At 45.1% G+C, this 72,089-nt stretch overlaps 1 protein-coding gene and 2 pseudogenes across 1 annotated transcript; all 3 read right to left on the reverse strand.

Annotated features, from left to right (window-relative positions):
- Nucleotides 1-25,543: 25,543 nt before the first annotated feature.
- On the reverse strand, nucleotides 25,544-26,608 carry LOC125518727 (annotated as a pseudogene).
- Nucleotides 26,609-28,968: 2,360 nt separating this feature from the next.
- Nucleotides 28,969-33,275, reverse strand: LOC125521086 (annotated as a pseudogene).
- Nucleotides 33,276-39,841: 6,566 nt separating this feature from the next.
- On the reverse strand, nucleotides 39,842-43,113 carry LOC125522333 (signal recognition particle receptor subunit beta-like). Its single transcript, XM_048687394.1, has 6 exons — nucleotides 42,804-43,113; nucleotides 41,807-41,889; nucleotides 41,223-41,309; nucleotides 40,934-41,082; nucleotides 40,625-40,756; nucleotides 39,842-40,280 (listed from the first exon to the last, which is right to left on the reverse strand). The coding sequence occupies exons 1-6, from the start codon at nucleotides 42,931-42,933 to the stop codon at nucleotides 40,091-40,093; spliced, it is 771 nt and encodes a 256-aa protein (XP_048543351.1). The 5' UTR covers nucleotides 42,934-43,113; the 3' UTR covers nucleotides 39,842-40,090.
- Nucleotides 43,114-72,089: the final 28,976 nt, after the last annotated feature.

Below are 72,089 nucleotides of genomic sequence, written 5' to 3' on the forward strand. Positions count from 1 at the left end.
ATCATCACCGGCACCGTCAAAGGCCTCGTGGGATCAGGCTGCGTTGATTGATGACCCACAAGTGTAGGGGATCTATCGTAGCCTTTTCTATAAGTAAGAGTGTCGAACCCAACGAGGAGCAGAAGGAAATGATAAGCAGTTTTCAGCAAGGTATTCTCTACAAGCACTGAAATTATCGGTAACAGATAATTTTGTGATAAAGTAATTTGTAACGGGTAACAAGTAATAAAAGTAAATAAGGTGCAGCAATATGGCCCAATCCTTTTTGTAGCAAAGGACAAGCTTGGACAAACTCTTATATAAAGGAAAGCGCTCCCAAGGACACATTGGAATTATCGTCAAGCTAGTTTTCATCACGCTCATATGATTCGCGTTCGGTACTTTGATAATTTGATATGTGGGTGGACCGGTGCTTGGGTACTATCCTTCCTTGGACAAGCATCCCACTTATTACTAACCCCTATTGCAAGCATCCGCAACTACAACAGAAGTATTAAGGTAAACCTAACCATAGCATGAAACATATGGATCCAAATCAGCCCCTTATGAAGCAACGCATAAACTAGAGTTTAAGCTTATGTCACTCGAGCAACCCATCATCTACTTATTACTTCCCAATGCCTTCCTCTAGGCCTAAACAATGGTGAAGTGTCATGTAGTCGATGTTCACATGACACCACTAGAGGAAAGACAACATACATCTCATCAAAATATCGAACGAATACCAAATTCACATGACTACTTATAGCAAGACTTTTCCCATGTCCTCAGGAACAAACGTAACTACTCACAAATCATATTCATGTTCATAATCAAAGGGGTATTAATATGCATAATGGATCTGAACATATGATCTTCCACCAAGTAAACCAACTAGCATCAACTATAAGGAGTAATCAACACTACTAGCAACCCACAGGTACCAATCTGAGGTTTGGATACAAAGATTAGATACAAGAGATGAACTAGGGTTTGAGATGAGATGGTGCTGGTGAAGATGTTGATGGAGATTGACCCCCTCCTGATGAGAGGATCGTTGGTGATGACGATGGTGATGATTTCCCCCTCCCGGAGGGAAGTTTCCCCAGCCGAACAGCTCCGTCGGAGCCCTAGATTGGTTCTGCCAAGGTTCCGCCTCGTGGCGATGGAGTTTTGTCCTGAAAGCTTGCTTATGATTTTTTTTCTGGATGAAAGACTCCATATAGCCAAAGATGGGCATTAGAGGGCCACCAGGGGGCCCACAAGGTAGGGGGCGTGCCCAGGGGGTAGGGCGCGCCCCCACCCTCATGGACGGTGGGGGTCCCCCTCTGGTACTTCTTTCACCTGATATTTTTATATATATTCTGAAAATAATTCCCGTGGAGTTTCAGGACTTTTGGAGATGTGCATAATAGGTCTCTAATATTTTCTCCTTTTCCAACCCAGAATTCCAGCTGCCGGCATTCCCCCTCTTCATGGAAACCTTGTAAAATAAGAGATAAAGGCATAAGTATTGTGACATAATGTGTAATAATAGCCCATAATGCAATAAATATCGATATAAAAGCATGATGCAAAATGGACATATCAACTCCCCTAAGCTTAGACCTCGCTTGTCCTCAAGCGAAAGCCAAAATCGAAAAATATGTCCACATGTTTAGAGATAGAGGTATCGATAAAACAAAATATGGACATGAGGGCATCATGATCATTCTTAGAACAGCAACATATATATATATATTGTCATATGATCTCTTATGCTATAGTAACAATTCATTCACATACTCAAGTATGAATCAGAAACTTCATTGAAAACTAACAAACTATAATCTCAATCATTGAAGCAATTGCAATTTATCATAACATGGAAAAGAGTCAATATAAGAGCTTCTCAGCAAGTCCACATACTCAACCATCATTTAGTCTTTCACAATTGCTAACACTCACATGATATTTATGGGTATGAAGTTTTAGTCGGACACAGAGAAAGATAGGGGCTTATAGTTTTGTCTCCCAACCTTTTACCTCAAGGGTAGTGTCAACAATAATAGTTCATGAAAACTCACATCCAATTAGCTATATATATCAGGATCTTTCCAACACATTGTGCTTGCCAAAGGATAAAATGTAAAAAGGAAAGGTGAAGATCACCGTGACTCTTATATGAAGTATTAGACAAGAATAAAAGATAGGCCCTTCGTAGAGGGAAGCAGAGGTTGTCACATGCTTTATTGGTTGGATGCACAAAATCTTAATGCGAAAGAACGTCACTTTATATTGCCACTTGTGATATGGACCTTTATTATGCAGTCTGTCGCTTTTATTTCTTCCACATCACAAGATCGTATAAAGCTTATTTTCTCCATACTAATAATCACACATATTTAGAGAGCAATTTTTATTGCTTGGAACGATGACAACTTACTTGAAGGATCTTACTCAATCCCTAGGTAGATATGGTGGACTCTCATGGCAAAACTGGGTTTAAGGGTATTTGGAAGCACAAGTAGTATATCTACTTGGTGCATGGAATTTGGCTAGCATCAGAGGGAAAGGCAAGCTCAACATGTTGGATGATCCATGACAATGTAATTTATCTTAGATGCAGGAAAACATAACCCATTATGTTGTCTTCCTTGTCCAACATCAACTCTTTAGCATGTCATATTTTAATGAGTGCTCACAATCATAAAAGATGTCCAAGATAGTATATTTATATGTGAAAACCTCTCTTTCTTTATTACTTCCTATTAATTGCAATGATGACCAAAACTATGTTTGTCAACTCTCAACAACTATTATTCATCATACTCTTTATATGTGAAGTCATTACTCTCCATAAGATCCATATGATCTCTTTATTTCTTTTTATTCTTATTCTTTTATTTTATTTCCTCAAGATCATAGCAAGATAATCAAGACCTTGACTCAGCACTAATCTTTATTATTATATATAGCTCACAGACTCAATTACACAGAGGGATCATAAAGAAAAACTAAAAATTGGATCATGCTAAAACTTTATTCTACTAGATCAAGATATTACCAAAAGGATCGAACTAAGAAAAACGGTAAAGATAAAAGTGTGATGGTGATACGATACCGGGGCACTCCCCCAAGCTTGGCAGTTGCCAAGGGGAGTGCCCATACCCAATGCTCAGTTCTTCTTTGTTGGTGAAGAAGGTGTTGGTGATGATGGGTAGTCGCACATCGAGCGTAGGAGGTCCTCCAGTTTGTGGATAATGCCCTTGAGTGTGATAATATGCTCCTTCAGCAAAATATTTTCACTTGTGAGATACTTGTTTTGAATGCGAGCTAACTCAACCATCTTGAAAGCTTCAATCTCCGTTGGGGTAAAGAGATTGTGATGAGGTTGAAGGATTTCTTCGTCTACTACTGTCGGAACTTGAGCTCCCATGGCCTTCTTGATCCCATCATCCTTGTTGATCTCTCCAGGCTCTTCTCTCTTCAGCTCTATCTTCATTAGCCAAGCATCGTTGCCCTCATTATTGGAGGAGGGAGACGGCATGATGCCTGGCCTTGACAACCCTGGCAGAAAACAACTCGAAACAAAAACGGAAAATATTTGCGTGATACGGTGGTCAAAACCTTTGGGAGATTATATAGTGAATTTTTACCGACCAAAAGAAGTATCGTGCAAGAAAATGGAGTCCGGAGAGCACACGAGGTGCCCACGAGGCAGGGGCGCGCCCAGGGGGTAGGGCGCGCCCTCCACCCTCGTGGAAGCCTCGTGTCCTTCCCGGACTACTTCTTATTTTCCTATTTTCTTAAATATTCCAAAACAGAGAAAAATTGCCATTAGAACTGTTTTGGAGTCGGTTTACTTACCGTACCTCATACCTATTCCTTTTCGGAGTCTGAAACATTCTGGAAAGTGTCCCTTATGTATTCCTCTGGGGTTACGGTTTCAATAACATTAGTTTCAACATTTATAGGATTACCTGAGATATAATGTTTGATTCTTTGACCGTTCACCACCCTGGGATTTGTGCCTTCGAAGTTGTTAATTTTTATGGCACTGGAACGGTAGACCTCCTCGATGACGTAAGGACCTTCCCATTTAGAGAGAAGTTTGCCTGCAAAAAATCTTAAACGAGAGTTGTATAGCAATACATAATCACCTACATTAAACTCACACTTTTGTATCCTTTTGTCATGCCATCTTTTAACTTTTTCTTTAAACAGTTTGGCATTCTCATAGGCATGGGTTCTCCATTCATCAAGTGAGCTAATGTCAAAAAGCCTCTTCTCACCGGCAAGTTCGAAATCATAATTGAGATCTTTAATGGCCCAATATGCCTTATGTTCTAGTTCAAGAGGTAAGTGACATGCCTTTCCATAAACCATTTTATACAGAGACATACCCATAGGATTTTTGTATGCAGTTCTATAAGCCCATAATGCATCATCAAGTTTCTTGGACCAATTCTTTCTAGATCTATTAACAGTCTTTTGCAAAATTAATTTAAGCTCTCTATTGCTCAATTCTACTTGACCACTAGACTGTGGATGATATGGAGATGCAATTCTATGATTAACATCAAACTTAGCAAGCATTTTACGAAAAGCACCATGAATAAAATGTGAACCACCATTAGTCATTAGATATCTAGGGACTCCAAACCTTGAAAAAATAACTTCTTTAAGCATCTTAATAGAGATGTTATGATCAGCACTACTAGTTGGAATAGCTTCTACCCACTTAGTAACGTAATCAACAGCAAATATGTGTGTACCCATTAGAAGAAGGAAACGGCCCCATATAATCAAAGCCCCAAATGTCAAATGGTTCAATAACAAGTGAATAATTCATAGGCATTTCTTGATGTCTACTAATATTACCAATTCTTTGACTTCATCACAGGACAAGACAGACTTACGGGAATCCTTGAAGATAGTAGGCCAATAAAAACTGGATAGCAATACCTTATGTGCAGTTCTATCTCCAGCGTGGTGTCCTCCATATGCCTCGGAGTGACACTTGCGTAGGATCTGTTCCTATTCATGCTCAGGTACACAACGTCTAATAACACCATCTACTCCTTCTTTATAAAGGTGTGGGTCATCCCAGAAGTAATGCCTTAAATTATAGAAGAACTTTTTCTTTTGTTGGTATGAGAAGCTAGGTGGTATAAATTTAGCAACTATGTAATTAGCATAATCAGCATACCAAGGGGTACTACGAGAAGTACTTATGACATTTAATTGTTCATCAGGAAAGCTATCATCAATAGGTAGTGGGTCATCAAGAACATTCTCTAACCTAGACAAGTTGTCTGCAACGGGGTTCTCAGCTCCCTTTCTATCAATAATATGCAAATCAAATTCTTGTAGCAAGAGAACCCATCTAATAAGTCTAGGTTTAGTATCTTTCTTTTCCATAAGATATTTAATAGTAGCATGATTAGTGTGAACAGTTACTTTAGAATCAACTATATAAGGTCTGAACTTATCACAAGCAAATACAACTGCTAAAAATTCTTTTTCAGCAGTAGCATAATTTCTCTGGGCACTGTCTAGAGTTTTACTAGCATATTGAATAACATTTAATTTCTTATCAACTCTTTGTCCTAGAACAGCCCCTATAGCATAATCACTAGCATCACACATAATTTCAAATAGTAAATTCCAATCAGGAGGTTGAACAATAGGTGCAGAAATCAAGGCTTTCTTAAGTATTTCAAATGCTTCTACACAATCATCATCAAAAACAAAAGGAACATCTTTTTGTAAGAGATTAGTTATAGGCCGAGAAATTTTAGAAAAGTCCTTAATGAACCTCCTATAAAAACCGGCATGACCAAGGAAACTTCTTATACCTTTAATGTCCTTAGGACACGGCATCTTTTCAAAAGCATCAACCTTAGCTTTATCAACTTCAATACCTCTTTCAGAAATTTTATGCCCCAAGACAATACCTTCATTAACCATAAAGTGGCACTTCTCCCAATTCAAGACAAGATTAGTTTCTTCACATCTCTACAAAACTCGATCAAGGTTGCTTAAGAAATCATCAAAGAAGTTCCGTAAACGGAGAAATCATCCATGAAAACCTCAACAATATTTTCACAAAAGTCAGAGAATATAGCAGTCATACATCTTTGAAACGTAGCAGGTGCATTACATAAACCAAAAGGCATACATCTATAAGCAAAGGTACCGAAAGGGCAAGTAAAAGTTGTCTTTTCTTGATCCTCTTTTGACACAGGTATTTGAGAGAAACCAGAATAACCATCTAGAAAGCATAAATGTGTATGCTTGGATAATCTTTCTAGAATTTGATCAATAAAAGGTAAAGGTTAATGATCCTTTTTAGTAGCTTTGTTTAGTTTACGGAATCAATTACCATTCTATAACCTGTAACAATTATTTGTGGGATAAATTCATCTTTATCATTAGGAACAACAGTAATTGTTGGGGAACGTAGCATAAATTCAAAATTTTCCTACGTGTCACCAAGATCTATCTATGGAGTCATCTAGCAACGAGAGAGGAGTGGATCTACATACCCTTGTAGATCGCGCGCGGAAGCGTTCAAGAGAACGGGGTTGATGGAGTCATACTCGTCGTGATCCAAATCACCGATGATCCTAGCGCCGAACGGATGGCACCTCCGCGTTCAACACACGCACGGAGCGGAGACGTCTACCATGCCTTGATCCAGCAAGGAGGAGGGAGAGGTTGATGGAGATCCAACAGCACGACGGCGTGGTGGAAGTAGCGGGATTCCAACAGGGCTTCGCTAAGCGCTGCGGGAGGAGGGAGATGTGTCACGGGAGGGAGAGGGAGGCGCCAGGCCTTAGGTATGGTTGCTCCTCCTTTTCCCCACTATATATAGGGCCAAGGGAGAGGGGGGAGGCGCAGCCCTTGCCCCTTCCTCCAAGGAAGGGTGCAGCCAAGGGGGGGAGGAGTCCATCCTCCCCAAGGCACCTCGGAGGTGCCTTCCCCCTTTAGGACTCTCCCCTTATTTTTCTCTCTTGGCGCATGGGCCTCTTGGGGCTGGTGCCCTTGGCCCATATAGGCCAAGGCACACCCCCTACAGCCCATGTGCCCCCCCGGGGTAGGTGGCCCCACCCGGTGGACCCCCAGGACCCTTCCGATGGTCCTGGTACAATACCGGTGACCCCAAAACTTGTCCCGATGGCCGAAATAGCACTTCCTATATATAATTCTTTACCTCCGGACCATTCCGGAACTCCTCGTGACGTCCGGGATCTCATCCGGGACTCCGAACAACTTTCGGGTTACCGCATACTAATATCTCTATAACCCTAGCGTCACCGAACCTTAAGTGTGTAGACCCTACGGGTTCGGGAAGCATGCAGACATGACCGAGACGTTCTCCGGTCAATAACCAACAGCGGGATCTAGATACCCATGTTGTCTCCCACATGTTCCACGATGATCTCATCGGATGAACCACAATGTCAAGGACTTAATCAATCCCGTATACAATTCCCTTTGTCTAGCGGTATTGTACTTGCCCGAGATTCGATCGTCGGTATCCCTATACCTTATTCAATCTCGTTACCGGCAAGTCTCTTTACTCGTTCCGTAACACATCATCCCGTGATCAACTCCTTGATCACATTGTGCACATTATGATGATGTCCTACCGAGTGGGCCCAGAGATACCTCTCCGTTTACATGGAGTGACAAATCCCAGTCTCGATTCGTGCCAACCCAACAGACACTTTCAGAGATACCTGTAGTGCACCTTTATAGTCACCCAGTTACGTTGTGACGTTTGGTACACCCAAAGCATTCCTACGGTATCCGGAAGTTGCACAATCTCATGGTCTAAGGAAACGATACTTGACATTAGAAAAGCTTTAGCATACGAACTACACGATCTTTGTGCTAGGCTTAGGATTGGGTCTTGTCCATCACATCATTCTCCTAATGATGTGATCCCGTTATCAATGACATCCAATGTCCATGGTCAGGAAACCGTAACCATCTATTGATCAACGAGCTAGTCAACTAGAGGCTTACTAGGGACATGGTGTTGTCTATGTATCCACACATGTATCTGAGTTTCCTATCAATACAATTATAGCATGGATAATAAACGATTATCATGAACAAGGAAATATAATAATAACTAATTTATTATTGCCTCTAGGGCATATTTCCAACAGTCTCCCACTTGCACTAGGGTCAATAATCTAGTTTACATCGCCATGTGATTAACACTCACAGGTCACATCGCCATGTGACAAACATCCAAAGAGTTTACTAGTGTCACTAAACTAGTTCACATCATCATGTGATTAAGACTCAATGAGTTCTGGGTTTGATCATGTTGCTTGTGAGAGAGGTTTTAGTCAACGGGTCTGAACCTTTCATATCCGTGTGTGCTTTACAAATCTCTATGTCATCTCCTAGATGTAGCTACCACGTTCTATTTGGAGCTATTCCAAATAACTGTTCTACTTGGAGCTATTCTAAATTGTTGCTCCATTATACGTATCCGACATCTCTACCCAGAGCTATCCGGATAGGTGTTAAGCTTGCATCGACGTAACTCTTTACGTCGAACTCTTTATCACCTCCATAATCGAGAAAATTCCTTAGTCCACTAGTTACTAAGGATAACTTTGACCGCTGTCCTGTGATCCATTCTTGGATCACACTTGTACCCCTTGACTGACTCATGGCAAGGCACACTTCAGGTGCGGTACACAGCATAGCATACTGTAGAGCCTATGTCTTAAGCATAGGGGATGACCTTCGTCCTTTCTCTCTATTCTGTCGTGGTCGAGCTTTAAGTCTTAACTTCATACCTTACAACTCAGGCAAGAACTCCTTCTTTGACTGATCCATCTTGAACACCTTCAAGATCATGTCAAGGTATGTGCTCATTTGAAAGTACCATTAAGCGTTTTGATCTATCCTTATAGATCTTGATGCCCAATGCTCAAGTAGCTTAATCCAGGTTTTCCATTGAAAACACTTTCCAAATAACCCTATATGCTTTCCAGAAATTCTACGTCATTTCCGATCAACAATATGTTAAAACATATACTCATCAGAAATTCTATAGTGCTCCCACTCACTTCTTTGGAAATACAAGTTTCTCATAAACTTTGTATACACCCAAAATCTTTGATCATCATCAAAGCATACATTCCAACTCCGAGATGCTTACTCCGGTCCTTAGAAGGATTGTTGGAGCTTTGCATACTTATTAGCATCTTTCAGGATTGACAAAACCCTTCCGGTTGTATCACATACAACCTTTCCTCAAGAAAATCGTCGAGGAAACAATGTTTTGACATCCTATCTGCAAGATTTCATAAATAATGCAGTGACTGCTAATATAATTCCAACAGACTCTTAGCATCGCTACGAGTGAGAAAATCTCACCGTAGTCAACTCCTTGAACTTGTCAGAAAACATCTTAACGACAAGTCGAGCTTTCTTAATGGTGACATTTACCATCATTGTCCGTCTTCCTTTTAAAATCCATCTACACTCAACAGCCTTACGACCATCAAGTAGTTCTTCCAAAGTCTACACTTTGTTTTCATACATGGATCCTCTCTCGGATTATATGGCCTCAAGCCATTTATCGGAATCCAGGCCCACCATCGCTTCTCCACAGCTCGTAGGTTCATTGTTGTCTAGCAACATGACTTTCAAGACAGGATTACGTACCACTCTGAAGTAGTACGCATCCTTGTCATCCCACGAGGTTTGGTAGTGACTTGATCCAAAGTTTCATGATCACTATCATAAGCTTCCACTTCAATTGGTGTAGGTGCCATAGGAACAACTTCCTGTGCCCTGCCACACACTAGTTGAAGAGACGGTTTAATAACCTTATCAAGTCTCCACCATCCTCCCACTCAATTCTTTCAAGAGAAACTTTTCCTCGAGAAAGTACCTGATTCCAGAAACAATCCCTTATTGCTTTCGGATCTGAGACAGGAGGTATACCCAACTGTTTTGGGTGTCCTATGAAGATGCATTTATCCGCTTTGGGTTCGAGCTTATCAACCTGAAACTTTTTCACATAAGCGTCGCAGCCCCAAACTTTTAAGAAATGACAGCTTAGGTTTCTCTAAACCATAGTTCATACGGTGTCATCTCATCGGAATTACGTGGTGCCCTATTTAAAGTAAATGTGGTTGTCTCTAATGCCTAACCCATAAACTATCGTGGTAATTCGATAAGAGACATCATGGTATGCATCATATCCAAATAGGGTGCAGTTATGATGTTCGGACACACCATCACACTATGGTGTTCCAGGATGTATTAGTTGTGAAACAATTTCCACAATGTCTTAATTCTGTGCCAAACTCGTAATTCAGATATTCATCTCTATGATCATATCATAGATCTTTTATCCTCTTGTCACGACGATCTTTCAACTTCACCCTGAAATTACTTGAACCTTTCAATAATTCAGACTCGTGATTCATCTACTCAAATCATCTGTGAAGTAAGAACATAACGATATCCACTACATGCCTCAGCACTCATTGGACTGCACACATCAAAATGTATTACTTCCAACAAGTTGCTTTCTAGTTCCATTTTACTGAAAACGAGGCTTTCAGTCATCTTGCCCATGTGGTATGATTTGCATGTCTCAAGTGATTCAAAATCAAGTGAGTCCAAACGGTCCATTTGCATGGAGTTTCTTCATGCATATACACCAATAGACATGGTTCGCATGTCTCAAACCTTTCAAAAACGAGTGAGCCCAAAGATCCATCAACATGGAGCTTCTTCATGCGTTTTATACCGATATGACTTACGTGGCAGTGCCACAAGTAGGTGGTACTATCATTACTATCTTTTGGCATGAACATGTGTATCACTACGATCGAGATTCAATAAACCATTCATTTTAGGTGCAAGACCATTGAAGGTATTATTCAAATAAACAGAGCAACCGTTATTCTCCTTAAATGAATAACCGTATTGCGATAGACATAATCCAATCATGTCTATGCTCAACGCAAACACCAAACTCGATGGTAGAGGGAGCGTGCGATGCTTGATCATATCAACATTGGAAACACTTCCAACACATATCGTCAGCTCACCTTTAGCTAGTCTCCGTTTATTCCGTAGCTTTTATTTCGAGTTACTAACACTTAGCAACCGAACCAGTATCTAATACCCTGGTGCTACTAGGAGTACTAGTAAAGTACACATCAACACAATGTATATCCAATATACTACTATCGACTTTGCCAGCCTTCTCATCTACCAAGTATCTAGGGTAATTCTGCTCCAGTGGCTGTTCCCCTTATTACAGAAGCACTCAGTCTCGGGTTTGGGTTCAACCTTGGGTTTCTGGGTTTCTTCACTAGAGCGCAGCTGATTGCCGTTTCAATGAAATCCTTTGCCCTTGCCCTCCTTGAAACTAGTGGTTTCACAACCATCAACAATTGATGTCTCCTCTTGATTTCTACTTTTGTGGTGTCAAACATCGCGAATATCTCAAGGATCATCATATATGTCCCTGATATATTAATAGTTCATCACGAAGCTCTAGCAGCTTGGTGGTAATGACTCGGAGAAACATCACTATCTCATCTGGAAGATCAACTCCACTCGATTCAAATGATTGTTGTACTCAGACAATCTGAGCACAAGCTCAACAATTGAGCTTTTCTCCTTAGTTTGTAGGCTAAGAAATCGTCGGAGGTCTTATACCTCTTGACGTGGGCACGAGCCTGAAATCCCAATTTCAGCCTTCAGCCCTCAAAACATCTCATATGTTTTGCGACGTTTCAAAACCGTCTTCGGTGCCTCAATTCTAAACCGTTTAACTGAACTATCACGTAGTTATCAAAATGTGTATGTCAGATGTTCGTAACATCCACAGACGACGTTCGAGGTTCAGCACACTGAGCGGTGCATTAAGGACATAAGCCTTCTATGAAGCAATGAGGACAATCCTCAGTTTACGGACCTAGTCCGCATAATTGCTACTATCAACTTTCAACTAAATTTTCTCTAGGAACATATCTAAACAGTAGAACAGAAACGTGAGCCACGACATAATTTGCGAAGACCTTTTGACTATGTTCAGGATAATTAAGTTCATCTTATGAACTCCCACTCAGATAGACATCCCTCTAGTCATCTAAGTGATTACATGATCCGAGTCAACTAGGCCGTGTCCGATCATCACGTGAGACGGACTAGTCATCACCGGTGAACATCTTCATGTTGATCGTATCTACCATACGACTCATGCTCGACCTTTCGGTCTTCTGTGTTCCGAGGCCATGTCTATGCACATGCTAGGCTCGTCAAGTTAACCCTAAGTGTTTTGCATGTGTAAAACTGTCTTACACCCGTTGTATGTGAACGTAAGGATCTATCACACCCGATCATCACGTGGTGCTTCGAAACGACGAACTGTAGCAATGGTGCACAGTTAGGGGAGAACACTTCTTGAAATTTTAATGAGGGATCATCTTATTTACTACCGTCGTTCTAAGCAAATAAGATGTATAAACATGATAAACATCACATGCAATCAAATAATAGTGACACGATATGGCCAATATCATATAGCTCCTTTGATCTCCATCTTGGGGCTCCATGATCATCTATTACAAGAACATGATCAATCTCATACATCACATATATCATTCATCACATCCTTTTGGCCATATCACATCACATAGCATACCCTGCAAAAACAAGTTAGACGTCCTCTAATTGTTGTTTGCATGTTTTACGTGGCTGCTATGGGTTTCTAGCAAGAACGTTTCTTACCTACGCAAAACCACAACGTGATATGCCAATTTCTATTTACCCTTCATAAGGACCCTTTTCATCGAATCTGATCCGACTAAAGTGGGAGAGACAGACACCCGCTAGCCACCTTATGCAACTAGTGCATGTCAGTCGGTGGAACCAGTCTCACGTAAGAGTACGTGTAAGGTCGGTCCGGGCCGCTTCATCCCACGATGCCGCCAAATCAAGATAAGACTAGTAACGGCAAGCATATTGAACAAAATCAACGCCCACAACTACTTTGTGTTCTACTCGTGCATAGAAACTACGCATAGACCTAGCTCATGATGCCACTGTTGGGGAACGTAGCATAAATTCAAAATTTTCCTACGTGTCACCAAGATCTATCTATGGAGTCATCTAGCAACGAGGGAGGAGTGGATCGACATACCCTTGTAGATCGCGCACGGAAGCGTTCAAGAGAACGGGGTTGATGGAGTCGTACTCGTCGTGATCCAAATCACCGATGATCCTAGCGCCGAACGGACGGCACCTCCGCGTTCAACACACGTACGGAGCGGAGACGTCTCCCACGCCTTGATCCAGCAAGGAGGAGGGAGAGGTTGATGGAGATCCAACAGCACGACGGCGTGGTGGAAGTAGCGGGATTCCAACAGGGCTTCGCTAAGCGCTGCGGGAGGAGGGAGATGTGTCACGGGAGGGAGAGGGAGGCGCCAGGCCTTAGGTATGGTTGCTCCTCCTTTTCCCCACTATATATAGGGCCAAGGGAGAGGGGGGAGGCGCAGCCCTTGCCCCTTCCTCTAAGGAAGGGTGCGGCCAAGGGGGGGAGGAATCCATCCTCCCCAAGGCACCTCGGAGGTGCCTTCCCCCTTTAGGACTCTCCCCTTATTTTTCTCTCTTGGCGCATGGGCCTCTTGGGGCTGGTGCCCTTGGCCCATATAGGCCAAGGCACACCCCCTACAGCCCATGTGGCCCCCCGGGGCCGGTGGTCCCGGTACAATACCGGTGACCCCGAAACTTGTCCCGATGGCCGAAATAGCACTTCCTATATATAATTCTTTACCTACGGACCATTCCGGAACTCCTCGTGACGTCCGGGATCTCATCCGGGACTCCGAATAACTTTCGGGTTACCGCATACTAATATCTCTATAACCCTAGCGTCACCGAACCTTAAGTGTGTAGACCCTACGGGTTCGGGAAGCATGCAGACATGACCGAGACATTCTCCGGTCAATAACCAACAGCGGGATCTAGATACCCATGTTGTCTCCCACATGTTCCACGATGATCTCATCGGATGAACCACAATGTCAAGGACTTAATCAATCCCGTATACAATTCCCTTTGTCTAGCGGTATTGTACTTGCCCGAGATTCGATCGTCGGTATCCCTATACCTTATTCAATCTCGTTACCGGCAAGTCTCTTTACTCGTTCCGTAACACATCATCCCGTGATCAACTCCTTGATCACATTGTGCACATTATGATGATGTCCTACCGAGTGGGCCCAGAGATACCTCTCCGTTTACATGGAGTGACAAATCCCAGTCTCGATTCGTGCCAACCCAACAGACACTTTCAGAGATACCTGTAGTGCACCTTTATAGTCACCCAGTTACGTTGTGACGTTTGGTACACCCAAAGCATTCCTACGGTATCTGGGAGTTGCACAATCTCATGGTCTAAGGAAATGATACTTGACATTAGAAAAGCTTTAGCATACGAACTACACGATCTTTGTGCTAGGCTTAGGATTGGGTCTTGTCCATCACATCATTCTCCTAATGATGTGATCCCGTTATCAATGACATCCAATGTCCATGGTCAGGAAACCGTAACCATCTATTGATCAACGAGCTAGTCAACTAGAGGCTTACTAGGGACATGGTGTTGTCTATGTATCCGCACATGTATCTGAGTTTCCTATCAATACAATTATAGCATGGATAATAAACGATTATCATGAACAAGGAAATATAATAATAACTAATTTATTATTGCCTCTAGGGCATATTTCCAATAGTAATACCTCCCTTCTTAGGGACACAATGGACAGGACTTACCCACTGACTATCACCAACGGGATAAATTATACCTGCCACTAGAAGCTTTAGTATTTCTTTTCTTACCACTTCTTTCATCTTAGGATTTAACCGTCATTGGTCATCAACAACCGGTTTAGCATCCTTCTCCAATTTTATTTTGTGCTGGCATAGAGTGGGACTAATGCCCTTAAGATCATCAAGAGTATATCCAATAGCAGCACGGTGCTTCATCAGAGTTTTCAATAATTTCTTTTCTTCATGCTCTGAAAGGTTAGCACTAATAATAATAGGGTATATCTCTTTCTCATCAAGATAAGCATATTTAGAGTATCAGGTAAAGGTTTAAGCTCAAACATGGGATCACCCTTAGGTGGAGGAGGATCCCCTATGATTTCAACAAGCAAGTTGTGTTTCAAAATAGGTCCCTGTTTAAAGAATACTTCATCTATTTCCCTTCTTTCATTCATAAACATATCATTTTCATGATCTAGCAAATATTGTTCTAAAGGATCACTAGGAGGCATGGCAATAGAAGCAAGACCAATAATTTCATCTTTACTAGGAAATTCTTTATCATGGGGTTGTCTACAAAATTTAGCAAAATTAAATTCATGAGACATATCCCCTATACCAACAGAAACAATATCTTTATTGCAGTCTATCTTAGCATTAACAGTATTCAAGAAGGGTCTACCAAATATAATGAGACAAAAGTTATCTTGTGGGGACCCAAGAACAAGAAAATCAGTAGGGTATTTAACTTCCCCACACAAGATTTCAACATCTCTAACAATCCCAACTGGTGAAATAGTATCTCTATTGGCAAGCTTAATTGTAACATCAATCTCTTCTATCTCAACAGGTGCAATATCATGCATAATTTCTTTGTATAAGGAATGGGGTATTGCACTTGCACTAGCACCCATATCACATAAGCCATGATAGCAATGATCTCCTATTTTAATAGAAATAACAGGCATGCCTACAATAGGTCTATGTTTATTTTTAGTACCAGGTCTAGCAATTCTAGCAGCTTCATCATAGAAGTAAATAACATGCCCATCAATATTATCGGCTAAGAGAACTTTAACCATAGCAACACTAGGTTCAACTTTAGTTTGCTCAGGGGGTTTGGGTGTCTTAATATTACTTTTGTTGACCACAGTTGAAGCTTTAGCATGATCCTTTATTCTAACAGGGAAATGTGGTTTCTCAATATAAGTAGTAGGAACAACAGGATCATTATAAGTGATAGTATTTTCTTCAACTTTAATAGGTGCAACTATTTTTACTTCAATGGCAGGATTATATTTAAACCACTTCTCCTTAGGGAGATCAACGTGAGTAGTAAAGGATTCACATAAAGAAGCTACTATCTCAGAGTCAAGTCCATATTTAGTGCTAAATTCACGGAAAACATCGGTATCCATAAAAGATTTAACACAATCGAACTTAGGTGTTATACCTGACTCCTTACCTTCGTCGAGGTCCCAATCATTAGAGTTGCATTTAATTCTTTCCAATAAATACCATTTGAATTCAATAGTCTTCATCATAAAAGATCCAGTACAATAAGTATCGAGCATGGAGCGATTACCGAGAGAAAGCCGAGCATAAAAATTATGAATAATCATTTCTTTTGAGAGCTCATGATTGGGGCATGAATATAACATTGACTTAAGCCTCCCCCAAGCTTGAGCGATGCTTTCTCCTTCGCGAGGCCAAAAATTATATATATAATTACGATCACGATGAACAAGATGCATAGGATAAAACTTCTGATGAAATTCCAATTTCAATCGGTTGTAGTTCCATGATCCCATATCATCACATAGCCTAAACCATGTCAATGCCTCTCCCTTCAAAGATAAAGGGAAGACTTTCTTCTTGATCACATCCTCAGGCATACCTGCAAGCTTAAATAATCCACAAACTTCATCCACATAGATTAGGTGCAAATCGGGATGTAATGTTCCATCACCTATGAAAGGATTAGCTAGCAGTTTCTCTATCATACCCGAAGGAATTTCAAAGTAAACATTTTCAGTAGGTTCAGTAGGTTGAGGAGCAACTCTTTGATCAACTGTTCGGGGTGAAGATACCCCAAACAAGCCCCTCAAAGAATTACTTTCCATAGTAACAAGTGACAGTAAATTTCAGCACACTATATAATTTTTTACTTACCAAATTCCCCCTACCAAAGGCGCTTCACTCCCCGGCAACGGCGCCAGAAAAGAGTCTTGATGACCCACAAGTGTAGGGGATCTATCGTAGCCTTTTCGATAAGTAAGAGTGTCGAACCCAACGAGGAGCAGAAGGAAATGATAAGCGGTTTTCAGCAAGGTATTCTCTACAAGCACTGAAATTATCAATAACAGATAGTTTTGTGATAAAGTAATTTGTAACGGGTAACAGGTAATAAAAGTAAATAAGGTGTGGCAACATGGCCCAATCCTTTTTGTAGCAAAGGACAAGCCTGGACAAACTCTTATATAAAGGAAAGCGCTCCCGAGGACACATGGGAATTATCGTCAAGCTAGTTTTCATCACGCTCATATGATTCGCGTTCGGTACTTTGATAATTTGATATGTGGGTGGACCGGTTATTGGGTACTGTCCTTCCTTGGACAAGCATCCCACTTATGATTAACCCCTATTGCAAGCATCCGCAACTACAATAGAAGTATTAAGGTAAACCTAACCATAGCATGAAACAAATGGATCTAAACAAGCCCCTCAAAGGATTATTTTCCACAGTAACAAGTGACAGTAAATTTCAGCACACTATATAATTTTTTACTTACCAAATTCCACCTACCAAAGGCGCTTCACTCCCCGACAACGGCGCCAGAAAAGAGTCTAGATGACCCACAAGTGTAGGGGATCTATCGTAGCCTTTTTGATAAGTAAGAGTGTCGAGCCCAACGAGGAGCAGAAGGAAATGATAAGCGGTTTCAGCAAGGTATTCTCTTCAAGCACTGAAATTATCGGTAACAGATAGTTTTGTGATAAAGTAATTTGTAACGGGTAAGAGGTAATAAAAGTAAATAAGGTGCAGCAATATGGTCCAATCCTTTTTGTGGCAAAGGACAAGCCTGGACAAACTCTTATATAAAGGAAAGCGCTCCCGAGGACACATGGGAATTATTGTCAAGCTAGTTTTCATCACGCTCATATGATTCGCGTTCGGTAATTTATAATTTGATATGTGGGTGGACTGGTTCTTGGGTACTTTCCTTCCTTGGACAAGCATCCCACTTATGATTAACCCCTATTGCAAGCCTCCGCAACTACAACAGAAGTATTAAGGTAAACCTAACCATAGCATGAAACATATGGATCCAAATCAGCCCCTTACGAAGCAACGCATAAACTAGGGTTTAAGCTTCTGTCACTCTAGCAACCCATCATCTACTTATTACTTCCCAATGCCTTCCTCTAGACCCAAATAATGGTGAAGTGTCATGTAGTCGATGTTCACATGACACCACTAGAGGAAAGACAACATACATCTCATCAAAATATCAAATGAATACCAAATTCACATGACTACTTATAGCAAGACTTCTCCCATGTCCTCAGGAACAAACGTAACTACTCACAAATCATATTCATGTTCATAATCAGAGGGGTATTAATATGCATAATGGATCTGAACATATGATCTTCCACCAAGTAAACCAACTAGCATCAACTACAAGGAGTAATCAACACTACTAGCAACCCACAGGTACCAATCTGAGGTTTGGATACAAAGATTGGATATAAGAGATGAACTAGGGTTTGAGAGGAGATGGTGCTGGTGAAGATGTTGATGGAGATTGACCCCCTCCCGATGAGAGGATCATTAGTGATGATGATGGTGATGATTTCCCCCTCCCGGAGGGAAGTTTCCCCGGCAGAACAGCTCCGTCAGAGCCCTAGATTGGTTCCGCCAAGGTTCCGCCTCGTGGCGGCGGAGTTTCGTCCCGAAAGCTTGCTTATGATTTTTTTTCTGGACGAAAGACTCCATATAGTCAAAGATGGGCACCAGAGGGCCACCAGGGGGCCCACGAGGCAGGGGGTGTGCCCAGGGGGGTAGGGCGCGCCCCCCACCCTCATGGACGGTGGGTGGCCCCCCTCTAGTACTTCTTTCGCCCAATATTTTTTTTATTCTGAAAATAATTCCCATGGAGTTTCAGGACTTTTGGAGATGTGCAGAATAGGTCTCTAATATTTGCTCCTTTTCCAGCCCAGAATTCCAGCTGTCGGCATTCCCCCTCTTCATGTAAACCTTGTAAAATAACAGAGAAAAGGCATAAGTATTGTGACATAATGTGTAATAACAGCCCATAATGCAATGAATATCGATATAAAAGCATGATGCAAAATGGACGTATCACTGATGCACTAGTTCCAAACCATGGGGATGCAAGCACCCACCAGGGAGTGGGTGATGGACACTGGCGCCTCCTCCCACTCCGTGTCCGATCTCGGTATGCTCACCTCCGTGTCACCCCCTCCTCCTCTCATTGTGATGTCGTTGTCGGTAACGGTTCCACTCTTCCAATCACCGGTACCGGGCATGCGCGTCTCCCTATTTCCACCACCTCTCGTCCTCTTTACCTTCGTAATGTCTTAGTAGTTCCTAACATAGTTAAAGACCTTTTGTCTGTTCGTCAGTTCACCATTGATAATCGTGTATCCGTCGAATTTGACCCTCTTGGTTTTTCTGTGAAGGATCTTCTAACCAGGACCAAGATTCTCAGATGCAATAGTTTCGGAGCTCTCTACTCCATACGCCCTTCCTCTACCAGCCGACCATACGCCTTCCTCGTCGTCGATGCAGCACTCTGGCACCGTCGGCTCGGGCATCCTGGGTGGCCCGTCATGGAGTCCTTGGCTTGTTCTTCAATCATTCCTAGGGAAAATAATAAAAGTAGCTTGTGTCATGCTTGTCAGTTAGGTCGTCATGTTCGTCTTCCTTTTCTTCCACCAATCGTGTAACCAGTACTTCGTTTCAAATAATTCACTGTGATTTGTGGACATCTCCTGTTGAGAGTATTGCTGGCTTTAAGTATTATCTCATTTATCTCGATGATTTTACTCAATATGCATGGGTCTATCCTCTACAGTCTAAGTCAGAAGCTTTCTCGCACTTGTCGTCCCTTCATGCTTTAGCACTCACCCAGTTTTGTGCATGCTTGTAGGCTATTCAGTGTGATAATGGTCGTGAGTTCCATAATTCCCTCCTCCATTTGTTTGCCCAGCACCATGGAATTGCACTCCGCTTTTCATGTCCATCCACTTCGCAACAGAATGGCAAAGCTGAACGCATTATTCGTACTCTTAATGACATTACTCGTACACTCCTCATCCAGGCCAGCATGCCGCCTTGTTTCTGGGTCGAAGCTCTTCACACAGCCGTTATGTTGCATAATCGGCTGCTTTCCAAGGCAATCTCGGATCGCATTCCCTTTCGTGCCTTACTTGGTGTGAATCCTGCGTATGCTGGTCTTCGGGTTTTCGGATGTCTATGCTACCCCAACACCACCGCCGTTGCGCCGCACAAACTTGCGCCTCTCTCCGTGCCCTGTGTGTTTCTAGGGTATCCATCTCGGCATCATGGCTATCGCTGCCTTGACCGTTCCACGCAAAAGATCATCATCTCATGTCATGTTGTGTTCAATGAGTCTAGCTTTCCTTTCGCCTCCACTCCATCTTCGTCAACTCCTTCTCCTTCTCTGCACACTTATGATTTCTTGCAGGGTACTGAGCAGCCAATGTCGTTGATGTCGTTCACCATGCCAGGCACGGTAACCCCAGCCGCAGGCCCCATCGCGGCGCCAACACCGCCGCCACGGTCGCTGCCGCCGTCCTCCCCCGGCCGCCGTCGTCACCTGCTGCACCGCCTCGATCGCCTGGTGAAGCAGCTTCTGCCGAGCGCCCTGATGGGGGCCCTTCTCCTACTGCCGTGGCGCCAACCCTAGTCGTGCCATCGCCAGCTGCTGCTGCAGTAGACCCACCTCGGTCCCACCGTCTGCGCGGCGCCCCACCGCCACCATCTCACGCCATGGCCACTCGTGCTAAACGGGGCATTGTGCAACCGAAGAAGATTTTTGATCTTCATGTTGAGGGTTTATCTCCCATACCAAAGACCTATCATGGTGCTCTCAAGGATCCGAACTGGCATTCAGCTATGGTTGACGAATATGGTGCTCTTCTCTCCAACAACACTTGGGAACTCGTTGATCCACCTCGCAATGCTAACATCGTTACTGGTAAGTGGATCTACCCTCACAAGATGAAATCTGATGGTTCTTTGGATCGATACAAAGCTCGTTGGGTGCTTCGTGGATTTACTCAGCGCGAAGGTGTTGATTTTAATGAAACCTTCAGTCGTGTCATCAAGCCAGCCACTATTCGCACAGTGCTCTCTCTTCCTCTCTCTAGTGACTGGTCTATTCATCAGCTTGATGTCAAGAATGTGTTCCTCAATGGCACTCTCATCGAGACTGTTTATGCTCGTCAGCCTTCTGGGTTTATCGATCCTAACTTCCCTGATAAGGTATGTCGTCTCAACAAATCACTCTATGGTTTGAAACAGGCACCTCGAGCATGGTTTCAGCGGTTTGCCTCGTTCATTGCATCGGTCAGTTTTGTTGGCTCCAAGTCCGACAGCTCGTTGTTCGTCTATCGGCGTGGCACTGAAATGGCCTATCTCCTGCTCTATGTGGATGACATCATACTGACTGCATCTTCCTCGACATTGCTGCACAGTTTGATTGCCTCTCTTCGTACTGAGTTCAGTATGACAGATATGGGCGATCTTCATTACTTTCTGGGCATCTCTGTCACACGCAGCAAGGACAGTCTGTTCCTCTCATGGGAGAAGTATGCATTGGATCTTCTTGACAGAGCTGGCATGTTGCAGTGCAAATCCATCTCTACTCCAGTTGACACTACCTCCAAACTTCCAGCCAAGTCCAGTGATCCTGTTGCAGATCCCACCGAGTACCGTAGTATTGCAGGCGGTCTTCAGTACCTTACGTTCACTCGGCCAGACATCTCCTATGTTGTGTAGCATATTTGTCTTCATATGCATGATCCTCGGGCTAATCATTTGCTCCTTGTGAAGCGTGTGCTTCACTACATCCGCGGCACCACCAGCTATGGCCTCACTTTGTTCCGACGCAGCTCTAACAAGTTGACAACCTATTCTGACGCTGATTGGGCAGGTTGCCTAGACACTCGCCGGTCTACCTCTGGTTATTGTGTCTTCCTCGGCGCTAACATGGTGTCATGGTCTGCTAAGCGGCAGCACATAGTCTCTCGCTCCAGCGCCGAGGCCAAATACAGGGTAGTTGCACATGTGGTGGCTGAAACATGTTGGTTACGGCAGCTTCTTCATGAGCTTCATCGACCGGTGACTGGTGCCATTGTGGTTTTTTGTGACAATGTGAGCTCCGTCTACATGACACAAAATCCCGTCCATCATCAGCGCACCAAGCATGTGGAGATTGATCTACACTTTGTACGAGACCGTGTCACCACAGGCGAGGTCCGGGTTCTTCACGTTCCGAGTTCTTCCCAGTTTGTAGACATTTTCACCAAAGGATTGTCATCACCTCTCTTCTTGGATTTTCTGAACAGTCTTAACATTCGTCGACGCCCGTTTACGACTGAGGGAGGGTGTTAGAATATATAACCGTATTGTATTTGTATAGATATACGGTTGTATATGTGTAGTCCTTGTACATGTGTCCGTGTATAACACGGTACGAACTCTGCCTTGTAACCTCTATATAATGATCAATACAAGGCACCACAACGTGTGGTTTCCCCTATCTTACAAATCAGAATTTTCCTCTCTTCCTGTATGATTTCCCCAATCCATAGTACATCTTCTTCAACAACGGTGACACTAAGAGCATCTCCACTCGTTCGGGCCCCCATGGGCTTGAAATAGCGCCGCCTGGGGGCAAGCTAGCGAAAAAATCGGTGTGGGGGCGGCCGGTTTCCCAACCGCCGTCTCAAGGCCGTCCCAGCCGCCGTTTTTTGAAAACTAAACTAGGCAGAAATTCGGCCAAATGCAACACAAATTCAGCCAAACTACGCGATTTCATTGATATTTGTACAAAAACTGAAAACATAAATTTAAAAACAACTAAATAGTACTACTAAAAGCTGTCATCGCCGCCGCCACTGCCCGCCTCCTACATGCCGAGCAGCGTGTACATATTGGTGTAGTCGCCGCCGTCGTCGCCGTCGCCGCCATCCCTGCTGCACCCTTGACCAGTGTCGCCGATGCGTGGGGGGTTGGACGGCCCGGGCGCCTCCTCGTTGTTGTCATCGAGGATGACGATGTTGCCCTCCTCACGTCCGCAGCGCCGAGCGACGATCTCGTCAAGGGCGCGGCGCTAGCGCGCCACCTGCTCGCGGACGTAGTCCTGCCTCACCCATTTGAGGGCAGTCTCGTCAGCAGCGGCCATGGCCTCGTGCTCCTTCTTCACAAGGAGCAAGCACGGCTCGGTCTTCGGCTCGACAAGGCAGGAAGGAGGGGAGGGGCCATGGCCGCCCTTGTTGATGACGAGGGCGCCGCACAGGTGTAGTGCCGAAGCGGCGTCTCCTGTGGCTCTGGCTTGACAGGGCAGAAGGCCGGCGATCCGGAGGACAGGGAGCCCTGCGACGACAAGGTCGCCGTCTCCATTCGTCGTGGCGTCCAAGAGCTGCCGCGACGGCGAGAGAACGTGGGGGGTGGCGGGTACTCCAACCACGGCGTGTTGTTGGCCTCGATGTGCTCGAGGATGGCTTAGAGGGTGCGGCCGGGGACGCCCCACCATCGGCACCGCCCCTCGAAGTTGTGGCAGCCACAGGGCTCGACGCCATTCGAGGCGGTGAGCTGGTCGGCGTGGCGGCGTTCGAAGTACGCCGTCCATGGCGCGACGCTGTCGGGGGCATACCTCGGCTCGTTCCGTGCTTGCTCCGGCAGCGAGGACCGGATGCCCACTATCTCGGTGCGTCGGGCAGCGCCGATGGGCGGTGGTGGCACCGGGACTCCACCGGCGCTCAGCTTCCACGTGCCCGACACCCGCATGTCCAGCGACGCCGGGTAGTCGGCCTTGTAGAGGAGGCATGTCTCGTCCTCGTGCAGGTGGCAGCGGCCGAAACCGCTGGCTGCCACACCATCACCTGGGTAGCGCTCGACCATGCTCGTCGGCGAGGGAGAGAGGAAAGGAGAGGCGTGCACGTGAGAGGTCGAGAGGGGCGTCGGTGGTTCTGTGGCGATGGAGTGTGCGCTCTCCGACGAGGGGGGCGGCTTTTATAGCCTGGCGTGGGCGGCGAGAGGGCGGTTGCCGTGCGTACACGGGAGTGGGCGGGACGGCCGTGGCGGCGCCTTCACTGCGCCGCCCGTGAGCCATCAATGGAAGGTTGACCAGCGCAGCAGCGCGGCAGCCTTCGCATTGATTCCCCGCGGGAAACCGAGACAATGAGGAGGACGATGCACCGGGTCGTTGACTGGGCGGGCCCGCCAGGCTTTCGCGGCAAAATTGTTTCCCCCGGCACCTCCGGACGCCCCCCCCCCCCCCAGTGCGTTGAGTTCGGCCTGGGTCCGCCGGCGTCAAATTCAATCCTAACCGGCAAAAAGTGGGCTTCTGAAGATGCGGCTGGGCCGATTTTTCGGCGCGGACGACAAAAAATGGCTTTGAAAGCGCTTGTTGGGGGCGCGGCTGGAGATGCTCTAAGGTGCATCTCAACCGCCGCAGCCTCTTCTAGGTGTTGCAGGGCACTGCGAATGCGGCAGCCAGAAAGTGGCACGCTGGTGCCGGCTGCGGCATGTGCGCCCATGGCAGCGCCGCGCCAGCCTGGCATCGACTCCATTGGCGCCAGTAAGTAATTATTTCGCCTGTTTTCTGTTTTCCCCCATCCAAACAAGCTATATAGACTTAATAGAAGAACTAAATAAAACTGGTTTTCCTAAAATCTTCTAAAAAACTGGTTTTGCAAAAGCTTACGTCCAATTCTTAGCATCCAAACAACCACGAAGCATTGCCGAGGGGACACCTGGATATCACTGTTCAATTATGAGATGAATCACGGAACAATAATTCACCCTGAAATATGCAAATGGTGTACTCCAGAACTCTGCTATGCCAATATAAGAACTCAGATGTCTGCACCTCCAACATGCTTGTATTGGTCAAATAGTACCCATGGAGCTAAGACTACAGATATGCAAATGACCTTATACACCATCACAGTGGAAGAAAATATCTGTAAAACTTCAGGAGCGGACTTATCCAAGATATCGGAGACATAAAAGACAAATAAACTGTTAATTGGGCACAACATCATTAGCTTTGCATCTGAGTTATCTATCCTCCACCCCACCCTGCATTTCTGATTCTGAAAGTAACTCGGTAGCAAACTAAGCCCAAGTGGTGCAGGGCTAGTCACTGAGGTCAAATGACACAAATGATTTCTAACTATCTTTTTTATAAGTGACATAATACTCTTACACCAGTCAACATAAAAGAGTGTGACACCTATGTTGGATATATTTTTCCAAGCTCCGCCCTGCAAGATGAAGATTATGATCATGCAATAAGATGAGTTTAAGGATCAGGCTCCAAGCTCATGAAATAAAGGTAAATAAATGCCCAAAAATGCTTATCAGATACCACGGATCAATATTCCAAAACACGACACTAAAGCCATATATTCTTAAATACCAAAACTATATATGTTGATGTATCTTACTAGTGTCAAAACACGTCTTACATTATGGGACAGAGGGAGTACTATGGTATGTCCTAACCCTATTTTTGAGCTCAGCAATGATCAATGGGAATTTCAAAACCAACAATGCAAAACCTTCAGTGAGCGCTGCCTCCTTGAAATTTTCCTCCAATAACAAGAAGTCAATGCAATTGCTCTTCAATTGCGGACAATTATATGTTTCGGCGCAAGCTAAAGTAGTTGAAACTGTATCTATCGATACATTGTCCCATAATTTTTTAGCACAAATAATCTTCAGGCGGTCAAGTGCATAGCGATCAGCTGCAATAAGTAGATTCTGAAACATCTCATTGGAAGAATCACCAAGCTCAATTTCTGCAGGCAATTCATCAGTGTATAGAAATCGAATCATAACTTTGAATGTCTTAGGCGTGATGTCGTGTAGTGTGATGGATGTCCTTGTAGCCTCAGCCATGGAACCGAAGAGCTCTGCTCTAAATACCGGTGAGCGGGCGGCAAGCACCACCCGGTGCGCACCGAATGTCTCACCTTCGACGATGAATGATACATCAGTCCCGTCGTTGCGATCTAGCACGGAGCCGAGATGGATCCCGATATCTGAAGGTGGCACGGGAATAGAGCCGTCATCTAATAAGACCATGACGGTGCACCCAAATGTGACGTGTCCTTCTGTGACGTAATATTTCTCCAAAGTAGCTCCTTGGACGAACTTGCTCCACCCCCAGTTGTCACCGTCATCGTCAGCATCATCACCACTGCAATTTTTATCATCACCGTCGTTGTTGATTGAGAAGTCATGAACACATGACCTTCTTGTGAAAGCTTTACATGGTTCGCCATTCCTGTCCATCAGAAAGGCCTCCACGATGGCTTTGACTCTTGTGGTTTTGCTCATGTGCCTGACGAAGATAGAGAAAAACTCGCCCGTGTCGTCCTTATCGGACCCATGCGGGTAGCAGTCAATCCTCCAACTGTGCCCCGCGGCGGAGAAGACGTCTGAGTGGACGGCCGTGCCCGTAGGAAGCTGTTTGACTTGCTCGTAGTCTACTTTGAGCTAGAGAGCAGCAGAACCCACCATGGAGGTCCGCGTTGGAGTCCATGTCTTAGATCTCTTGCTCACTGAATAATTGTTAAGTAATTTAAATAAGAATTTTTATCATCAAATTGACAATCCAATACGTAGTACACCAATTCTGAAACTAAGAAACAATTTGCCAATCGAGATTAAGAAGAGGGCAAGACAAGCACTCACTCAATGGCTTGCTGACCGCCGAGGTGGCGGCGGCAGTCCTGCTGATGGTGGCGATCACTGACCAGGCGCCGCAGGCAGCTCACCGACCTCCACGTACCAGAACCCGATCCTCCGCGAGTCCCAGCCTCTGTCGTGTGTACGCCTTCTCTCGTGGCCGCCGCCGCTAGTCGCTTCTCTCCCCGCTAGGGTTTTGTCTCTGCTGTGGAGGCCGCCGAGTCGTCGAACATGATCTGGCTGCAAAATATTGACGGTTTTCTAATGCTGATTTTTTTTAGGGGTTTCTAATCCTGGTTCATCGCGGGAGCGAGCTGGGCACCCTGATGGGCTGGGCTAGTAGTATTTGTTTTTGCAGCCCAAACGCATGCGCGTACGGGAAAACCAGTAAACTTCCTGGCGAACACTTTTCCTGTGTTTACGTGTGGCTCTAAAAAAACGCGTTGTCCCCACTAAAAACACGTGTTGGCCTTTATCTTTTTGCGGGGAAAACGTATTAAATTAGGACCCTTTGTATCCAACGAACATCAGGTGAGAAGCACGGCAAATACAAACGATCTGCATGACAATTTATGTTTGTCGAGGATGACCGAACATGACAAATACAATTCAGTTTATCTTTTGCTCATAATTTATCATGCTTGCAAACTAAAGTTGCCATCCTTATCACAATAAAATTGTCATCAAAACATTTGATTTGTCATCCCTCCTAGCGAAAGTTTGCCAATTAGCATTTCTATTAAATTGTCTCAGCCAGCATAGATACACGGTGCAAACAGAACATGGATCGAAGTTCAATTATATATAGCCACGTACATCCAACTATAGAAAAGGGACCGCGCTATAAATCTGCTGTCAGATTTGACGGAAAAGCAAACTGGCGACCATTCACTATGAGAGCATGGCATTTCAAATGTTTACCCTGGCGACATTTTTAGTTGTAACAGGGTGGCAGTTTCTTCATAACAGCATGACATTTTCTAGGAGGACCAAAGTTTTGAGCCTTCACTCCAACAAATGCCATGTTGTTCTAAAAAAAAACTGTCACCCCGTGACCAACTAAAATTTCCATTAAAACATTCGCAAATGCCACCCCCTCTCAGCGAACGGGCGACAGATAAGAGGGTCCAATGTTTTAACATGGTAAATCAAGCTTTCTTATGACAAACTACGTGTGACGAAGCATGGCAAATCCTCACATGTTCAGTCTTTTTTTGTCAGGATTTTCTATGCTTGCTGGAAAAAAATGTCATGCTCGCAACACGTAATTTGCCATCGAGAAATGCTTGATTTATCATGCTCAAAATTTGATGACAGATTTTTAGCATTTTTGAAAGAAAAAAAAGTCACGCACACCTAACTAAACCCAAGTGAATCTACGCATAGATGAAATTGTCATCTACTACGCTATAGCTTTGGATACAAATACAATCAGCACTATCAATTCTACCGTGAGCGTGTCGCATTTTGTCATAACAATCACGTGTGGATACCGAGCAGTGATGACCGGAGAAGGGGAATACTGGTTATTCCGGCCTTTTCAGCAATAATGCAACATGTGTACTTAGTACTCTCACCGTTTTTTTTAATTTGCAAATAAAGTTTGGTCAAAGTCAAACTTTGTAAAGTTTGACTAACTTTATATTGAAAAATATCAACATTCATAATATGAAATCAATATTATCAGATGCATCATGAAATGTATTTTCATAATTTTAGTATTGTAGATATTCATATTTTTTTAATATAAATTTAGTCGTACTTTGTATAGTTTGACTTTCATCAAAATTTTATACACGAAGTAGAAAGACGGAATGGATGAGCAGACGATGCTATGTGCACGACGTGTAGCCGATAAATACTCTGCATCGTCAGATGCATTAAGAACAAAAGTACAGATGGCTGGATGGGACACGTCATCTGTGTGTCATCCAAAAGTATCGGCTGTATAGCAGTGCTCGTAGAAAGAAACGGAGGGAGTATTCCACATAGACATGAACACCTGAATCAAAAAAATTAAATACATGGGCATAAATTGACATCAAAGTGATACTAGGATACTGATTCAGCGCGATCCTTCACGCCACTCGATGAGGGTTCTTCAACCACATAATTATAAACCAGACATGAACACCTGAACCGAAAATTTGAAATACATGGACATGATCCTTCACGCCACTCGATGAACACGGAGTATGTTTCTAGTTCTTAGCCTGCTTCTCCCTTAGCTCAGAAATAATAGATGGGAACTTCTGAACCAGCCCCACGAAACCATCTGTTAGCACGGCCTCCCTGAAGTTCTTCTCCTCCGCGAAGAAAGCAATGCACTTGTTTTTCAGCTCCGAGCAGCTGTACGTTTCAGCACAAGATAAAGTTGCAGCAACGTTGTCCGCAGTCACACTTGTCCCACAGATTTTTGGCGCAAATGAGCTTTAACCTATCCATGGCGTACCTGTCGGCCACGGCAAGCAGACGCTCGTACATCTCAGTAGCCGAGTCGTCGAGCTCGTCATCTCCGGGCAAGGCGTCGGTGTAGACGAACCGAAGAAAAACTTTAAACGTTGCGGGGTCAATATCTTCCAACGGGACGCGCGACATCGTGGACTCCGCCATGGAGCCGAAGAGCCGGCGAGCGGGCAGCGAGCACGGCCCGGTGTGCGGGAAAGTCCTCACCGTCGACCACGAACGAGACATCGCAACCGTCGCCGCAGTCGAGGAGTCGGCCAAGATGGTCCCCCACGTCAGTGGAAGGCACAGCTATGGAATCGCCTTGCACCACTATAACTCCGTATACAATCGTCACCCACCCGTTCACCACGGATTGAGACTCGACATTATACCTGGCCATACCTCGGGCCGGGCCTAGCCAAGCCCGATGCAAAAAACCTAGGCCCGGGCCTGGCCCGGCCCGGCCATCGGGCCTGTTTTCTAGGCCTGAGCCCGGCCCAAACACGTAAAAGCCCGTCGGGCTCCGGGCCGGCCCGGCCCGACCTTTATGAAAGTGCAAAAACGATGGGCCCGGGCCTGGCCCGGCCCGGCCATCGGGCTCAAAATCTAGGCCCGAGCCCGGCCCGGGAGCAGTGTTGGGCCGGGCTTCCCATGGCCAGGTATACTCGACATCGCTTTGCTTAGCAAACCGCTGCCATCCCCAGGACTTGAATCCCTCCGGTGGATAAACCTGCACGCACCGTCATGCCTGGGAAGAAGACGGCGCGTCATCCTTTTTTTTTGATAAGAAGGCAGATCGCAGTCTACCTTATATATTTCAAAACCAGACCAAGGTCTGAGAATTGTCAGGTTACAAAGAAATGCAAGCTAGCTAGCTGCATCAGGAAAGGAGGAGGAAAGAGGTACATCGGGGTGTAGCTAACTTAGGAAGCGGTCGAAAGAAACTCCGCTTTACATTGGAGGAAAGCTCTCAAGGAAATATCATTCGATCGGGCGCACCAAAGGTGTAACATCTCAGCTATAGCTGCCCCAAGAATTTCAGACAGTATGGTCTTGTTGTCAAAAACCCGAGCGTTGTGCACCGTCCATAGTTGAGCAGCACATGCAGCAATCAAAACTGTCCAATGGTTGGCAACTTCCTTCGTTGTGAACACGAAATCCTTCAGGGAAGGTGATGAACTGGTCTGGTGGAGCAGTCCAAGCTTCTGCCATAAGCAATGAGCTGGTGCACATCGCAGTACTATGTGATCAATAGTTTCTTCTGCCGGGCATAAGTCACAGAAGGGATGTTGAATATTGTTCCATTGCTTACGCAGCATTGTTGTTCTGGCGTTCAGACGCCCTCTGTGAGTTAGCCAGAGAAAAACCTTCCATCTATTGGGGATCACTTTATTCCAGATTATGTCCGCTGGCGCCCAATGGACCCCTCTGAAGGTAAGCAAAGCATAGTAATTGCTAGCCATTGCAGGTTTGCCAGTGTAGATGTGGACACGGGAGTCAGAGGAGCTTGCAGAAGGAGCGTGTACGGATGCAAGCAGCTCTCGCAAAGTTTGAAGCTCCGAAGCAGCAGTCCGGGAGAGGTTTGGATGAAGTTGCAACATCCAGCGATCAAGGTACTGCGAGGCCACCGAGCATTGCTTATCCTTGGCAAAAGAGAATAGTGTGGGGAAGAGTTGATTGAGGCGGCCAGCACAACACCACTTGTCTTGCCAAAAAGCCATTAGTTTCCCATCTCCGACATGGCAAAAAGAAGTTTGCTGCACCATCGGGGTATATTTTGCTAGAGCTCTCCAAAAGGGTGTGTCAGTGGCCTTAGGTTTGTCAGGCAAGCTCTTGCGCAAATATCTATGTTGAAACCATTGATAGCATGGGACTGATGAACCTTGTAGGATCCGGTTGGTGAATTTGCAAAGCATCGCATCATTGTGAGCCTCTAGATCCCTGATCCCTAGGCCACCGCTTTGCTTGGTCGAGACAACTTGATCCCAAGCAACCAAGCAGTCAGCTCGCTGTCTGTCCGCCTTCTTCTGTCATAGAAAATTCCTTCGTAGTTTGTCGACCTTTGCTATGCTGCTCTTGTTCCACTTTACACAGGCCATGTAGTAATTTGGAATGGAAGAAAGGACAGCATCAATCATAGTGAGGTGCACACCCGAGGAGAGATGTGTGGCCAGCCAGCCTACCAATCGCCTGTCAATCTTCTGGATCACCGGCATCAGAACTGAGTTAGAGAATTTTTGCATTCAGAGAGGTAGGCAAGGTAATTGCATGGCAACGAACTGATCGGGCATCCCAAAATTCTAGCTGCTTCCATTGCATCCTCTGCACTCATATGAATAGGCATGAAGGTGCTCTTATGATAGTTAATCTGCAACCCAGAAAACCTTGAGAACGCCTGCAAGATGACTTTAATATGTGCAGCTTGTGAAACCGTGCCCTTGAGCAGAATGAGTGTGTCGTCCGTGTATTGCAACACCGGAAAAAAGCTCAGCCCATTAATAGGACACTCCAGAACCCCGTCGTCTGCGGCAGCAACACACATACGTTGTAGTATGTCAGCAACCAAAATGAAGAGATACGGAGATAGTGGGTCGCCCTGTCGAACACCACAGTTGAAGATGATATCATCTTCGAGGCAGCCATTCATCATAACCTTTGCTTTGCCGGAATGAAGAATGGAAGAGACCCAGGAAATCCAACGAGCGCCAAAACCTCTCTGCTGCAGCAGATTCGTGAGACAGGTCCAATTTACGCTATCAAAAGCTTTTCTGAAGTCCAATTTCAGCACTATCATAGGTATCTTCCTTTTCTGTGCACATTGTACCAACTCAGAAGCTAGCGTGAAGTTTTCAACGATGGCTCTTCCTCTGATGAACCCAGATTGCATGCAGTGAATCAGCAAGGATATGAAATGTTGCAACCTCAAAACGAGCACTTTTGTGAGCAGCTTGATGATACTGTGCACAAAAGAAATGGGTCTGTAGTCAGTGATTTCTAGGGGAGACTCCTTCTTGGGAATTAGCGCAATATAGGCCCAGCTGATGCCAGATAGATCAGCCTGCCCATGAAAGAAATCATCAAAGAACATAAGAATGTCGACCTTTATAGCAGAGGCGAATTTCTTGTAGAACTCATTAGTGAAACCGTCCGGTCCGAGACTTCTATTGTTCAGGGAGAGTTTGATGGCGTGGGCTATCTCATCCCAACTGAACGGCTGGTCGAGAGCAGAGAGGTCAACGATATCCACCTGGGTGTAAACAGCGGCCAGGTCAACCGCGAGGGGGTTGTTCTGTCGATTGCTGAACATAATCTGGAAAAACTCCGTGGCAATATTCAGTTTATCAGAATTGCGAAAGTGCTCAACTCCATTGTGTACCAGAACCCTAACACAATTGTTTCTGGCGTGCCAGTTAGCAGCAAGGTGGAAGAAACGCGAGTTCTCGTCCCCAAACTTACACCAATTGAGCTTAGCCCTTCTCTGCCAAAAATCCGCTCGCCATCTTAATAACTTCTCAAGCTTCATGGTTGCATGCAAGCGGAGCACGAACTCCAAGTCTGTAAGCTTGCGCCTCTCCTCTATAGCATTCAGAAACTCCACCAGCAATTTATTGTTATCAGTAAGGAGCTGTAGATTTTCTTTGTTTTTAGCCCACTGCCTGATGCCTGCCCGTAGCCGTCTAAGCTTGAAACTCAGTCTGGAAGCAGCAGAAGAAAACTGACTATGGCCGGCTTGCTAGGAGTTCAACACAAGCCGGTTAAGCTCAGGAATATGCAACCAATGGTTCTCAAAGCGAAAAAGTTTGGCAGTGGGTAGAGCAGTTCCAAAATCAATGGCCTCGAAGATGGCTTTGATGCCTTTGGACTTGCTCATGAGTTCGAGAAAGATCGAGATGTACTCGCCCTGCTTGTTGGCCTTCTTCTTTCCGTGCGGGTAGCATCGAATCCTCCAGCGGTGTCCCCCGGCGTAGGCGACCACGGAGTGGATGATGTCGCCGGGGGAAAGGTCCTTCGTCTCCTCATAGTGAAGTATGAACGGCACGAGAACACCCGAGTCGAACATGTTGGCATGTACTACTCCTTGGATGGCAACTACTAATAGTGATCCAGTGTCTCAGTAGTAGGATCCCAATCCTAATCTATATATGTAGGGAGTGTGAACGAGGCTGGAAGCGCATGCCTTGGCAGGGGCGCGGTGCATGTTAATATAGATGCGAGATACAAGAATTGGTTAGGGTTTGGCTTGGCCTCCAAGTAAGGACCGAATCACAACAACCTGAACCGATATACATCAAATACACGTACGCACACATACGCCTATACGGTTTATACATGCACCGTGTTATACATCATCTAACAGGGAGAAAATGGCAACGCTTGGAGCTCCCGGCGGAAATGTGAAGATTGAACGTTGTGCCTTGAAAATTGTCCAAAGGAGAGGAAGCGACCGGCCTCTCGATTCGATGTTGGAACAGTGCCGGCCCGTTGGAACCCGCGCCCCTTCGCTCTGGATTCTATACGACTGCAATTGCTTCCTTCTCTTTTTTTGCCTGGTAACTACAATTGCTTCATGTGCGCGTCCACACGAGTAACCTAACGGATAGCCTCTGCTCCAATTAAGGGCATGTTTGGTTTTAAATAAGTCATCAACTTATAAGTCGAAAAGTAAAAAAATGACTTATTTTGCTAAACAAATCTAACTTATAAATCACCCCAATTTATAAGTCATAAGTTGTTCCACCCCAATTTAAAACTTACAAGTCATCGCTTTTGTGTGGGTTCCACCACCTTTACATAAAAAAACAAGGTGAGAAGGTGTGGTCAGGTGACTTATAAGTCAGATGATAACCAAACAGATGTGACTTATAAGTCACTGGTTTTAAGTCAACTGACTTATAAGTCAAGTGTTGGAACCAAACAGGCCCTAAGACCAAAACAAAGAGGCGGCACTGACCTCTCGGTTTCATCATAATTAGTATCATTCGCGTAGTTCTAGGTCATCGATTTGAGAAATTAAATATGTGTTATATGTCATGAAAAGTATATCACTAGATTTCTATACGGATGTAGTTTCTAAATATATATTTTTTATCGCATATAGTGCATATTTAGATAGTTAAATTGTCGACCTAGAACTACGCAAATGACTTATACACCGGGACGGGGGTAGTAGGTGCAATTGAAAAGATCGATCCAAATTCTACAATTGCTTTTTAACTTTGAGCAGTGTTAGACATCTCTCACGCGACCCATGGAAAGAAAACTCCCCTCTCCCTGACCGTCCGATCCCACTTAAAAGCATGACGCACGCACCGACGCCATAGAGAACTCCCGTTTTGAGCTCCATTGTATGGTTACCCATGGCGGTGAGTTCCCACGCCTATCTGGAGGCATGATACCGACTGGAGTTGGTGATGTAGATAGATTTTTCCTAAACATATCTACAACTTCTATAATGCTCATGTCATATTCTTATAGAAACTTGCATGTTTATATCTTTTTGGAATAACGTATGTGCTACAAAAGTCATCAGCCATCATTTTTTTCTTTGTGTTTGTACTTCCTAAAACTTTAAGCATATACTAATTGTAGTGACAAAAAACTCAAACGGTCACCGATTTTACCTTGTAATAAGTGTACTTTTCACGCTCCCTCCTCGTAGGGTTGATACTTTGGTTGTCTGAGTATGATCACCATTAAGTGCTACACAAGCCTCGCTAATACTATGAAAGATAATCTTCCAATCCTAGGAGTTTTACATGGCCTAAACTTGGGAAAATCATGAAAAAGGTAAAAAAATTAGTTGTTGAAAGAGAGTGTGGGTGGTAAGAACATCCCAAATTTTAAAGATTTTAGCATGGGTGAAGACCACTTTTTGCCGTTTTAGCTCGAATAACCTCTTTCCGAAAAGGTGATGGTCTTTGCATCAATGTTAGTTACCTCCTATTGTGGTCTGATAATGGTCTTCTAAATTACCCACTTGAAAACAACTAGAGAAAAACAAGTATTTTCATGTTTTATTTTTTTGCATTATCTATTTTTCTCTGAGCACAAAATTCAGCACACAAGTGAAGAAGAGTTTGCCTCACATAAGTTGATTTTCCAACAAGCACCAAGCTCAAGCCAAGAAACTAAGTCTTGGAGACCACTTTCCGCTTTGCACCACTCCCTCTATGTTCTTGACGAGATCGTGTCCCCACCTTGGTTTGTAGAACCGGTTTCACAGGATTAAGGGATGCAATTGTGATGGTGGTGCCTACGTGTAGCAAACAACACTAGGTGGTCGTGTCTAGGTCTGGCTCTATAAGTTTCGACTCGCTTGGCCCTGTCCTTAGGGGTTCTTCCATCATTTTGTGTTGATTTTCTCCAGATTTACCACTGTGAAGTTCTGAGTATTCCTATGAGTGGCCATGCTAGAAAGCACCTTGGCAATAGTGAACTTGACTTGTCTCCAGGGCGGTTTGTGATACCTTCTTGAGGTAAGGGGGCACATCTCCTTCCTTCTTACTTGGCCTTTACCTAGTGGCTTACGCCAAGCTCTATGCCCTCTCAGAGAAGGGTAGCCCCTAGCACGCCTCCCCATTTATTGGAGGACATCTGCGTCTACATCCTGGCGTCGGATTAGGGTACATACGTGAATTTTAAGAAGCCCTTTGGATTGTAGTGTTGACTTCAACATATTTCTATCCACTCTATTCCATAGGAATCTCAACATGAGTTCGAACCTCATTTTCTTTTTTCTTTGCGAAGTCCGATGCATTTGCGCTCTATATCTACACTATCCAAAGTCGTATCTTATAAAAATTTTGTGTTTCAAAATCCAATAGGAAGTCGCGTACGTGGCATCTCAATCTCAGGCCTCCTTTGGTTCATAGGGTAGGAAAATCATAGGAATAGTAAAGTCATAGGAAATAAGATGACATGTATCTCAATTCTATGAGTAGGAATAGGGAGATGTCCTTTGATTCACATCATAGGATTTTTTTTTCATTGAGTCTAGGCTAATGTCTATTTTCCTATGAAATGTGGAGGATAGGAAGAATTCCTCCATAGAAATAGGATTATATTCCTACAAACCAAAGGGATCTAAAGAAAAAAATCCTATAGAAATCCTATCCTATGAAATTCCTACAAGATTCCTCTAAATCAAAGGAGGCCTCATGTTTTCATATTCCTACGTTTAAATTTCATGTAATCCAAAGAAGCACTAAATGATTTCAATCCATGGGAATTTTTTATGTGGACACCCTTTGGATCATACTCTCTTTGTTCCCCTATCTAGTGTGTATTATTATTTGGGGAATATTCTATAATGTAGTGCGCAGGTGGAGCGCGACGCAATTCTAGACGAAACGAACCATCGCTTGGCTGGAAGTGTGTGGTTGGCAAGTGTGCATCGCGGAGCACATGGCATGGACTGACTAATTGGAGGGTTATTATCGTCCAAGGTACACATGCCAGCACACTCCTTGAGATTGCGGCCAAAGAAAAACTTTCGTGGAATCCATTCATGTGCTCCTTATTTCACAGAAATCTAAACATGAAGTTAAACCTCATTTTATTTTATTTTCTCTAAGAAGTCCAATGCACTTTTACTCTATCTCTCTCAACCATCTCTCTTCATTGCTCTAAACTTCATGTATATGCTTCAGGTTTACCATCCAAAGACACCAATTGCAGAAATCATGTGTTTGTAATTCTGTAGGATTTCATGTTATGTGATATATAAACCCTTCGTTTTTTCTTATTATAGTATTACCTTAGTTGTTTTTCGGCGCCCTGTCATCTAGTTTTATCCAGAATGTTCACACTCGGAGTCTACCCATGCGACTCGAAGGGCATGTACAATAGTTGCTTGTAGACACCATTCTCTTGGACACCAAAGTACTTGTTGCTCTTCGCTCATGTCGTTGCCGACCACTACTGCGGTGGTGGCTGCCCACACGGAGGCGCGTATTCGGCAACTAGGAAGTGGCAAGGCAAAAGGGTCTATGAGATGATGATCTGACAATTTGAGTTGCCTGGATGTTCATGCCCGAGGGGGTCCCACTTCTCTTCATGCGTGCGAAGGCGCAATTCGGCGAACAACGTGATCAGCTACGTGTGGCGTGGAGGACACTCGGGGATGGCGTGTCCCCGAGTAGAACCCTAGCACATGTGGTTCGTGTCTCGTCGGTCTGGTGATATGCGCGAAGATGTGACGGAGGCACGTTCTCGCACAATTTGACGTCAGTGTGGTTTACTCAAACAGAAGGATCTAATTACACGCATCGGGCGTTGGCTTGGTCACGTTGGTTGTGCGAGGCGACGCATCCGGTGGTGTCGGCTGCTAGGCAATGTTGGTGTGCATGACAACCATCTGCAAGATAGTGGTGCGGCAGTGGTCGAAAGCAACACGATGGCATCCCTTTCGACGACTTCTCCTTTGGCTGACTAGTTCTGTGTGAGCAGGATTATAGAGTGGTGGATAGTGACTGGCGGTAATCATTGCCGTTGTATTCTCTCCGACCTTCTGGCTTGATTAGGTAGCGTTGACGTCCATGCGGCGTTACCTTGTTGAAGGTATTGGTTCTAACATCTGTCTTGGTTCAGTAACCCTTGGTTTGACTTTTGGTTTGACCAGCCAACATTAGCACGCGAGTGGCGGTTCCTTCTTGAAGGTGTTATCTGGAGTGTTGCACCATTTGTCTGCTAATATATCGTCGTAGGATTGGTGGTAAGATTTAGGTATGTTGTTGCGAGGCTTGTCCTATGTAGATGTCGTCATGTTTTTCACTTTTTTCCTTTCTAAGATGACTTGTTCGCTCTACTAATAATGAATAATATATGGTTGGGTGCATCACTCAAAGTAGAGACTGAGAGTATTTCCTCATTTTTTTTAAATATTGTACAATAGTTGGTAGGACAACCTTATCTTAAGTCTGCCACCTAAGGGCTCATTCGGTTTGGAGAAAATCAAAACATAGGAATTATGAGTAGTATAGAAATTTGATAGGATGACACTTGCCATCCTAAGAAATTGACTTGCCTCGTTCCTACGCGTAAAATGAGCTTTGAGTGTACGTTCTCCAAAAACACAGGAAATGAGTAGTATTCCTACGAAATTCCTGTATACATTTCCTACAAACCGAATGCATATATAGAAAATTTTTCTCCGGAATCCTTATTCCTATGTTCTCCTACGAAAATCCTCCAAACCGAATGAGGCCTAACTTAGAGAGGCAATTCAAATATGACGTACAATAGTTATCTCTTAGTCCTTTTTTTAACTGGGTTATCTCTTAGCCTTAATAATAAGATGCCTAAATATATGGTGAGAAATATTGTTACTAATAGGTTATCTCTTAATTAATAACAGGCAAACTTTTTTTTCTAGTTCTTCTTTCCTTCACCTCGGTATTTTATCCCATATGACACTCCTAAACATCTTTATACACGCTATCATAAGCAGTTAGCCCAGATGGGTGAACCTTTTAGGGCCACTTTGATTCGTAGGATTTTGAAAATATAGGAATAGAAAAAGTGTAGGGTTGAAGTGGCATGCCCACTTGAATCCTATAGGATTAGCAATGAGCGTTTGATACCATAGAAAAAACAAAGAAATTGTAAAAAGAAGTTAGAGTGGATGTTAGATTTCCTATAAAATGTAGTACAAAAGATTCCATACAAAAAATTCTTATGAAATACAATCCTATAAATCAAAGGACCAACATAGGGGAAAAAATCATAAGAATTTCAATCCTCTAGAGTCAAAGAAGCCCTTAATTATGGACCCCGACAAGTCCTGAATGTTCGGATTTGGTCCATGACAAATCAAACACTTTTTATGGCAACTTTAGTTGAGTGAGGATGACAAATTTAGTTGGTGAACATGATAATTTTGTCCTCAGTTTGGTTTTCACCAGAAAATTGTCATGCTTGCCAATTAAACTTGCCATAAAAAATGTTCGATTTTTCATGGGTAAAATCTGAACATTCAGGATTCATCATTTCCGTTAATTATTCAATTTTATAAGTGGGTAAAGGCATTCGTTTGAACAATTATTCAATTTTGTAAGTAGGTAAAGGCATTCGTTTGAACAACCAGACTTGGAACTTTAAGAGCACTTTAAATTGATGGTTTGTAATTCACGTGGTTATGAAGGATTTTGGGTATAGTTTTTCTTGTGGCAGCCCAGGGCGCGGTGGTACTTGTGATATTTCTACAGAAAAATTGTTTCTTTTATATGTAAAACATTAGAAAGAATTTTATTCATTGTTATATGTGGCATATGAATTTTCCCTATAAACAATGCAAAGTTTGACCAAATTTATTGAAAAAACTATCAACTAAAATTATACTTGATTATACTTTTGGTCAATGTAATGAGATTACCTGATTATACTTTTGATGTGATGCGATGCTCCGAGTTGTCTTAACATCGTGTAAAGAAAATTGAGAGCCCTCAGGCTAAACAAACTTCCATTTTGAAATCTACTCCCTCCGTCCGGAAATACTTGTCGGATAAATAGATAAAAATGGATGTATTTAGAACTAAAATACATCTAGATACATCCATTCCTTCGACAAGTATTTTCGGTCGGACGGAGTAGATAGAATGGTTAACGGCAAAGCAGCAACAACGAACAGACAGAATAACCAACTGTTTTGAAATCATCGATGCCCCATTCGGAACATGGCAGTTTCCTCTGAAACTTGTGAAATGTTCATGTGAAACCACCAATCATGTGAGTCAACGTCAGTCAAGAGCTAGCAGTGCAAATCGTTACACATCTACATAGTCAGCACACCCATGGTAGCCCTTCTTTCATCAGGTAGTCGCGAATTCAGACAGCAATTCTGCAGAGATAAACACTACTCTGAAGGAGGAGGCAAATCTAAGCCCTGACGTGCTCTCGGATGAATTGCTCGACTGCTGAAACATTGCCGGTGAGACCAGCGCCTTCAGCAACTGTCACCTTGTTCTGGCATTGACTGAAGTTGAATGCCTCTCCAGGGACACCAAGCTCGACTTCATCAGTGATGTCAGCAGACGATATGGCATTCCTCGATTCCCGAAGCTTGTTCCTGCAAAACGAAAATAATCATCGTTGGGGCTTGTAGAATTTTAGAATCGCTTTAACCAAGCCTGTCCAAGTGGTTGGGGCATCCTCCCTTATTAGATGATTTAAGTTTATGAGTTTATGGAATCGCCTCAGTTATTTCAAGATCAGTTCGTTAAGAACAGAACGTACATATGTAAGCGTTTCTTTCTAGCATAATTGGAAAAAAAAATAGGATACATCAAGATGCAGTAAATAAAGGCAAAATCACGAGCTCACATAATTTACTGTAGATTCCAGCCCAAGTTAATGCATTATTATTCTAAGTTTCTAACTATGCAAATATGTTATGTGAAAAATGGAACATACACTTCTTTTTCCAGCTGCTTCTTGATGAACTCCTTCGAGTGAGCGGTAACTTTGTCTGTTTTATTACAGAATATAAGAACAGGAACCCTTTTCTTCACCACAGTAGCCTTCGTCAAAATGTCATATAAGTACCTGTTATATGAGATAACCGTAAGAATATTATCAAGTTACTAACTGCACCAGATCATACTATTTTTACATGTTTGAACATGAACTAAGCTCATAAATTTTGATCCATCATGTGATGGGGTCAACAGGAGTAGAAACCATAAATTTTCCTGAGAACGGATATAAAGTCAGCAAAATTACTCTGCAGCAGCTTGCATGCTAGACAAGAAATCCTGAGCATCAACAACAAAAACAACTCCAGCTGCCCGAGGCAGGAATTCATCCAGCTTGGGTTTCAGCCTTGCATGACCAGGAACATCAACAACATGGACAGGTTTTACTTTGCCTTTCTGCAGAGTGAACAAAAGCAAAGTCAAGTAACTAATATTGCAGTCAGAAAATGAATATTTCTGTATAAAGAATGGTAGCCTTTGATTTATATTTATATCAAGATGTATCAAAAGATTCATCTCCAAGAAAACAGCCTAACCCTTTCAAGCTCTGAATGTAGCACAAACGTATCATTGTTAGGATCCATCGATGTCACAGTTCCTTGATGAGATGATCCATCGCGAAGCTAACAGGAAGAAAAAGGCCAAATTAGCACCCAAAAAAAAGATGGTATAGAACACCGTTAAATTGCTTCAAGGGATAAGTAAAAAACAAATTGAGAAAAGTAAATAAAATAAAATGTCTCGGTTAATCAAAATATTTCCATGCAGGCATACAATAAAAAAAGATTTCAGACAGTAAAAATCAAGGCAACTAAGCAAGAGAAACAACAGGCAAGTCATAAGACAATGGCAATCAGAGTAGACGTTAAGCTAAGATAGTCATTTTCTAGTCTGCATGAAATGAAGCATAAACGAGGGCAGATTGCAAACAAATATCATAGCCTAACCCCTAACTAAAACTTGGCAATGAAGGGAGACAGAAAACTGGCAATCAAATTTGCAAACCTAGATATGCAAGGTCGTTACTCTGGCCACATTCTATGGTTTTGAGTCAATCCACTAGAATGTGAGTAACTGAAATACCCAAGGGGGAGAGGGGCTTGCCATAGTAGATAATTACCTGGTAGAAAAGAATAGTTTTACCACTTCCACTTAGCCCAGATAGCACAATGGTGTTTGATTTCGATGATTTCAGACAAGAAGCTGTTAAGAAAATCAGATATACACTGGTCATCAATTGCTGCACATGTAACAACAGTGAAATTATAATCACAAAAGCAGAAATATTACTAAGTACCTCCACAATACAACAATGTATTTCAAATCTTGAGATGCACCATGATATAAACTAAGGTAATAAGTTCAAATGTTGCACTCTGATAATATATTATCTCTTAGATTAACACCACATATTATCATGTTATTATCACTCTGCCAGAAGCATGGATGTTTAAGAACTCATAATTTCCAACATCTTGCAGTATTAAGATTTTACAGCATGCACTTGTGCAAATATTAAATACAGATAAAATCAACTGAACTTCACCACTAACTTGCTATACCTTATAGCCCACTGCAAAGTATAAAGTGTAAATCAGCTGACCATTTCAATGTCTCTTCTTCCGTTCTCAGTTAACAGTACAAAAAAGAAGCAAGGTTGTGTACAGATCCAGCATCACAGCATGTACAGACAGGATACTACATCCATACTGTAGATTATGTTTTTATCCAGTAATTAAACAGGAAACTGCAAACTGCTGCCCCATTCGAGCTAAATTACACAAACTATACACCAGCTCTCAGTTTGATCCAAGGCATGGATTCAATTACGACTTAATCATATTTGAACGCAGTGAGATTACACTACAGCTAACGACACAGCTGCTCATCCACAGCTAGTTTGCATCAGTCAAAAACAAGAGCTACACATGAAGCGCGCAAATTCAAACAAGCGCGCAAAGCGGACCTGCTCCCAGGACAGCTCTTAAGTTGCCAAATTACCACATCTATCTGCCTAGTTTTTCAGGGACCGCATTCTGCACATGCTATTTGACTACTGCGCGAACAGTCGGTAGCGAGGACACACTTCGAGAGGAAGCTTAGGCTCGCGAAATCACCTGCGAGGAGCACCAGAATTGTGACGGCAATCACGGCGACGGCGACGTAAATCTGCTCCGGGGGCTGCTGGCGGATCCAGCGCTCGGCCTGGCCCGCCCACGCCTCGGCCTGGCGAACCCACTCATCCATCGCCGTGAGCGCCGCGCGGTGGGCCAGGGGAGCGAGCGGCGGTGGCGCCGGGGGCTCTAGCCTCTCGGAGCGGCGGGACGCGGAGAATCCCGGGAGGACAGTGGGACAGCGGAGGAGATGGAGGAGGCGAAGAGGGGGGGACTCGTCTGGAAGCAGATCACGATGCGATGCGTGGTCACGAAGGACGACGCACGGGATTCTTGTTGGGTCGTCACGTGGAGGACGGCTCGGAAAAAGCAGGCCCAATGGGAGAAGTCGCCCGGCCCATAATTGATAGGCCTGGTTTTTGGTAAACCCAGGATCCGATCACCTGATTTTTTTTCCTAAAAAAACCTGGTTTTTTTACATGCATGATCGATTTGATGCCAAATTTGTCCTCACCGTATCTGCCACAATTTTATCATGCCAAAATTTGACCCCCAGACATCATTTCAAATAATTTTGCTCCAGGCATTGGCAAAAAAAGATTGAGAAAATCAACGATCCCTGCGAAAAAAGAAATCAACAATGAGAGGGAATCTGGCCCCAAAATGCCTTCCAGGTTCACTTTGATTGCAAAACTTGCTAAGGAATTTGGATTGACGTTGGGGCCAAAATGCTTGAAGCAGTTTCACTTGGGCACATCAAGATTTTGCTGTGGCAGCTTCTGAGGGACAGGAGGCCTTCGGGTGTGAAAGTTCAGAAGAGACACATATGAGGAGATGTCTTGTTTCCGTTTGTGGACTGACGAAAACGCAAATCATTTTTTTCTTCAAAATGCATTCTGACACAATTCCTTTGGGGATATGTTCGTGACGTTACTTGGTGCAGCGGGCACCTGTTTCTTTCACATCATTCCACATCCTAAGTGTGAGGCTAATGAGACTCTCACGCAAAGTGCCCTGGTCGATTTTCGCGGCTTTATCATAGGCTCTATGGCATATTAAAAATAAAGCTCTTATTGAAGGCATCTTCATTAAACACCTAGCTGATGCATTGTACGAAATGACTATATTCTTACAACTGTGAAAACCACTAAGCAAAATCGCGGAAGCATTTGCTATTGAGACGCTATGTGGGAGCATGCAAAGGCTCTCAGGAGGAAAGCAACCATCATGGAGGGTGATCAAGCTTAGATGACCGTCGTGTATCTTCAGTCTAGTATTGTATCGTCTTTCGTTGGCCTGTGCGCCATGGCGCTTTGGGTCTGTATCAAACCTTTCGTTTGTTGTGTTCAAGGGCGGACATAGAGAGAAAATGACCAGGTGTCCTAGCATATGATCACTCCTATTTTTCATCTAAAAGATGGGATGTCACATACTATATTTTGCATGAAACATACAAAGAAAACATCTTGCACCCGGTGTCCTGTGTGTCCTGGTAGCTCAACTTGGGTACACCCCTAGTTGTGTTATCAAACCTTGTTGTAACACTTTAAGCGCTTCAGTTTGATAAAGCCGGGCAAACGACTTATTTCAAAAAAAAAGTTGCACACCATGGTCGTTTGGATGGCAGGAAGCTCGTCTGCTGTCTTGGTCCAGTCATTCTCGAGAGCAGTTTTTCTTTTCTTTTTTGAAACGGAATTCTCGAGAGCAGTGAACATACATAGTCTCCAGTTGCTTATACTACTATCATTCATGAAGAAGAAAACTCATGACACCGAGTCGCAGTGGAAGGATACTGCTCTAGAAGAATGACAACATGGACAATGGATCGCATAGAATATCACAAGAGTAATTCCAACCAGCAACCACTGTCATGGACGCCGAAGCTCCATGCCTGCGTGCCAACCAAATCCTGCTCAGGAAGCTGGAGACCATCACTGGTAGAAAAAGGGCCTATAGTCCCGGTTCGTAAGGGCCTTTAGTCCCGGTTCCTGAACCGGGACTAAAGTGTCGGTACTAATGCCCTGTACCTTTAGTCCCAGTTCAATCCAGAACCGGGACTGATGGGCCTCCACGTGGGCAGTGCGCAGAGCCCAGGCAAGAGACCCTTTGGTCCCGGTTGGTGGCACCAACCGGGACCAATAGGCATCCACGCGTCAGCATTTCTGTGGCTGGGGTTTTTGTTTTTTTTGAAAGGGGGGGGGGTTGGGGGTTTTGGGGGGTTAATTTAGGTGTTTCATATATTGTGTTAGCTAGCTATAATTAATAGAGAGAAGTGTCCTCTCTTACGTCGTGCTTGGTCGACGCTACGTACTATACATACGTATAGAGAGGACTAGACACGCTAGTTAGCTAGTAAGCAAACGAAGGAAATAGAAGATCGCCATGAACATATATGCATACAGAGAGAAGTGATATCTACCACCTCTCCTTCTCCAAGAGATTGGTCGAACAACAAGTTCTCGTATATCTATCCGACACTACCGGCTACATATATACAATAATTATCTCTTACAAATATAATCATACGGACTCATGGTCCACATAGTATTCTCCGTCTTCAGCGATCACTTGGTCAAGAAAGAATGCCGCCAATTCCTCTTGAATTGCTCGCATACGAGCTGGTGCTAGGAGTTCATCCCGCTTCCGAAACATCTAATTTAAAGAAGGGGGTCAATACATATATATATATGAACGAATGAAACTCAATACAAATGATGGTAATAAAATAAAATTGTGAATGTTGTTATTTACGTACTTCATATTGTTCGTCAGAGTACCCGCCCCGCTCACAGGTTGTGTGGCGGATGGACTCGCAGACGTAGTATCCACAGAAATCATTCCCTTTTTCCTGCCACAACCACTTTACAAGAAATAGAGGTCAATCAAACTGATAAGCAAGAATGCTAAATGGTATTGATGAAACTAGCGCTTGAATCACTAGGAGATGCGCGGAACATGCTAGTACAGTACTTACTTTCGGGTGTCTAAATTCCAGCTCCTTCGGCAGTCCTGGAACTGTTTTGGTGAATTTTCTCCAAACCCTGCCGGACAAAGAAAACAATAACTTGATATGAGGAAATGAACAAAGTTGCTGATATGGTGGATAATGATCGATTTAACTTACTTCTTGAGGATTTCAGTCATGTCCGCATACTCCTGGGGATCTTTTCGTTTAGAGTCCAAGACGGTTACTACTCCCTGCTCAAGCCTAATCTCTAGGAGAATATAGTGGAAACTGCACACGCATGCATAACTCATCAATTACATTACTATAACCTGGACTAATATATAAGGGAAACCGAATATGCACAAGACAGTAACACTCACTTGAAGTTGTAAGGAAAGAGTATTATATCTTTGTTTTCATTTTTTTAATGATCGTAGCAAGTTGGCCTCGGTATCTCCGGGACGATGTTGAACCTCAGTTGCATCTATGAGATATGTGTTAATGAACCCAATATCACCGATTTATCTTTTCTTCAATTCGGTGATCTTCATTCTGCATAATATAGTAAGGGTAATTATAAATACATGCAATGAAAGAGATGAGCTATATAGAGAGACTTAATGACAGAAGTAGTAGTACTTACAGACAGTAGCAGGTGATCGTTGTTTTATCGAGGGCCAATTGATTGAAAAACTGATAGAACTCCTCAAATGGAATAGGCAACAGTTCAATTCCAACGAGGTCATGCTCCGGTTTAACTCTTGCATACAAAGTACTCCTCCCCCCAGACTCTCTGCAGATTTCAAGTACCAATCATATAATCTTCGCATCATCGTTGTTAAAGATTTTTCATCTTTGACGAGAGGCTTCCCGTACTCGTATCTGTGTATCTGCACCTCCATGGTATCATAATGTACATCGTCGGGCAGGTAATCGTCAACATTGCCATAACCGGGCACCATCCTCGGATCGACGATGTCGCTAGGCACCTTGAGGGGGGGCACGATTGCTTCGCTTGTTCGCCGAGCTGGGCAATTTGTTTCCCAGCTGCTCGTCGTTCTTTCAGCCTTTGATCACTGACTGTACTTCCCGACCGCTCCGCTTCGGCCATGTCTTTGCAATAATGCGCTCATAGTTGCCTTTCGGCGAAGACTTGGGTGGTTTTGCCAGGGCAGCCAGAGTGCGCTTCACTTTCATCGGATCTACCTTCTCCTCCGGAGGTGGATGTCTCTTTGCTCTCAACCCTTGAAACCAGTCATCCACTTCGGTTCGCGCGATCTCGGCGTTCTCCTCCGGGGTCCTTTCATATGGTAACTTCTCTGGAGTCTTCAGAGAAGGACCGAATCTGTATGTCCTCCCGCCTCTGGTTGTACTGCTAGACGCCGACCGAGCAGACGGAGCGGTTGTCTTCTTTACTTGCTTATGAGGCGGAGGAGAAGGACTACGACGCGCCGGAGCAGCTGGAGCGGCGGCAGGTCTCTTCCGCCCTTGCTGACGAGGCGGAGAAGGAGGAGGCTAGCTGCTCGGGCGCATCGGCGCAGGCGGAGAAGGAGGCGGAGTGCCGCCACGCGCCGGAGAAGGAGTCGGCCGAGGGCCCTGATCGTCACTCGCCGGAGGAGGAGGCGGTGGAGGAGGCGGAGTGCCCTGACTCGCCGGAGGAGGAGGAGGAGGCGGAGGCGTCCAGTTCGGAAGGTTGATGAGCTCCTTCCGCCATAGGCATGGAGTCTTCAGAGCAGGCCCCAGCCGAGTCTCCCCTTCACCGGTAGGGTGGTCAAGCTGGAGGTCCTCAAATCCCTCCGTTATTTCATCCACCATCACCCTAGCATATCCTTCTGAAATCGGCCGACAGTGAAAAGTTGCGCCGGGTTTAGTAGGATAAACAGAGCCAACAGCCGCCTTGACCTTCAAATTCATCCATTGCGTCATAAGGTGGCAATTTTGAGACTCCGTGATAGCATCCACGGGATAGCTGGCAGGAGCCATCAAGGCATGCTCCGGCTGAAGCAGCTCGGTGGAAGCCACGCTGCTTCTGCGCTGAGATGGCGGGGTAGCTTCGGGGGAGGCTTCGGCAGTATGTTTGTTGCAATTTGCTTCTCGTTCCTCTATCGCGTCTACCCTTGCTTGCAGCGCCTGCATTTGGGTCTGCTGCACTTTTTTCCTCCTCTCATGGGATTTGTAACCGCCTGCGTCCGGAAACCCAACCTTCCACGGAATGGAGCCTGGCGTGCCTCGTGTCCGTCCAGGGTGCTCAGGATTCCCGAGGGCCATTGTGAGCTCGTCGTTCTCTCTGTCTGGAAAGAACTTCCCTTGCTGCGCTGCTTCGATATACTGCTTAAGCTTCCTGACTGGTATGTCCATTTGATCGTTCGTCCAAATGCACTTCCCTGTTACAGGGTCCAAGGTCCCGCCAGCCCCGAAGAACCAAGTCCGGCAACGGTCTGGCCAACTAATTGTCTCTGGTTCGATCCCTTTATCAACCAGATCATTCTCAGTCTTGGCCCACTTAGGCCGGGCTACGAGGTAGCCACCTGACCCCGTGCGATGGTGAAGCATCTTCTTCACAGCATTTTGCTTGTTTGTCGCCGACATCTTCTTACTCTTTTCCGATGTCTTGTGGGCCACAAATGCGGGCCAGTGATCTCTGATCTTCTCATATCTGCCCTTGAATTCTGGTGTCTCATTATTTTCGACAAACTTATTCAGCTCTTTCTTCCACCTCCTGAATAGTTCTGCCATCCTCTTAAGAGCAAAAGACTTGATTAATTTCTCTTTAACTGGGTTCTCTGGATTCCTCTGGCGGTAGGGTGAAATTTGACTTCAGCTCAGTCCAAAGATTATTTTTCTGCATATCATTGACATAAGACACCTCAGGGTCTTCTGTAGCCGGCTTAAACCATTGTTGGATGCTTATCGGGATCTTGTCCCTAACCAGAACCCCGCACTGAGCAACAAATGTGCTCTTTGTCCGGAGGGGTTCAATCGGTTGGCCGTCGGGTGCGATTGCTATGATCTCAAACTTTTCATCCGAACTCAACTTTTTCTTCGGGCCTCGTCTCTTTACCGAAGTTGTGCTCGATCCGGAGGGCTAGAAAAAAGAACAAAGACTTAATTAATATGTGTACATACCAAAACAATGAATGCATCAATCAGCTAGTCAGCACAGCCTTAACTAATATATATACCTGGCCGGACTCGGTTCGGTCACCGGAGCCGTCATCACGGTCTCCTTCTTGCACCGGCATTGGGTCACCGGGGCCGTCCTCATGTTCTTCTTCTTGCACCGGCATTAGGTCATCGTAGCCAGCTTGTTCACCCTCTCCTTCCAGACCATCGGTTTCATTGAGAAACAACGAGATGGCATCACTTCCTTCTGCGATTATGTCCCTCAACAACGCTTCTTTTGCTTTGTCTAGGGCGGTGTCCATAGTTTCTACAAATATTTATAACATGGCAATTATTATTCAAACATGTCATATGGATATATTAGTGCCAAACGTAGAACTAGCTACCTAATCATAGTAAGCTATCGGGAGGGGGTATATATCGACAACGACGACACTACATCTATGTCCCTCGACGACCCTCGTTCCCGATAAAAAAAGAGGAAGAAGAAGAAAAAAAGAGAAGAAGAAAGAATAGAGGAGAAGAACTCCTATATTCTTTCTTCTTTTTTTTTCTTCTTCCTCTTCTTTTTTTATCCTCTTCTTCCTCTCATGTTCGAGAGCATCGCCGAGGGGTCGGGAGGTTGCCTAGTGTCAAAGGATTCAACAAAACCATGTCTTCATCATTAGGCGAAAGTAACATGTGCATGATGGTACGAAGCTCTCCAAAGTTATTTTGGAACGGAGTCCTAAATAGGATAATTCGCTTTTTAGTACAAAGTTCAGCAAGAACCTTCCAAATGTCGTTACTTGGAAGGCCTTTGCTGAAATTCATACAAGAAGGCAAATTATCCTATCCGGGACACCATTCCAAAATAATTTTGGAGGACTTCGTCATGCCCTGGTTACTTCTGGCTAATGATGAAGCCATGGATTTCTTCAATACTTTGACACTAGGAAACCTCTCTCGACCCCTCAGCGATCCTCGACCCCTCGAACCCTCGACGACCCTGAAACCCTCGACCCCTCGGCGATACTCTTCTTCCTCTCATGTTCGAGAGGATCGCCGAGGGGTCGGGAGGTTGCGTAGTGTCAAAGGATTCAACAAAACCATGTCTTCATCATTAGGCGAAAGTAACATGTGCATGATGGTACGAAGCTCTCCAAAGTTATTTTGGAACGGAGTCCTAGATAGGATAATTCGCTTTTTGATACAAAGTTCAGCAAGAACCTTCCAAATATCGTTATTTGGAAGGCCTTTGCTGAAATTCATACAAAAAGGCAAATTATCCTATCCGGGACACCATTCCAAAATAATTTTGGAGGACTTCGTCATGCCCTGGTTACTTCCGGCTAATGATGAAGCCATGAATTTCTTCAATACTTTGACACTAGGAAACCTCTCTCGACCCCTCGGCGATCCTCGACGACCCTGGAACCCTCGACCCTCGACCCTATAGAATCCTCGAACCCTCGACCCTGAAACCCTCGACCCTTGACCCCTTAACGACCCTCGACCCTCTACCCTAGTTCCCGACCCTCGACCCCTCGGCGCTCCTCGACACCCTCATTCCCGATAAAAATTAAGAAGAAGAAGAAGAAAAAAGAGGAGAAAAAAAGGAGAAGAAGCTCCTCTATTCCTTCTTCTTCTCCTCTTTTTTTCTTCTTCTTACTCTTCTTCCTCTCCTCGTCTTCTCCTTCTTCTTCTCCTTCTTTCTCTACTTATTTTCCTTTTCCTTATTTTACTTTTTCCTCTCCACTAACATGAAAAAAAAAGCATCATATCATCAACAGAAAAAATAGTATTTTTTCTAAAAATCTATCTTTTGCATATATACATCAACATATATATACACTAACCTAAAATGCACAAAAATGCTATCGAAGAGGGGGTATATCGACCCCCCTCATGTATCCACATACATACATCTATACATACATACATTTCTCATATATACATACATACATTTCTCATATATAAGTTTTTCTTCTTCTTCCTTTCTTCCTTCTTCCTAGCTAGATATATAAATTTTTGCATATATAAAATACATATATACTTGCATATATGTATAAATTTTTGCATATATAAAGTTTTTCTAAAATCTAACTTTTGCATATATGAACATATATACACAGAGAACATATACATATATGCACATTTTTATAATAATGAAAAAAATAAGAGGAAAGGGCGCCGGCGGCCGGACCGAAGGTGGCGGCGTGTGGTCGGGGCGACGGCGACGGGGTTGGGGAAGGGGCGGCGCGCGCGGCGACGGCGACGGGGTCGGGGAAGGGGCGGCGCGCGTGGCGATGGCGATGGTGTCGGGGCCGGCAGGGGCGGCGGGCGCGGCGACGGTGTCGGGGCAGTGGCTCGGCGGCGGCGACGGCGAGGTGGACCAGCCTGACGGCGTCGGGGCAGGGCTCGGCGGCGACGGCGACGAGGAGCAGAAGGCGTCGGGGCGAGAAGAAACAGATGGATTTTGGCGAAAACTGCAAAGTGCTGTATATATAGCAAGAGCATTGGTCCCGGTTGGTGCTACCACCCGGGACTAATGCCCCCCTTTAGTCCCGGTTGGTGCCGCCAACCGGGACCAAAGGCCTCTTTTCAGCAGTCCAAAGGGCGGGAAGCGGCGGCCTTTGGTCCCGGTTGGTGGCACCAATCGGGACTAAAGGGGGGCATTGGTCCCGGTTGACCCGGGACCAATGCCCCCCTTTAGTCCCGGTTGGTGCCACCAACCGGGACCAAAGGCCTGTGCTGCCCCGAACCCAAATATTTAGTCTCACCTCGCTAGTTGAGAGGGAGGCGCACCGGTTTATAAGGTGCGGTGCGCCTTCCCTCTCGAGCTCCTCTCTAAAGCAGACTTTCGGGCCTAACACTGCAATATGTGCCTATGGGCCTACTGGGCCTCCCGCGGGCCTGGATCCTGGCCCATGGTAGGGTTTCTAGTCATATTCAGGCTGTGGGGGCCCAGTAGGTGGCATTTTTTTGTTTTTTTTTTCTACTTAGAACTAAATACTTATAGTTTTGTAGTGATTTCTTTTTTATTTTAGGTCACAAAAATTATAAACTTTCTGTTAGTGCCATTAGTTTTAAAATTTGAATAGTTTAAATTTGATTTTTTTAAAATTTGTGTGAATCACTAGTTTATGAATAACTTTATTATAAAAATTGATTTTTGAGTCAATCTTTTTCCTGCTATTTAATATTATTGTGTTTTATCATTATACTCAATTTGGTAATTTTAGTTAGTCGTATCAAATATTATAGGGGTGAGCCCTATTTTTTTCCAGTTTTCTTGTTTTGTTTTCTGCATTATTTATTTCCTTTTGTTTTTTTGCTTTATTTTTTAATTCTTTTTGCTTTTAGTTTTAGAAAAATTATAAACTTTCTGTTAGTGCCATTAGTTTTCAAATTTGAAAACACTTTTTTAGTTTTTTTGTTTTCTTTGTTGCTTTATTTATTTTATTTTGTTTCTACTTACAACAAAATACTTATTGTTGCTATTTTTATTTTTTCCAGTTTTTTTGTTTTGTTTTCTGTATTATTTATTTTCTTTTGTTTTTTGCTTTATTTTTTAATTCTTTTTGCTTTTAGGTCAGCAAAATTATAAACTTTCTGTTAGTGCCATTAGTTTTAGAAAAAAATATAAACTTTCTGTTAGTGCCATTAGTTTTCAAATTTGAATAGTTAAAATTTGAACATAGATGCACCTATAGAGAAAATTCGACCTAAATTCATAGTTTTCAAATGAACTCTGAAAAAGTTGGCATAGTATACTCGTCTGTTACAAATTTGGCATGGTATCATCATAATAGTTGCGGGAGAAAGTCTTCACTTTTTCTTCGCTTATGTCATTTGCTTATTGCGCCGTAACCATGGATAACCTTCATTGTTTATCAGGATGCTTGGATTAGCCTTGACATTGAAGGGAGGAATTTCATGAAACTTTTTATAATCTTCAGACATGTCTGTCTTGCCGTTTACTCCCAGGATGTCCCTTTTTCCTGAAAGAACTATGTGGCGCTTTGGCTTATCGTATGATGTATTCGCTTCCTTATCTTTTCTTTTTCTCGGTTTGGTAGACATGTCCTTCACATAGATAACCTGTGCCACATCATTGGCTAGGACGAACGGTTCGTCAGTGTACCCAAGATTTTTCAGATCCACTGTTGTCATTCCGTACTGTGGGTCTACCTGTACCCCGCCGCCTAACAGATTGACCCATTCACACTTAAACAAAGGGACCTTAAAATCAGGTCCGTAGTCAAGTTCCCATATGTCCACTATGTAACCATAATATGTATCATTTCCGTTCTCGGTTGCTGCATCAAAGCGGACACCGCTGTTTTGGTTGGTGCTCTTTTGATCTTGGGCGATCATGTAAAATGTATTCCCATTTATCTCGTATCCTTTGTAAGTCAATACAGTCAAAGATGGTCTCCTGGACAACAAGTACAACTCATCACAAACAGTGTTGCACCTCTGAGACGTGTTTCCAACCAACTGCTGAAAGTCCTGATGTGTTCACATGTAATCCGGTCGTCGCACTGCTCCGGGTGTTTGGAGCGCAGACTGTTCTTGTGTTCATCGACATACGGGGTCACCAAGGTAGAGTTCTGTAGAACTGTGTAGTGTGCTTGAGACCAAGAATATCCGTCCCTGCATATTATTGAGTCTCTTCTAAGAGTGCCTTTTCCAGTCAGTCTCCCCTCATACCGCGATTTAGGAACACCTATCTTGTTAAGGCCAGGAATGAAGTCAACACAAAACCCGATAACATCCTCTGTTTGATGGCCCATGGAGATGCTTCCTTCTGGCCTAGCGCGATTACGGACATATTTCTTTAGAACTCCCATGAACCTCTTAAAGGGGAACATATTGTGTAGAAATACGGGCCCCAGGATGACAATCTCGTCGACTAGATGAACTAGGACGTGCGTCATGATATTGAAGAAGGATGGTGGGAACACCAGCTCGAAACTGACAAGACATTGCGCCACATCACTCCTTAGCCTTGGTACGATTTCTGGATCGATCACCTTCTGAGAGATTGCATTGAGGAATGCACATAGCTTCACAATGGCTAATCGGACGTTTTCCGGTAGAAACCCCCTCAATGCAACCGGAAGCAGTTGCGTCATAATCACGTGGCAGTCATGAGACTTTAGGTTCTGAAACTTTTTCTCTGGCATATTTATTATTCCCTTTATATTCGACGAGAAGCCAGTCGTGACCTTCAGCAGGCATTCAAAAAAGATTTCTTTCTCTTCTTTTGTAAGAGCGTAGCTGGCAGGACCTTTATACTGCTTCGGAGGCATGCCGTCTTTTTCGTGCAAACGTTGCAGGTCCTCCCGTGCCTCAGGTGTATCTTTTGTCTTCCCATACACGCCCAAGAAGCCTAGCAGGTTCACGCAAAGGTTCTTCGTCACGTGCATCACGTCGATTGAGGAGCGGACCTCTAGGTCTTTCCAGTAGGGTAGGTCCCAAAATATAGATTTTTTCTTCCACATGGGTGCGTGTCCCTCAGCGTCATTCGGAACAGCTAGTCCACCGGGACCCTTTCCAAAGATTACGTAGTGTAAATCATTGACCATAGCAAGCACGTGATCACCGGTGCGCATGGCGGGTTTCTTTCGGTGATCTGCCTCGCCTTTGAAATGCTTGCCTTTCTTTCAACATTGATGGTTGGTCGGAAGAAATCGACGATGGCCCAGGTACACATTCTTCCTGCATTTGTCCAGGTATATACTTTCAGTGTCATCTAAACAGTGCGTGCATGCGTGGTATCTTTTGTTTGTCTGTCCTGAAAGGTTACTGAGAGCGGGCCAATCGTTGATGGTCACGAACAGCAACGCCTTAAGGTTAAATTCCTCCTGTCTGTGCTCATCCCACGTACGTACACCGTTTTCATTCCACAACTGTAAAAGTTCTTCAACTAATGGCCTTAGGTACACATCAATTTCGTTGCCGGGTTGCTTAGGGCCTTGGATGAGAACTGGCATCATAATGAACTTCCGCTTCATGCACATCCAATGAGAAAGGTTATACATACATAGAGTCATGGGCCAGGTGCTGTGATTGCTGCTCTGCTCCCCGAAAAGATTAATGCCATCCGCGCTTAAAGCAAACCATACATTTCTTGGGTCCTTTGCAAACTCATCCCAGTACTTTCTCTCGATTTTTCTTCACTGCGACCCGTCAGCGGGTGCTCTCAACTTCCCATCTTTCTTTCGGTTCTCACTATGCCATCGCATCAACTTGGCATGCTTTTCGTTTTTGAACAGACGTTTCAACCATGGTATTATAGGAGCATACCACATCACCTTCGCAGGAACCCTCTTCCTAGGGGGCTCGCCGTCAAAATCACCAGTGTCATCTCGTCTGATCTTATACCGCAATGCACCGCATACCGGGCATGCGTTCAGATCCTTGTATGCACCACGGTAGAGGATGCAGTCATTAGGGCATGCATGTATCTTCTCCACCTCCAATCCTAAAGGGCATACGACCTTCTTTGTTGCGTATGTACTGTCGGGCAATTCGCTATCCTTTGGAAGCTTCTTCTTCAATATTTTCAGTAGCTTCTCAAATCCTTTGTCAGCCACAGCATTCTCTGCCTTCCACTGCAGTAATTCCAGTACGGTACCGAGATTTGTGTTGCCATCTTCGCAATTGGGGTATAACCATTTTTTGTGATCCTCTAACATGCGATCGAACTTCAGCTTCTCCTTTTGACTAATGCATTGCGTCCTTGCATCGACAATGACCCGGCGGAGATCATCATCATCGGGCACATCGTCTGGTTCCTCTTAATCTTCAGCAGCTTCACCCGTTGCAGCATCATTGGGCACATCGTCTGGTTCCTCTTGATCTTCACCAGCTCCCCCCGTTGCAGCATCACCGTATTCAGGGGGCACATAGTTGTCATCGTAGTCTTCTTCTTCGCCGTCTTCTATCATAACCCCTATTTCTCCGTGCCTCGTCCAAACATTATAGTGTGGCATGAAACCCTTGTAAAGCAGGTGGGAGTGAAGGATTTTCCGGTTAGAGTAAGACCTCGTATTCCCACATTCAGTGCATGGACAACACATAAAACCATTCTGCTTATTTGCCCCAGCCGCATCGAGAAACTCATGCATGCCCTTACTGTACTCGCGGGTGTGTGTGTCACCGTACATCCATTGCCGGTTCATCTGCGTGCATTATATATAATTAAGTGTCCAAATTAATAGAAGTTCATCATCACATTAAAACCAAAGTGCATACATAGTTCTCATCTAACAACATATAGCTCTCGAGAGCATCTAATTAATTAAACCATACATTGAAACTATGTAAAACATTTCAATGCGAAAACAAATGCGATCATAATCGCAACCAAGGTAACAATTGATCCAACGGCATAATGATACCAAGCCTCGATATGAATGGCATATTTTCTAATCTTTCTAATCTTCAAGCGCATTGCATCCATCTTGATCTTGTGATCATCGACGACATCCGCAACATGCAACTCCAATATCATCTTCTCCTCCTCAATTTTTTTTATTTTTTCCTTCAACAAATTGTTTTCTTCTTCAACTAAATTTAACCTCTCGACAATAGGATCGGTTGGCATTTCCGATTCATATATATCCTAGATAAATAAAATCTATGTCACGTTGGTCGGCATAATTTTCATAAACAATAAATGAACCAATAGTTATAAAGATAATATACATACCACATCCGAATCATAGACAGGACGAGGGCCGACGGGGGCGGATACCAAAACCATCGCACTATATAAGATGCAATAATAAATGTAAGAAAATGATACAAGTATCTATCTAAACATACAAGTAAGAATATTTTTCCTTTCAAAAAAAAGATAAGAATAAGAGGCTCACCACGGTGGTGTCGGTGATGAGATCGGCGCGGGTGATCGACGGCGGTGAAGACGGGGACGGGGCGTGACGGACCGCTAAATCTAGACAAATCTCGAGGAAAATGGAGCTTGGAGGTCGAGCTTCGAGAGGAGAAAGCTTAAGTAGTGTGGCTCGGGCATTCCATCGAACACCTCATGTGCATAGGAGGTGAGCTAGAGCACCACAAAGCCCTCTCCCCCCGGCCAGAAAAAACAGAGCACTGTGCTCTGCTCTTGCGCGAGGGGTATATATAGGCACCTCATTGGTCCCGGTTGGTGACAAGAGCCGGGACTAAAGGGGAGCCTTTGGTCCCGGTTCAAGCCACCAACCGGGACCAATGATGGTGGGCCAGGAGCGAGGCCCATTGGTCCCGGTTCATCCCACCAATCGGGACCAAAAGGTCCAGATGAACCGGGACCAATGACCCACGTGGCCCGGCCGGCCTCCTGGACTCACAAACTGGGACTAATGTCCACATTGGTCCCGGTTCTAGACTGAACCGGGACTAATGGGCTGACCCGGCCTGGACCAAAGCTCTGTTTTCTACTAGTGCATCATGATTGTCCACAGGATCTTCTTGCTGATGCCGCCCGCGATTCTTTTATTGGTTCGGCACTCGGCAGGGGCTTTGACGAACACATCGATCAGCTAGCTGATCCTTTATTTCTGTGGCTGCGCCAAACTGTTGATGCCGCTGCACCGACCTTTCAGTAGTCAATCAATCATGCGTCCTTCTTGGGGCAGGCCCAGCACGATGAAGTCGGTTCGCGTGATCGTGATCATGGATGTTTTTTGTTAGGATAGAGGATACATATCCTGTGTTGACAAATGAGCAACACCAAAAGCAGATTGGGGAATATACATACGATTTGCGGACTTGAACAGGATCGCGTACTTTGAGTGCACGTAATCGTCCTCCACGCTGGTGCGGTCAACTGCTACAGCAGTACAGCACCATTTTGCTGGCTGATTCGCGTTCCCTTCTCTAATCTAGTCTGAAAAGAGAAAACAAACAACTTAGCAAAAGAAGCCGTTTGTCCGTCCCAACCCGGCACAAGCTCATCTTGGGTAGCATTTGTGTAGATATATATATATATGCAAATAATCGATGGATACGCATGACGTATGAAGGGTACAGGTGTCCAGTACTGGATCCATTGAATGAACTTGTATACTCGGGTAGACCGATCGCACTAGGCCACCATCGTATCCGCGCGCACGGCCGCCGTGCATTTGTATATGCGACCGGCGGTCACCGAACAAGGCGATGCAAACGACACGGTGACGAGACGAAGCCGGTGCTGCCCGCGAGAGAGACAAGGTGGCATCCCCGGATCAGGGTGGAATTAGTAGAAAAGAAGTGCCATCCAAATCCAGAAATCCAGCGCCATGCGTTGTTGATCGCAGCGGACAAAACGCGAGCGCTCCCCGTCGCCATCGGACCACGCACACGCAGCGCAGGCAAGGCGGGCGCGCGCGCGCGCGGGCCGTTGCGACGACCCCGGCCCGGGGGGAGGTCGACTGGCCCGTGCCGCGCCAGGTGGCGAGGGTAGTTGGGGCCGCTCCACCCACCTCCTCCTCATCCGGCCGCCCGCGAGACGGCGAGAGCGACGCGCCCGGCCGGCTCGCGTCCGTTGGCTAGAGCCACAGCTTCGGGGAAGCAACGACACGTCCCTGCTCGGGTCGGTCTCGCTGCCGGCCGGTGCCGTACCGTGCGCGAGCGGCACAAGGCTGCTGCTCTCTGCCGCCGCGGCGCATGGCGGGGGCCGCAACAGCAAGGCTCGTGTCGTTACGGTCCTAGTATGCCCGTACGTGGCGGTGGCGCGGTGGCGCCGTAGGTACGTTTGCTTAGGCAATTAGCTAGGCATATCGCTTCCTGTTGCTGGTCGTCGGGTGGTCGATCGGGTCAAGTGATGGGGCTTGCCCCTTTGCCGTCTGTGCAAGACACGTCCGGGTGATTGATTCCTCGGCCTATAGCTAGGCCGGCACGCCTAGGGCTGCCGGATTCCTATTAAGATATGGTTGTTAACTTAAGACGCGGCGCAACGGTGCTGTCTTCCCCGGCTTTCCGCCTACCGGCTAGTCGGCCGATGGCTGCCAGTTTACCACTCGAGCCAAGCTCAGCCTGCAACCCTGCATGTTAATGCAAAGTTAGTATAAAGTTGAGTCATCTATTTTAAAACGGAGGAAGTAGTATTTTATTTCATTTCGCGTTAAAACTCTGCATGCATGTTGTTGCGATGTCGGTTTTCGTTTCGAGCAAGTATTATAAGCACAAGCTCGCAGCTCGCGTATTCTTTCTTGTCATGGATGCGCTGGTCCGGTTAGGTATTGCTTGCCAATTGCCACTCACTCCTATACTTCCTTTTTCCTTTGGCGTGCACAGGATGAGAGGAGAGGAGACCACAGAGGTCGCGATTGCTTGATCCAACTCAGAAGGCCGTGACCGTGCACTGTCACGCGGCCTCATGGCTTATGATACCGCACGTATTCTCTGGATGTGAACCCAATGAAACCAAAAGAAAAATCATTTCGAGCAACATTATTTGAAGAGACAGCGATAATTGTTTTCAAGATAATATTTAATTCTCAGGTGATTGATTGATGTGAGGGGGGCGTACAGTGCGTGCGTACGTTCTTGCATAAATCATCGCCCAATAATGCCATCTTCCTCGCACCAATGCAACGTCGCGTATAGCCAGCCAGCTCAAAGAGCACAAGCGACCACATGCACCACACAAACCTCTCAAGACTGTAGAGTAAGATCCAACATCCAAGAGTGAAAAGCACAGGTGCCCTTCGTGGTAAAAAAAAGAGGGGGGGGGGGGGGGGGGGGGGGGGGGGGTGGGGGGGGGGGGGGGGTGGCGCTAGACACTGCTAGTGCGCAACGATTTGCCACTGAGGACCGGATCAGATCTCCTCTCAACTAGCTCGCCAGCCAGCCACAGCCACCGGTGCGATGGTGCTCACGACGCGAACATGTGATGCCTATCTATGCCGTGCCTCCTGTGTACGATGAAGTCATGCTACTTTTGACAATCCTCTCTTTTTCCCGTTGGAAGCAAAGAGGCGCATGCAGGTCGTAATCCCATGCCTTTATGTTGGTCGGCACCTGCACTGCACCGCCTCCGACTAGGACGATTTGACGGCGATTACATCACATTAGACTTATTACCGATTACCGAAGAAGATCGTGGACATCTGTCGAGATCCAGCCCGTGTACCCAGGCTCATCATCGTGGGCAACCGAAAGAAGAGCGGCCAGGAGGAAAAGGTTAAAAAACGGACCGTCGTGCGTGCCCACCACGAAATGGACGATCGGTCCCCTTCGTAGCTCGTACCCAGGGCATGAACCCGGCCTACGAACCGTGGCATGAACCTACCTATCGATCGATCAAAAAAAAAAAAAAACTATATGGCGGCCAGCCTATGTGTATGGGATTTCAGCTACTGTGACAGCTTACATGAGTACTGATCAAGCGACGTGACAAAGTAGGCAGATGCGGCATGATCTAGACCGGTTATCTTTGGTTTTTATTTGCCCACATGCTTTACAGAAAGGTTTGTGTTTCTACTTATCTCTCTCACCTTGTAGTTATCAGTGGCACTGACGAGTGCATAACCTAACATCGGGTGGATAATTGTAGATGGTGGTGAGATTAATCAAGCTGCATGAATAAAAGGATATTGATTCGAAGTTTGATAAAAGAAAAGAAATATAAAAAATCTAAATTATATGATGTTTAAAAATATTCCACATTGTTGACAATCTTATTCCTAATATCTTTAATAAAACCATGCATACTTCGTCACCACCCTGTGAAATCACAAACATGCCATCAATTAAACTTTTTCTGATAAAAGATGAATTTTATTAACTCAAAATCATTAACACGCCCGGACTCTTCACGGCTAGAATGCACGCACCAAACACCAAAGCACACATACAAAATCACACTGGCGACTAGCAAAGTCAAATAAGACCGAAACTATGACTTGATGAAGTAAAACGATAAATGAAAAAAAAATTGAAGTGATCAAAACAACAATCAATAATCAGATTATTATGTAAAGCTTTTATGACATCTTTACATACTAGTGTGTTCCGATCGCTAACTACTTACCTGATTTTAGCTAACTGCCACCAAAATGAACTAGTTCGTAAAACTTTTTGTAGAACCTATACGTAGGAATAGCATTGCTCACAATTTAACAATTTGAAAATGACTGGTCATCTCTATTTTTTTCGTCGTTGCAACCACAACCCTACTAGGAGATGGGCTCGACCACCACCATGTCTCCTGCTCCGCCCCCCCCCCCCCTAGCGTTGCCGCCGCCTCCTCCCGGCTTGCTTCCGCCGGTGCCGCCGCTGCATCCTCTCACTGCTGCAGACGCCCTGACCATCTCCCCTCCCCTCGCCTCCGCTCCCACCAAACCTCGATACACTCTGCTCGTATAAGCCGCCTTGCGCCTCTTCCTGGGTGTTGGGGACTCTAACATGATCGCCTCTCTGGACTGCTGCCCCGACACCCTCGCCTCGCCGAGATCTTGCGGCGTCTGCCTTTGCATCTCCTCCAACAAGCTTTGGTTCGATGACCTGCTCGCAGGCTCTCTCTTGCACGCTTTCCTCAGTGGCGACGCTCTCTTGTTCAATGTCCGCCTTCTCCACAATCAAACCTATCTCTCCTCAGTTTCCGACGAATCCATTGCTGCTCGGCTGTTGCGTCTCCTTCCTATCCACCGGCGACTCTTCTCTTTCCACTTTTCGCTACCCTCGTCAGTGTCTTGCCTTCCGGCGGCTAACGGCCTGGTCAGCTCTTGCAAACCACTGTCCGACCTGCTTCTCCTGCATCACAGCGATGGCCTCAAGTTTGCTAATGCCGCCTGGGCCAGACTAAAGTCTTTCGTCTCTGTGCCGGACGCGGGAGCTACTCCGGCATGTCGATTGATGGTCTTCGTGCTCCAGTTTCCGTTGCCGGTCTCGGCACAGCTCCGTGATCTCATCCTCGGCTGCTTATTCGGGGATGATCCCGCGCACTTCCTCTCCATGGCCACTGCTGACGACGAGTTCGAGTGTCTCGTCGCCAACCGTGAGGTCGCTGACCTCGCTGTCTCCTTCAACGACCTGCGGCGGCCGGGTATCGACATCTGCTTCTCCATCCCATCGCCGGCACCGGCAGCCTGTCGGCCGACTGTTGGGCCCTCGCCTGGTGGGGTTAGCCATCCTCAGCCTCGAGCCAAGTTAGGTTTGTTTCGATCTTCAGTTAAGGTTACTCAATTACGTCATGGGTCTAAGTTTCGATCCTTCATCCGCATCAAGTTCAAACTAGACTTAGTTCCTCTCCCAGCTTCACTACCCGATCCTCAAAGACACTCTCTTCTTTGGATTAGCTTCTTTTCAGCAGTAGCGAAGCCTAGTGCACGCCTAGTTAAATGTGCTTTAGACCACGTGTTCTCAGTTAGTCCACGCTTTGTTGTCATGTTTTACCAGGATAACATGTTCCTTACGCTTGTCTCGTCGGAGGATCTTAGAAACGAGATCGTCTCATGTTCGCCTGTCTCTTGCCCGGGCGTTGGCCTTGTGCTCTCGACCTCTCTTCAAGTGGCAAAAGCTGCCAGGTTTTCAAATTTTGAATCCACCCTCTCGGGGGACTTGGCCGCCACGAAATATGCCCATGCCCCCCCCCACGTCGAGCGTGGCGCTCGCCTTTGCTCAATCCTGGGCACACCCCTACTGTTCCCCCTCCTCCACACAGTCTATCGCTGGTCCAATTGTTTACTCCCCCTCCGTCTCTAGCCACAGTGAGCACACCCGCGGTCTTGCATGCAGCTTCCCCGTCCTGTCCAATCGCCTCCCCGCCTTCCATGCGCCCCTCGCCCTTGCCTCTCACGTGACCACTCACCCCCTGCATGCAACCTGCTGACGAGCCTCTCCGTCCTCCCTCTTCCCCGGCATTAATGGCAAACCTACCTGTTGTTCTGCCTTGCATGGACCCGATGCATGCACCCACACCCTATGCTCAAGCTGTCCACGGCTCCATGGCGATGAACCACGCCCCCTACGAGTACGCCCTACTTAGCTACACCGCCCAGGCCTCTCATCAGCTCGCCGCCCGCGCCGCTCGCCTCACCGCCCGTGCTCCCGGTTCCCAACCACAGTTCCATCGCCGCTGCTGCCGTCCCCTCGCTCTCCTACCGCAACATCCTCCTTTCCCCAAAAAAAATGGCGGCCAAGCCTGCTCGCGATCTCGACCGGACTGGCGATAGCTCTGCGAGAAGCGGCATATTTCTTCGTCCCCCTTGCCTTCCCACCCTCCATCCGCTCCAAGCCTCTCTACTTTCGCTGCCTTGCCCGCGACCACCTTGTCCACTCCTGTAGAGACCCGGTGCGCTGCCCTCACTGTGGCTGCTCGGGTCACCATAGCTTTGAGTGCTCGTCTAACTTCCCTCTAGCCCTCCAGCGCTTCCGCCTGCTCGCCCACCACCCAGCCATGGCCTCCCCACCTCGTGTTGCTGCTTACAACGACACCAACCGTGCTTCCCCCGTGATGTGGATCAGCTCACGCCGCATCGTCCTCAAAGAGCTCCTCGTTTTCGTGCCACGCCTGGTGCGGCAGGCTGCTACCTCTTGAGCCTGTGTTGGTTTTCCCTTGAAGAGGAAAGGGTGATGCAGCAAAGTAGCGTAAGTATTTCCTCAAGTTTTTGAGAACCAAGGTATCAATCCAGTAGGAGATTACACGCAAGTCGCCTAGTACCTGCACAAACAATCAAGAACCTTGTAACCAATGCGATAAAGGGGTTGTCAATCCCTTCACGGCCACTTGCAAAAGTGAGATCTGATAAAGATAATAAGATAAATATTTTTGGTATTTTGTTGTATAGATTGAAAAGTAAAGATTGCAAAATAAAATAAACAGTAAAATAGAATTGTAGGTCGGAAACTTATATGATATATGAAAGTGCTAGTGATCGACTATAGGGGGGGGGGTGAATAGGCGATTTTTATGAAAGTCTTCAAAACATGGAAGTTTCGAAGACAAACGATAGAAATAAACCTATTACCATGCAGCGGAAGGTAGACTACACTAAGCAAGCCATAGTCAAGTATTCAATGAAATGAAAGCACAAAGACTAATAGCAGCTAGGCAGTATAGATCAGGATGGAAGATAGTATGAAGCCAATCAGAACAAGCAGTCACACAGTGAAGACAAATAGATAATGCTAACAGGCAATGACTTCACAAGGACCAATCTGCAAATAAAGAGATGGGAAGGATAGAACCAGTGGCTCGTTGAAGATAATGATTTGTTGGACCAGTTCCAGTTGCTGTGACAACTGTACGTCTGGTTAGGGAGGCTGAGATTCAACTCAGAAGAGCGCGTCTTCACCTTATTCCCCTTGAGCTAAGGACACCCAGTCCTCGCCCAATTACTCTGGTAAGTCTTTAAGGTAGACTTCCAAACCTTCACAGACTTCGTTCACCGGCGATCCACAATGACTCTTGGATGCACAGAACGCGACGCCTAACCGGCTGGAGGATTCACACTCCTCAAGTGTAATAAGTCTTTAGATCACACGGTCAGGAAGACTTCAGTGATGCCTAACACTCTTTGGCTCTGGGTGGTTAGGGCTTTATCCTCGCAAGGAATTCTCTCTCAAAGGTTTCGAGGTGGGTTGCTCTCAAACGACAAAAGCCATACACTAACTCTGAGCAGCCAACCGTTTATGGTTGTAGGGGGTGGGCTATTTATAGCCACTAGGCAACCCGACCTGATTTGTCCAAAATGACCCTGGGTCACTAAGGAACTGACACGTGTTCCAACGGTCAGATTTTAAACACACACGGCAACATTACTTGGGCTACAAGCAAAGCTGACTTATCCAACTCTGGACAAGATTTGCTCTCATAGTCTTCACTCGAAGACATAGGATTTTGGTTAAGCACCACTTCAGTCATTTTGACTGGTTCACTTGGACCCCACTTAACAGTACGGTGGTTCCTATGACTCAACAAAGAAGAAAAAGAACGACGAAACAACTAAGTCTTCGCGCTCCATAGTCTTCACGCGATGTCTTCTCTTGTCATAGTCTTCAATGTGAATGTCTTCACATACCACCTTTGACTTCATTGTCTTCATACATTTTTAGGGGTCATCTCTGGTACGAAAACCGAATCAATGAGGGACTTCTACCTGTGTTATCCTGCAATTCTCACAAACACATTAGTCCCTCAACCAGGTTTGTCGTCAATACTCCAAAACCAACCAGGGGTGGCACTAGATGCACTTATGATACGTCTCCGTCGTATCTATAATTTTTGATTGTTACATGCCAATATTATTCAACTTTCATATACTTTTTGGCAACTTTTTATACTATTTTTGGGACTAACATATTGTAGAAATACTTGTGTTGAGGTTTGTGATTCCCGTAGCATGCACGTATGGTGAACCATTATGTAACGAAGTCGGAGCATGAGGTGTTTATTGATTGTCTTCCTTATGAGTGGCGGTCGGGGAGGAGCGATGGTCTTTTCCTACCAATCTATCCCCCTAGGAGCATGCGCGTAATACTTTGTTTCGATGACTAATAGATTTTTGCAATAAGTATGTGAGTTCTTTATGACTAATGTTGAGTCCATGGATTATATGCACTCTCACCCTTCCACCATTGCTAGCCTCTCTAGTATCGCGCAACTTTCGCCGGTACCATAAACCCACCATATACCTTGCTCAAAACAGCCACCATACCTACCTATTATGGCATTTCCATAGCCATTCCGAGATATATTGACATGCAACTTCCATCATCATCATATACATGACTTGAGCATCATTGTCATATGGCTTTGCATGATCGTAAGATAGCTAGCATGATGTTTTCATGGCTTGTCCGTTTTTTGATGTCATTGCTACGCTAGATCATTGCACATCCCGGTACACCGCCGGAGGCATTCATATAGAGTCATATATTTGTTCTAGTATCGAGTTGTAATATTGAGTTGTAAGTAAATAAAAGTGTGATGATCATCATTAATAGAGCATTGTCCCCAAAAAAGGCCAAATAAAAAAAATAAAGGCCAAATAAAAAAAGAAAGGCCAAATAAAAAAATTAAAAAAATAAAAGGGACAATGCTACTATCGTTTTTCCACACTTGTGCTTCAAAGTAGCACCATGTTCTTCATATAGAGAGTCTCTTGAGTTATCACTTTCATATACTAGTGGGAATTTTCATTATAGAACTTGGTTTGTATATTCCAACGATGGGCTTCCTCAAATGCCCTAGGTCTTCATGAGCAAGCAAGTTGGATGCACACCCACTTAGTTTTAGTTTGAGCTTTCATATACTTATAGCTCTAGTGCATCCGTTGCATGGCAATCCCTACTCACTCACATTGATATCTATTGATGGGCATCTCCATAGCCCATTGATACGCCTAGTTGATGTGAGACTATATTCTCCTTTTTGTCTTCTCCACCATCATATTCTAGTCCACCTATAGTGCTATGTCCATGGCTCACGCTCATGTATTGCGTGAAAGTTGAAAGGGTTTGAGAACATCAAAAGTATGAAACAATTGCTTGGCTTGTTATCGGGGTTGTGCATGATGTGAATGCTTTGTGTGGTGAAGATGGAGCATAGCCAGACTATATGATTTTGTAGGGATGAGCTTTCTTTGGCTATGTTATTTCAATAAGACATAATTGCTTGGTTGGTATGCTTGAAGTATTATTGTTTTTATGTCAAATGATAGATTATTGCTTTGAATCACTCATGTCTTAATATTCATGCCATGATTAGACATATGATCAAAATTATGCTAGGTAGCATTCCACATTAAAAATTATCTTTTTTATCATTTACCTACTCGAGGACGAGCAGGAATTAAGCTTGTGGATGCTGATACGTCTCCGTCGTATCTATAATTTTTGATTGTTCCATGCCAATATTATTCAACTTTCATATACTTTTTGGCAACTTTTTATACTATTTTTGGGACTAACATATTGATCCAGTGCCCAGTGCCAGTTCCTGTTTGTTGCATGTTTTTTGTTTCGCAGCATATCCATATCAAACGGAGTCCAAACGGAATAAAACTTGACGGAGATTTTTTTGGAATATATATGATTTTTGGGAAGAAGAATCCACGCGAGACGGTGTCCGAGGGGGGCACGAGGTAGGGGGGCGCGCCCCAGGGTGTCAGGCGCGCCAATGACCCTCGTGGCCACCCCGTAAGGCGGTTGATGCCCTTCTTTCGCCGCAAGAAAGCTAATTTCCGGATAGAGACCGTGTTAAAATTTCAGCCCAATCGGAGTTACGTATCTCCGGGAATATAAGAAACGGTGAAAGGGAAGAATCTGAGAACGCAGAAATAGAGAGAGGCAGAGAGACAGATCCAATCTCGGAGGGGCTCTCGCCCCTCCCGTGCCATGGAGGCCATGGACCAGAGGGGAAACCCTTCTCCCATCTAGGGATGAGGTCAAGGAAGAAGAAGAAGGAGGGGGGCTCTCTCCCCCTCGCTTCCGGTGGCACTCCATGATCATCACCGCGATCTACACCAACACCTCTGCCATATTCACCAACATCTCCATCACCTCCCTCCCCTCTATCTACAGCGGTCCACTCTCCCGCAACCCGCTGTACCCTCTACTTGAACATGGTGCTTTATGCTTCATATTATTATCCAATGATGTGTTGCCATCCTATGATGCCTGAGTAGATTTTCGTTGTCCTATCGGTGGTTGATGAATTGCTATGATTGATTTAATTTGCTTGTGGTTATGTTGCTGTCCTTTGGTGCCCATCATATGATTGCGCGCATGGATCACACCCTAGGGTTTGTTTGTATGTTGATAGGACTATGTATTGGAGGGCAAGAGTGACAGAAGCTTCAACCTAGCATAGAAATTGATGCATACGGGATTGAAGGGGGACCAATATATCTTAATGCTATGGTTGGGTTTTACCTTAATGGATGTTAGTAGTTGCAGATGCTTGCTAATAGTTCCAATCATAAGTGCATATAATTTCAAGTAAGGGATGACATGCTAGCAGTGGCCTCGCCCACATAATACTTGCTATCAGTCTAGTAAAGTAGTCAATTGCTTAGGGGCAATTTCGCAACTCCTACCACCACTTTTCCACACTTGCTATATTTACTTTATTGTTTCTTTATCTAAACAGCCCCTACTTTTTATTTACGTACTCTTTATTATCTTGCAAACCTATCCAACAACACCTACAAAGTACTTCTAGTTTCATACTTGTTCTAGGTAAAGCGAACGTCAAGCGTGCGTAGAGTTGTATCGGTGGTCGATAGAACTTGATAGAATATTTGTTCTACCTTTAGCTCCTCGTTGGGTTCAACACTCTTATCGAAAACTGTTGCGATCCCCTATACTTGTGGGTTATCAACTTACAATCTCCCCCTTTTTGGTGATTGATGACAAACTGGTTGAAGTTTTTAACGGGGAATAAAATATGTGAAATTGTAAAGGATATGGTATTGTCTTCATAAGTGGCAAAAGGCTCCCCCTAAAGATGTGTGTATAAGTAATTTGCTTTTGGAATGCAAATGCACATGGCAGGTTGTACTTGTGGAGATCCTCTTCAACTTATGATGACAATTCATCATGCATGAAAAGTATGTGAAGATAATGACATGCATAATGAAAAATGGACGTCTGCAGAATGAGCTAAGTGCAGAAGTTATCATCGCACATGCGGAATTTATCATCGCATCACAGAATAGCAAATAAGTAGCAGACGACCATCGAGTTTAAGTGTTACAACTCAAAGAACCAAATGTATCAGAAAGCGAGAGTTGTAAACACTAGGCAAAATATAAAACCACCGCCCATATGGACCCGCTTGAAGACTATCAAACTCATATGCTTCTCCCCCTTTTGTTAGTAAGGACCAAAAAGGTTTGAAGACATAGAGCACCTACTCGTTCCCATGAGGAGTTGGTGAAGCAGCAGGGTCGTCGGTGTTGATTGGCGGGGCAAACGAACTTGGTGAAGTGTTGATTCGCGCTGAAGTTGGGGGAGGTGAAGTTGCATCATCTTGGTCATCGATGACTCTGGCATTTATGGTCGCAGCTGAGGACGAGTAGTCAGAGTCTTCAAGTGAGGGAGTCTGACAAGTGAGCATTTCTGGGAGGAGTTGAGTCAAACTTGAAGCGTTCGGTGAAGCCATCATCGTGCAGATCAGCTTCAGCACTCAGTAGGGTCAAACTCTTCCATGACCTCCGACAGGTTTAATGAGTGACAAAGGCATTCTTGGTGGCAAGATTGCGAATGCGGTTGACATCCACCAAGAGGCTTTGCATCTGACGCTTAAGCCAGTTGTGACGTTTGTCCTGTTTTTGATGTAGCGCGACGAGAAGCTCTCGGTCATTGAGGACACGAGATCGTCTTTGAGGCCTTTGCGCAATGGTGCTACCAGTGGCGTCAGTTTGAGCACGAGGGACACATGTGTTTCCAGCAAGGGGATAAACACGAGAAACTACTGGAATCCCTTCAATGGGCTGGGTGAAGCTTTGGTGATCAACATTGTGAAGATAAATGGGATCCTTAGCAGGCTCTGGGTAAATGGCTTCAACTGACAGATCAACCTCGGGCAAGAATATAAGATGATTGCGCGCAGACGGCTGATAGTTGAAGGCGGAGTGACGCTTTATCAGACGCATGACCCATGGAGCATAGAATTTCAACCCAAAGATGTCGGAGCCAGACGCAGCCAACTGCCCGATGAAGAAGTCTTGAGCATTGAAGCTGATACCATTGAAGATATAGAAAACCAAAGTCTTCATTGCTCCTTCAAGCTTCACTGCAGATGAGTGTCCTTTGATAGGCCATAGAGTCTTCCTGATGATGTGGTAAATGGTGCGAGGCAGGTACTCTAGGTCTTCAACAAAGAACTCGGATGGGTATTCAGCGTCATGAGGCAGAGGCTTCATCATGCTCAGCATTTGACTCATGTTGGGTTCTTGCTTCTGAAAGATACTTTCCAAGGCATTTTGATGTTGTTGACAACTTGGTTCATAGTATTCACCAGGAGTGGGCAGGCCTATGAGCTCAATGATATCAAGAGCTTTAGCTTCATGATGGACATTGCATGTCATCCACTCAAGGACCCAAGTCGTCGGATCCCTGTTGTAGCCTCGAATATGAAGAGTGGCATAGAATTGAAGTAGCAATTCTTCGTTCCAGTGCTCCTTGTCAGTGACGAACTGCAACAGACCAGCATCTCTGAAACAATCCAATGCTTCTTCAAGGCAGGGCAGTCCAGCTATAGCTTCAGAGTCGAGGCGCATATGTGGAAATATGCGCCCTTGATTGTATAGGACACAGGAATAGTAGCTGCGCTGCTGATAGCTCCAGAACCGATCTGAGGAAATACGCGGTCTTGTATAAGGGTTCTTGGAGCTTTTAAAGAAGGTATTATGTGCCACGAAGCCATTCGCATTGAAGACCCCAGGTGAAGTGGCAGTGCCTGGGAATCGTGGAAGTCTTGGCTTGGGCTTTTGGACTTGAGGCCTGTGCTCGATGTGGTACTCAAATTGTGGACCAGCAGCAGGCGGAGGAGTTAGAATGGGCCATCGAACCAGAACCGACTAACCATGATCAAATGCCAGCTCCATTGTGTGAGGTCTTGGAGGGGGAACAGGGGCATTGGCATTGTCTTCATGGGCTTCAGGGGCCACATTTGCTTCAGGTGCTTGGACCTCAGGTGCTTCAGCATTGACTTCTGGTGTTGCATTGACTTCTGGTGCCTCATTGGCTTCTGGCGCTGTATTGGCTTCAGCCATGACAACATCATTGGCGTCAGCGGTGATGTTGGTGGCCGCCTCAGGGTTGTTAACCTCCACTTCAGAGGCTGGAGGGTCGGTCACGTTCTCCTTGAGAACAACATCTTGGTGAGACGGGGTTGTAGCAACTCTTGCAACTTTTGGGGCTTCTTCTTCATCGGCTGATGCAGCCGGAATATCTTCAACCATTTTGGCTTCGGATTCAGACACGTGCATTGTGGGAGTGCCTTGGGGCCTTGGTCCTTTGCGAAGCCTGCGTAATGCGGGCGACGCTTTGGAGATGAAGTGTGTTGGGCCTCAAAGTCATCATCATCTTGCACTGGTAGGGTAGCTTGCGGTTGGGGAGAGCTTGGAGTGTCTTATCTCTGTGGGTGATCAGCCCACGATCCATCCTGAGCAGTTGGCGTCAGAGGACGACCAATGCTGATGAGTTCGCTGTGCGTAAGCACAAGCGATGATACCAATTGGTGCTCGATCTGAGGAAGGACTTCATCATCTTCAACATTGTCATGGTGACCAATGTCTTCAGCAGCAGTGGGGTCAACTGCTGGAATGTCTTCAGCTTCAGGAGCCTCTGTGGAAGCAGGATCATGAACTACCATCCGTCGTTCTTGATGTGAAGAGTCAGGACGAGCAACCGAGATGGGCTCGACAATAAGGGGCTCTATGGGAGCAGCCCGATCTTTCTTGGTTTTGCGCTTCTTCTTGGAGGGAGCGACATCAGAAGCTTTAGGATTTTTCTTCTTTCTGGCTTCAGCCTTGGCAGCCCTTGTCTTATTTAGTTCTGAAGCCACTGTGGGGACCTTAGGCTTCGAGCCTGTCATACTGGCAGGGAAGACAATGGGATGTACTTCCTGCCTTGTTGCTTCGGGTTCGGTCACAGCTGGCTTCTTCTTCTTCGGCTTGGCCGCCATTCTGGAGTCGATGCCAGGACGCCCAAGAGCCTTGCGTTTTCAGCTTCATTGTAGGCTTGCACACACTTGTCAGCCACACTCTTCATGCGCTCACGAGAACCTTTAGCTTCTTCTTGTTTCTTGAGAAAGGCTTCCTTGAGCTCATGCAGCATAATCTTGAAGTTTTTGACATCTTGCACGCTGAGCTTTGCCATGTGCTTCTTGAACTGAGCTTTCTCATATTCGATCTTTTGCTTCAGTTCAACGATGCGCTGAGCTAGAGCTAGCTCAGAAGCAATGGCGCCAGTGAAAGAGTCGCTGAGGCCAGTTGCTTAAGAGCGTCATCTGCAAGATCTTCATCACTAGACAGATCAATGTGTTCGTCTCGCAGAATGGCAGCAGGGGTCAGTACCTGATCAGTATTCTTTTTCATCTCCGTCTTCTTGGAGATACGTGATAGATCTTCATACTGCACACTGTCTTCAGGAGGTGCAGTGGCCAGAGGCTTCGCCCGTAAGATTTTTGGTGCTGAGGCAGACTTTGAAGCTTTAGGCTTCTTCAGCTTCTTTGGCTTCGGTGGTGCAGGTGCTTCATCAAATTCAGCATCATCTGCAGGTTGATCCAC

The sequence above is a fragment of the Triticum urartu genome, chromosome 7, assembly GCF_003073215.2.
Source record: "Triticum urartu cultivar G1812 chromosome 7, Tu2.1, whole genome shotgun sequence".
NCBI lineage: Eukaryota > Viridiplantae > Streptophyta > Magnoliopsida > Poales > Poaceae > Triticum > Triticum urartu.

What these genes read in the sequence shown, in the direction of transcription:
- LOC125522333 (XM_048687394.1), bottom strand. Translation starts at nt 42,933, where the DNA reads ATGGATGAGTGGGTTCGCCAGGCCGAGGCGTGGGCGGGCCAGGCCGAG. An exon ending in AAACTATTCTTTTCTACCAG is followed by an intron (nt 41,310 to 41,806) that starts GTAATTATCTAC and finishes TCTTCCTGTTAG; the next exon opens with CTTCGCGATGGATCATCTCA. An exon ending in AGCATGCAAGCTGCTGCAGA is followed by an intron (nt 40,757 to 40,933) that starts GTAATTTTGCTG and finishes CTCATATAACAG; the next exon opens with GTACTTATATGACATTTTGA.